The 72,089-nt window shown below is 31.1% G+C and overlaps 2 protein-coding genes across 2 annotated transcripts; one reads left to right on the top strand and one right to left on the bottom strand.

The window, feature by feature from the left end:
• Positions 1-30,318: 30,318 nt before the first annotated feature.
• On the top strand, positions 30,319-31,774 carry LOC131182534 (zinc finger protein ZAT5-like). Its single transcript, XM_058152071.1, has one exon. The coding sequence runs from the start codon at positions 30,516-30,518 to the stop codon at positions 31,509-31,511; it is 996 nt and encodes a 331-aa protein (XP_058008054.1). The 5' UTR covers positions 30,319-30,515; the 3' UTR covers positions 31,512-31,774.
• A 15,122-nt stretch (positions 31,775-46,896) lies between these two features.
• On the bottom strand, positions 46,897-51,030 carry LOC131182533 (monocopper oxidase-like protein SKU5). Its single transcript, XM_058152070.1, has 9 exons — positions 50,768-51,030; positions 50,370-50,640; positions 49,740-49,866; positions 49,261-49,621; positions 48,675-49,039; positions 48,381-48,463; positions 47,791-47,968; positions 47,505-47,676; positions 46,897-46,951 (listed from the first exon to the last, which is right to left on the bottom strand). Exons 1-9 carry the CDS (start codon positions 51,028-51,030, stop codon positions 46,897-46,899), a joined length of 1,875 nt encoding a protein of 624 aa, XP_058008053.1.
• Between the last annotated feature and the right edge of the window lie 21,059 nt (positions 51,031-72,089).

Below are 72,089 nucleotides of genomic sequence, written 5' to 3'. Positions count from 1 at the left end.
GAATTTAACACGTTAGAACTAGGTAAATATGAAGTTAAATTATTTTGGGATTTATGTTAAGTTCTAGTACTGAAACATTGTAAAATTGTGTGTTTCAGTTGAAAAGAATACCGGAAAAAAACCCGAGGAACCGAGTCAAGGCCAAGAGGCGACTCACTTGAGGTTTGTGCACAACGTATACTTTTTATAATCATCTTTTGCATACTATTTTGAATAATGTGAAATATTGAATTATGGCATTCTTATGATATTTTGATTTAAATTGTTGAAAGTTATTATTTATATTGAAATGACAATGTTTAGCAAATTGTTAAGATAAGTTTTGAAACCACAGTGTCATGACCATATATTTGAACACCTCACTAGCACGACTAGTGAAGGTAATTAGTTTCAAATTTTGATTCCTTCTCTGGAGAAGTGTTGAGGTGTGCCAGTAGAAGAGGATGTGAATGGATATCCATATATGTGAGCTAGCTAGCCTTGTGATGTGATTTCTCTTTAGCCTCTGGCTATTGAGATTCTATTTGTTTCGAATGGCATGATCTAACTGTGGGTTTTATGAAATGTGTTTTGATATTTTGAAATGAACTTGGTTTGCATTAAAATTTCATAATTCATGTTTTGTGTTTAATGCTTATGTTTAGTCAAATTTTTGAATAAATGTGATTATATTCTGCATAAAGATTATTTTAGTATGTTGTGCACCACTGAGTCCTAGTACTCAGCGATGGCTTCTATTGCTGTCGCAGATATAGAGGCTAGAGGAGCAGTGGTGAAATTTCTTTGAAGTGTGAGGAGCTATCAGCTTAAAGTCTTCGGGTATAATTTATACCCTAATTGTAAATATTTCTTTTCATGTATGTATTGCATATAAATGTATGGACGTGCAAATGGGTCTTGAGCAGCTTGTACAAAAATTTGTATGAAGTTTGTAATAAAGTTTAGTTTGTATTTCTTTTGATGTAAATTTTGTAAGAATGTACATAAATTGTGTTGTCTCTAATGAAATATGAGTACAACTATTTTATTTAATTTAAATGAAATGTATTGCTAGTATGCTGAGGATTATTGAATTTTGAACTTGAGAAATTTATTGAAATGATTGTGAAATTGATTGAGTTTGATTGTGAAATCGAAGTAGTGGTTGAGAAAAACTTTTAGAAGTGCTTTTTACAGGTATTTGAAGAACTGGTTTCTCAAAATACAGACAGAACTCTGTCAAAATTTTTATAAAATTTGCGGAAAACTAAAATGGACCAAAAATATTAATTAGATTTACTTTTAATCATATGTTTTAAATACCTATTAGAAAATGCTCACCACTTGTCAAAAGTAAGAAAATTGTTTAAAATCCCTTGTGGGGTACTTAATAAGTTATCGGTAGGTGAAGTTCGGTAGTTCATTAGGTATTCTACGGGATCATGTTATGCCATACAGAGGGGTAAGGTGTGACAGTCATTGGTTCGGCCTACTTATCATTTATAAGTGCCTATCATGTTTGTCATATGCATGAGACTCACCATTCCATCTTATTTATATCTCATATAAATAACTTGGGAACAAACATGAATACAATCTTTCTGGATAAGTCATGTCCTTATTATGAAGTATCCTCGATTATGAACCTATTTATGATACTTTGTACTAGAAATACTGTCACTCATATTTTTAAGAACGTAAGAATAGAATTTCTAACAAAATATCAATGGACCTTTTCTATTACACATAAATATATTATGTAAACGGAAAAGTGAAATTGCCTTTTATTAATAAAAACATGTACAAGATACATACTAAATGATATGCTCTAGGGCATTCTACCAACAATCTCCCACTAGCATTAGAGCCATTCATTATAATATCTTAGACCCATCTTCTCAAGATGTTAGTCTAGCTGAGTCTGTGACATAAGCTTAGTGAATGGATCAGCTGGATTTTCAGCCGAAGCTATTTTCTGCATGGCTACATCGCCTCGCCCAACTATTTCTCTGATAATATGGTAGCGCCTTTCTATGTGTTTGGATTTCTGGTGAGACCTGGGTTCCTTAGCCTATATGACTGCTCCATTGTTGTCACAGTGTAGTAGAATTACTGACTCAATGGAAGGAACTACTGTAAGTTCTGTCACGAACTTCTTTATCCAAATAGCTTCCTTTGCAGCATCTGATGCAGCAATATACTCAGCCTCGGTAGTGGAATCTGCAGTCGTGCTCTGTTTGGAACTCTTTCAACTGACTGCACCTCCATTACAAATGAACACATATCCAGAGGTAGACTTTCTATCATCGATATCTGATTGGAAATCAGAATCAGTATAACCATCCAATTGCAAGTCTCCATCTCCATAGATCAAGAATAAATCCTTAGTTCTTCTCAAGTACTTAAGGATATTCTTGACAGCTATCCAGTGTTCCAAACCAGGATTGGATTGATACCTGTTAGTCAAACTAACAGCATATGCGATATCCGGCCTAGTACACAACATTGTATACATTAAACTTCCAATAGCAGAAGCATATGGAATCCTGGCCATTTTATCTCTTTCTTCAGGTGTCTTTGGAGACATCTCTTTAGAAAGATGGATACCATGTCTCACTGGTAACAATCCTCTCTTGGAATCAAGCATGTTAAACCTCTTTAACACCTTTTCCAAGTATAGACTTTGGGATAAACCAATTATTCATTTCACTCTATCTCTATAGATGCGAATCCCAAGAATATAGGTTGCCTCCCCTAAGTCTTTCATAGAGAATGTATTTGACAACCATACCTTTACAGTTGTCAACATACCTGTGTCATTACCTATCAACAGTATGTCATCCACATATAAGATAAGAAAAGTGATAGCACTGTCACTAACCTTCTTCTATACACATGGCTCATCCCCATTTTTGATAAAACCAAATGATTTAATGGCTTCATCAAAACGGATGTTCCAACTCCTCGAAGCTTGCTTCAACCCATAAATGGATCATTTTAGCTTGCATACCTTGGAACCATCTTGGGATTCAAAACCCCTAGGTTGTTCCATGAAAATGTTTTCTTCAATGTGTCCATTGAGAAAAGCTGTTTTGACATCCATCTGCCAAATCTCATAATCATAGTATACAGCTATTGCTAATAGAATCCTAATTAATTTAAGCATAGCAATAGGCGAGAAAGTCTCCTCATAGTCGATATCTTGCCTTTGGTGAAACCCTTTCACTACTAGCCTTGCCTTATAGGTCTCTACCTTTCCATTAGAATCAATTTTCTTCTTGAAAACCCATTTGTTCCTTATAGGTACAATACCTTCAGGTAGGTCAACAAGATCCCAAACTTGATTCTTATACATGGAATTAATCTCGGATTTCATAGTATCAATCCATTTTGAAGAGTCTATATCTGATACAGCTTCTTCATAGGTGAGTGGATCATCTCCATGATCTACTTCTTTATGAGTAGACAACTCTTGTTCTTCTTCATGAAGTAAACCATATCTCACTGGTGGGTGAGATACCCTGGTTTTTCTGCTAGGAACAGCTGTAGATGTTTCATCAATGGATGTAGGTTGACTAGATGGATCTATATCCATCTGATCTGTTGGTTGGTTAGAATTCTCCAACTCCAACCCTATTTGCCTTCCTTTGCCTCCTTCTTGAACAAACTATTGTTCAAGAAATGTGGCATCTCTACATATCACAACCTTTTGTGAAGTAGGCAAATATTTGGATATCTAATAAATCGACCCTTTTCTGATCTGGTTTCCAATTTATCAGTGTTCAGCTTTTTGATATAAGCTAGACAACCCCAAATCTTAACATGCTTAAGACTTGGTTTTCTTCCATGCCATATCTCATAAGGTGTGGAAGAAATTGATTTTGATGGAATCCTATTCAGAATATACAAAGCTAATTCTAATGCAAATCCCCAAAAAGAGATTGGCATATCAGTATAGCTCATTATACTATGTACTATATCCAATAGGGTACAATTTCTCCTTTCAGATACACCATTCAGCTGTGGCGTTCCTGGAGGAGTCAGCTGAGAAACAATACCGTGCTCTCTCAAGTATTCATCAAATTCAGTACTCAAATATTCACCTCCATGATCTGATCAAAGAGCTTTAATACTCTTTCCTGTTTGATTTTCTACTTCAGATTTAAATTCTTTGAACTTTTCAAAGGATTCATGTTTGTATTTCATCAAATACAAATACCCAAACCTTGATTTATCATTAGTAAAGGTAATAAAGTAATGAAAACCGCCTCTAGCCATTTCCTTAAATGGACCACATACATTACTATGTATTAGCTCCAAAATATTTTCAGCCCTTAGCCCTTGTCTAACAAAGGGTGATCTAGTCATTTTGCCTTGAAGGCAAGATTTACAAGTTAGAGTAGGCTCAGAGCCCAATAAGGATAGAATCCCCATTTTCTCCAATTTTACAATCCTATCTTCTGCAACATGACATAACCTTAAGTGCCAAATATATTTTGAACTTGAGTTGGTTTTCACCATGGCATTGCATTCATTTAAATCACTTGCATTCATTTTGTGTTTGTCATTATTATCTAAATAATAAAGACCATCATTCATATAACCCGAACCAACATATTTATTTCCAAAATAAATATTGCAAACATCATCTGTGAATTGAAATTCATAGCCATTTCTAGTCAAACTAAATATAGAAATGATGTTCTTAAAAGCATCAGGTACATATAAAATATTATCCAAACACAAAACATGTCCAAACATGTAAAAAGATTTAGATCCTATAGCTAAAGCTTCAACAGTTGAACCATTGCCAATCCAGACTCTAACATCTTGAGAACGCAAGCTACTACTATTTGCTAGTTGCTGCATATCATTAGAAATGTGAGGACTGGCACTAGTATCTAAAATCCAAGCTGTAGATGAACTATGAGTATCATCAGAATCTAAATAACAAGATACGGATATACCTTCCGAAGGTGTATCCTTCTTGTCCTTCAGAGAAGCAAGATACTCTGGGCAGTTCCTTTTCCAGTGCCCATCCTTCTGGCAATGGAAACACTTTCCTTTGCCTCCATCAGCTTTAGTCTTCCCTTTCTGTTTAGCTATTTTCTTAGAAGAACTAGGAATTTGAGGTTTCTTTTTCTTATTGCCCTTCTTCTTATTGGACTTTCCAGCAGAAGAAGATGCAATCAAAGCAACCTCTTTTCCTTTATTGCCAAGTATATTCTTTTGGGCAATAACTAGCATGTTGAGTAAATCAACTAAGGTGCATTCCTGTTTAGTCATATGGAAATTTGTCACAAAATTTCCAAAAGACTCAGGAAGGGACTGAAGGATCAAATCTGTCTGTAGTTGGAAATCCATGTTGAAGTCAAGATGTTCTAACTACTCAATCAGCCAAATCATCTTGTGGACATGATCCCCAACATTCTATCCCTCAAACATCCTCATGCGGAACAGCTGCCTAGATATCTCATACCTAGCATTCCTACTGTGCTCACCATATAACTCTTGTAGGTGAAGGAGGATCTCACTCGCAATCTGCATGTTCTCATGCTGCTTCTATAACTCATTACTCATGGAAGCAAGCATGTAACACTTAGCTCTCATATCATGCTCCTTCCACTTGTCCAAAGTTTCATGTTCCTCTTGAGTGGCCTCTGGAGGTAAAGGACCAGGAATATTTGAATCTAGAACATATCCTATATGTTCAAGGTTCAGGACAAGTTTCAAATTTCTTAGCCAATAAGAGAGATTAGGTCCTGTCAACCTATTGCGATCAAGTATGCTTACAAGGATATTAGATGGTGGTGGTTGTTCTATGCTCATTATTATCAGAAAATTAACTACAGAAAATAACCAGATTAATTAGTAAATGTATCATGTAATTAACCAAAATGATTATGGTCTTTTAATCAAATTGGTCCTCCCACTAACTTAGCGAATCCTACACTTTCAAAGTAGAAAACAGAAATCCTAGTTGGATGGATTTCTAATGGGTGATTGAATTCTTATAATTCTATTGATCATCCTCAGGTACATCCATTATTGGAATTACAATAAACTATAAGTGAGCAACTCCTTGCCCATCACATCTCATGTGAGGTTCAATCCTTTACCTAGCCTCTAATGCTCAAAATCTCAGGTACATCCATTATTGACTTATCTTGCATTAGTTAAGTTGATCCCATTGAGCCAGTAATTATGCAAATAATTTTAATTTCCTCAGTTACATCCAAAATTGGCCACCAAACCATTTACATATTTACAACATCTCATGCTTAACAATGATTCTTAAGAAAAACTCTTAAATTAATTGCATCTTATGTAACTATTTAAAATTTCTTAAAATAATTACCTCAATGGAGGGCCTATGTTATAATTACTTTAATTATAGCATTTCCAACTTAATCATTTGTTTGGAAGATTTTATAGTCATCCTAATTACTTTTAAGGTCTCACTTTGCACATTATCCATTCAACATGCATATATTATATAATTGCATACATTCCCATACATCTCATGCATTCATGGATAAGCAGTAAATATGGTATGATCATGGACTTTCTAAGGGATTCAATTCTGAGCCACCAAGAATTGAATCAGGGCATTCCTAGGTGCATTTCATTCATTCATTTTACAAGAGTTGCTGAAGGAGTACATAATCAACACTTTATCTTGAATTCCTCCCACTGGTCCCACCAATGCTCTTGAACTCCTTGAACTTCTTGCAATCCAATATTATATAGTAATCCTTGGCATACTAAGGAGAATTTACAAGAACTTAAATAAATGAAATTACGACCCAAAAATTATTACAAACTTAATAACACATGCCCAAAATAAATTAAAATAAATTAATTAATTTACAATCCCAAAGAAATATAAAAGAAATAAATCCAATCACATTGGTCTTTTATAGTCTATGATCATCCATCATGCATATCACTATTTAACAATTAAATAAAATATACATACTTAAATTAAATTGAATATCTCATATTCAACTTAAAAATTCAGATTTGAATATGATTCAAATAAATTTAAAAATTCAAATTTGAATCTCATCCAATCAAATTTAAAAATTCAGATTTGAATCACATTCAAACAACCTTAAAAATTTATATTTGAATCACATTCAAATAATTTTTAAAAAATCAGATTTGAATCATATTTAAACAATTTTTAAAAATTCAGATCTGAATATTATTCAAACAACTTTAAAAAATCAGATTTAAATATGATTCAAACAACTTTAAAAATTCAGATTTGAATCACATTTAAACAACTTTTAAAATTCAAATTTGAATCACATTCAAACAATTTTTAAAATTCTGATTTGAATCAAAATTTAATTGTGTGATTGAAATTCTAATTAAACAATTTAATTAGACATAGGATGAGCTTTTAGATCATACAACAATTGCCAATTAAAAAGCCAAACCTTGAGCCACCCATGAAGCCACAAACCTTGCGCACCATTAGGTGTTCTCTTGCATGCCGCCACACATCCATTGCAACCAGCAATGGATAAATCATCTCATGATTAAAACACACAATTAAATCATATAATCAATAATCTAAATGGCAAATATAGTGGCTCTGATACCAATTGAAGGAGCGGAAGCGTGAAAAACACAAGTTTATACCATTGAATTCAAAAAATTTTCACCTAGGGTCACATGCTTTATGCAAGATTTATTTTTATCTATTTGATTTCAATGATAAACAACATATTAAAGCACTTTTAATATGTTTTTGGATTTGTATTTTCCATTTAAGATTTTAGAATTAATCAGATTAATTTTAGAATCCTATATTAAATCAAGAACAAACACACTAACCTCTTGATGCACTGCAGTGTATTTGCGCCTTTGAGATTCATCTTCAGGACACCAGAAGTTGTCCCTTGAGCTTGTCCACACCAAGAACACCTATGGCAGCCTTGAATAGCTTCTAAAGCTTTTTCTATTAATTAGAAAATCAAGTTTTGCCTTTTAAGAGATTAAAGATGTAAACAGGACACCAGAAACGATTTCCAGTATTTTTAATTCAAGAGATTGTTTGCTAATCTCTTGGAATTGGTGAGAGATGAAGAAGAAGAGAGGGAGAGCTTCATAGTGGTGGCACAAATGAGAGCAGCAGCTAGTTCTATTTTTTTTTTTCTTCATAACAACACTTATATAGCTAGGTTAACACATTAAACCCTTGCCACATGTCACCTTCTGATTGGTTCTAGGTTTAATTGCCCAATCACATTGTGCCAAGTGTCAAACCTATATTTAATCTTAATTTTAATCATCTTACATGATTAAAAGACATTTGGCAAGCTTATGTGTAATGCCATGTGTCACCATCTCATGGTGCCACATGTCACCCTGTGAAATGACCAAAATGCCCCTGTGTCTTAATTTTGAGTTCTCAACCCAAAATAATTATTTCTCTTCTTCTAATCAATTTATATCAAATATAAATAAATTAATTAATCTTTATTAATTAATTTCTCATTAATTAAATTCATATTTAAACACTTTAAATATAAATTTAACTTATACTACACATCCAATAGTCTAGATTTGGTTTCAAGTCATACTAGGGACTATGCAATCTAATTGCAAACCAAACCTATTTAATTAATCAGTTAAACTCTTTAATTAATTAATTAATTAAATCATATTTAATTAGGTGATAACTTGTGTATGTGTGTGACTTACTAGGCTCATCACTAATTGGCAATGAGATATGATATCAACTCTTAATATCATCAGAACTCTTTCTTACCATAAATGATTTCTCTAAATCATTTTATGCACCTCATAGACCATGGTTAACACCTAGCATAGCATGCCATGGTCACCCAATTAGTAATAAGGTTTACCTTAAATGAACCTATAATCATATATTACCATGCACTAGAATCTCTCTGGTACAAAATCCCAACTCAAGCTGGAGTTATGGTTTATGTCAAACTCCATTTGCTATGAATATTATGTTCTCTTTTAATTCCAGTTCTTGATTAAAAATATTTTCTCATCAGAAACTCTTTTCTGATTAAATCTATCTGTCCTGGCCAGAAACTTGAAACATCAAGAACAATTAAATGAACATAGGATTTTATCTCTATTTACTTAGAGGAACAGATTCCATCTTGATCAACACCTACCTCCATATATAACTAGTAGGAGCTAACACATGCCCATATACCCATACACAGTACAAGTATGAAAGCAGTATCAAACTCAAACTATCTATATACAAGATAACTGTGCTATCTTAGGTTTAAAGATTATATGCACTGATATGATTTATGACAAAACATTGATAAGAGTAAACTCCATGTGCTTGTCATAAGTACCACTGGTTCGGCCTACTTATCATTTATAAGTGCCTATCATGTTTGTCATATGGCATGAGACTTACCATTCCATCTTATTTATATCTCACATAAACAACTTAGGAACAAACATGAATACAATCTTTCTGGATAAGTCATGTCCTTATTATGAAGTATCCTCGATTGTGAACCTATTTATGATACTTTGTACTAGAAATACTATCACTCATATTCTTAACAACTTAAGAATAGAATTTCTAAAAAAATATCAATGGACCTTTTCTATTACACATAAATATATTATGTAAATGGAAAAGCGAAATTGCCTTTTATTAATAAAAACATGTACAAGATACATACTAAATGATATGCTCTAGGGCATACTACTAACATCTCCGCGGTCCAGGGCTAGTCAATGGTCCTCGCCGCAACTTCTTGGTGCGGTCACCCATCGCTAGAGTTTTTGGCTCGTTTAACTTAATCACATTTCATTGCTCTTATTTTTCCTTTATTTTTCTTGTATTTTCCTCTATTGTATTTCATTATCTTATTTCTCTTCACAAACATTTAAGTATAATTCCAGGCATTCTAACTGTTCGGACAGACACCGATTACCAGAACTGTAGAATATACTACCGAATATAGGAGTGTTACATTGACCTTAAATTGGAAACCATTGTGGCATTGGAATTGAAAATGGTATGCTGCCTCATTATTTGGAATCTGGACCCTTGGAGTCCAGTGTGTTTGGATAGGCCTAGGTTGACTTGTGTAGCTCTAATTGGTACAAGGCCAATTAGAGGTGAAATTAGACACATAATGGCACATTTTTTATGGAGAAATCTTGCTCAGAAAACCAATTTAGGATGACCTAAAAATTAGCCAAATCCGGGTAACCAATTCTAGACCTGGAAAAATTGACCAAATACCATAACTTGATGTAGAAAGGTCCAAATGACCTAATTTTCATGTCAATGGAAAGCTTAGACAATTTAGAACAACTTTCATGAGAACAGAAATCCAAATTATGACCATAACCAATTCAAATTGTTAGTCAAATTTAGGTCACCAAATCTGCCAGAATCAGTTTTGCCCATAAATTCTGGGTTTTGACCAATCTGGCCAGTTATGGTAGATTGATCATAACTTGAGCTACAAAATGCCAAGTGGAGTGATTCAAAAAGAAAATTAAAGAAGACACATTAAGGAACAACTTTAATGAAGACAAGTTAGCTAAATTTTCACTGTAGCTTAGACCAATAGAACAGTAAACATATGACACAAAAATTGAATTTTTGAAAATAATTCTAGGAGGCTTTGAATTGTAATTGGCAATCAATGCCAACAAACTTAGAACCCAAAATGTGATATAATTATGTATCAAACATTTGTATACATATTATGTATAAAAAAGTCAAGAATTTGAGTGAATAGTAATATGTAAATAGTAATCCCAAAGACATAAGAAATAAAAATATAAATTAAAGAAGTCATTATAATTACTAACATATATTTTGTGATTAGTGAATTAAAATTTCTTGAATTTAAGTGACTCTAGGACATACGAGAACAACTCCTATAAAGGACCATAGGTTAAATTTATCACTGTAATATGTCCAATCAATTCTAAGCTTTAGTGCTTGGAATTGTATGATAAAGAAAATAGGAAATCTTGAAATTAGTAGACTTACAAGGTTCAGTACCCTGGATAGTCAATACTTATTTGTTTTAAAAAAAAAATTAGAATTATACTATTTCAAATAGATGATTTAGAAAGGGAAATTTAAGCTAATACATAAAGTGACAACTTCCATGAAGGAAGTATGGCCTAATGGACTACATGTCTTGGCTAAATTTGTTAGAAGAAAATTTAGGGTCTAAAATCTAAAATCCATGAAATGTTCATGGATTACTTGGAATATGATCGATAATATATATAAATATTGTAATGAATAAAAGAATCATATGGATGTATGAAGGGGGCATTAGTCCTCATTATGAGAGAGAAAAATATTTCGATGTATAAATAGTACACGAAAATTGATCGATGTAAATTGAAATTATCATGAATGGAATACTGAATGTATAAATTATGAGGAATGCATGAATTATGTGTAATTGTGATTTAGGAATTTATACTTTCACTAGGAATAGAATAAAATTTTATCAATTATAATTGAACCTTATAATGAAATAATAACATAATAATACATATTAATGCTTAATGGTACTATGTGCCCATGTATTGCCTAGACACGTGTGTCAGACTGGATAGATTGGTATGCCAATAGGGTATTGTTTTAGCAGTACTGCGTAAGGCTTTATGCCTGTATTTATGGCTTATATGCCCGATTATCTGTTATCATGGCTTTTATCCATATTGATTGCATACGTGGTTGACGTTTCATATTTCACGTCCTATAGTATGACGGCTCGAGACACCACAGTGTCCAGTGCCCAGTGACCCACTTATCCAATTTAGTCAGCCTGTCATAGGTTACTTGGACAATGTAATTTATTGAAATAAGTTAAAAATATGAGCAATTAAAAATATTAGAGATTAACTAAATAAGTAAGAAGACCTGAAATAAATTAGATTAGCTCTAAGAATCTCTTTAATAGGAAGAACTGAAATGAACTGGACTAATGTTAAAATTTATCTATTATGAAATGACTCTGAGAACATTAATTATTATAAAATAATCTATGATAACCTAGCAAGTATTGAATGAAATGATAAAAAGATTAGCAATAGAAATATAACTTAAATAAACATTTCAAATGCACCTTTTCATAATAATATAAAGGTAAGAATAATATTCTTAGAATTTTTGTGGATTGTATATTATTACTGTGAATTTAGGAATTAAGCGCTTCTGAAGTAGAATAAATTAGAACAAAAGATAGTTAATACTAGAAGTACTATATTAAATTAAATTAAGTTCTACAGTATCCAAATTATGATCCATTCTTTCTTTATTTGTATATATTCTTTTCTTGTTATATTATTACACCACTAAGCAGGAATACTTAGCGCGATGGATTTGTTTTCCTCGAGCAGGTACTGAATACAAAGCCCAGTGGACATTAGACTGGATTTTAGAGTTCGGATCTGCAGAGTGTTCAAGGTTGTCACCTCCTCAGCCATGCATGTAAATAGGGCCCATATAGGTCATATTATGTATTTTGTACATTATAATTAGTTATTATTTATAATGTAAATTATGAATCGTATGTTGAAATATAGATTATGGAATTGTAATTAATTTGTAGATCATATAAATTATGAGTTTATGTAACCTGTCTGTAAATCATGTAAACTAGTGAAATTTGGGAATTTCTATATATAAATTGTGCATGAATAGAAATGCATAGAAATGAATATGAAATTTGAAATATATGGATGATATTTGAAATATGAGATGATTATGAAAATAATTGATGAGATTTTTATTGTAGAATGTTATTGAAAAATTTCAAGCAGGTGAATAGTAAAATAGGCCAAACGGCAATACAATAGGGGAAACTCCGCCAGTTTCTCCCTCATAAATAAATTGAATGATTAATTAAAAGGGTGAGAAGAAGATAAAAAAAAAAATTATTTAGGAATAAAGTAAGATAAGATAAGGTGCTCCGGCACCGAATATAGCATTCCTTACTCAACTACATTGTAGACTAGTGAGGGTTGTTACACACCCTCTCCACATGGGGTTACGTCCATAGGCATGCCATATTCTACTATCAATAATAATAAATCATCTATTACAAGTTCAAACTATATTACCCATCAACCTAATTATACCAAAGAGAACTTTCATATCAAACTGGTCATAGTAAATATATTAGTTAGTCCCTCTCATTCTTCTCTAGACATAACCCAATATATTTACTACTTTAACTACCTAATACACAATAAAGGCTGTCTTTAAGTGTAATGGACAATAGTTCTTTCCTCTTGGACTATGCCCTTCTCTACCTTAGGCCGAAGTCTCTTTCCCTCCATGGGATTACAACCTTAGGTTGAAACCTCTCTCCTTCCATGGGACTGCAATGGGCAAGAGCGTCTCATCAATGGACAAAGCTAAATCCTCAATAATTGGCAAAGCCCTTCTCTACAGTGGGCAATAACCTCACTCCATGAGCTAAAACCTAAATAAACTTATCACTATTCTTTTATTTATAATGTTAATTTCCTTAATCCTAATTTGAGGAATACCGCTAAAATAAAAGTTGTATTTTATATGAGAAATATTCTTTTATCCTATTAATGAATATTTCTTTCACTCAAATTAGAAAAATGTCTCTATCTAAATCCCAATAGGATTTTGAGGCATAAATCTAACAATTTCCACCTTGACTCAAAATCTATCAGCCCTTGCATACCTCGATATTCTTGGGTGTTATTAAATCATGGGCTCTTCATGCTTGAGCTTAAACCCTTCAAATCATTAGTGTGACACCCCTTACCCGACTACAGTGTAGCTGAGCAAGCAATGCCACTCAGTGTGCCGGAGCACTCTATTTTATCTTAATTAATTTTTATCATAATTTTGAATATAACTTGTGAAATATAATTCATTTTAAGCCATTTATCGAAATTTTTATTTATTTAAGGTTCCGAAAATTTTAAAGAAAATCCGGCAGAATACCGGCTAAAAATGGAGAAAACCGTTCTTCGGAACCTGTGAAAAACACTTTCTATATTCATATTCAATAATCTCAATTCCATTTATCAAAATCTCAACATTTTTCAACCATTCATTTCTCAATCATTCATCAAATGTGATAATCATATATAAATTACAGATACACATTCACTTTTCCATTTACAAACACAATTCTCATTATTTACATGAACATCAAATTATATTACATAAGTTTCATTACATATGAGAAAATCAAAATTTATTACAGAATGCCAAAATGACACCTAGTGTCCTACCAATGCACTGCAGAAGTTGAGGTGACACGGACACTATGCAGAACTGTGAACGGCCTTACCCAATCTGTGGTCTACTGGGCCCTCTATCCAAATCTTCAGTACCTACGCGTTGCAAAAGCGACGCGCTAAGCATAAAGCTTAGTGGTGCCAATAATACAAGAAAATACAATATGCAAATAAAAATAATAATTTCCTTGCTATTGTGTTCATAAGAAATGAATAATTACTAACTTATTGTGCAGTCGAGGGCTAATCATGTTTCATGATATTAACTTCTTCATGCATTTCGTTAATTATTTTCTTCATGATATTGAGCTTCTTTGTATTTTTGTAATCATTCTTGATACTTAATTTTCGTATTTTCTTTAATAATCAGTTCAATCACAGTTATACTTTTCCATGCCCAAGTAACCTATACTGGACGACTGGACTAGATAACGGGTCGTTGGCACTGGACACCGCGGTGCCTCGGGCCGTCATACCATGGGACGCAGAACGTCAACCACGTATGCAGTTAGTATGGCTAAAGAGCCATGATATCACATAATCGGCATAAAAGCCATGAATACGGGCATAAAAGCCATGAATACGGGCATAAAGCCATGAATACAGGCATAAAGCCTTTCCTTTCGCGATCGCTAAAACAATACCCTATTGGCATGCCAAACTATCCAAACCAATCACATTAGGCCTACTAGGGCATTTTGCATTTTTAAGTTTCACAATTTTTGAATTTCAAGTTTTCATGTCACTATTCATTTCATTAGTCAACTAAAATGTTGACTTTTGCATAAACAATAGGTACATTGGTTTTCATACTCCCAACATACCACATTTTGTATTCAAAACTTGTTAGTTTTGGTCACTTTCTCAAAGCTTAGGTCATTTTGGCAAAATTGCCAATTTTTGGTTTTGGTGTCACTATTCACCTCATTGGTCAACAAAAATGTTGACTTTTGGATAGAAAATAGGTGTATTGGTTTTAACACCCCAAACATACTACATTTTGTATTTAAAACTTGTTGGTATTGGTTGCCAATACCATTTCTAAGCTTAATGCTAATTGAACAAAATTTTCAGATTTGGTGCTTCATCTTTATTGTTCCATTTGATATTTCTACAGTGGGAATTTGAGGAAATGGTAAACATGAAAGTTGTTCCTTATTTTGTCTAGTTGAATTTCTTTTTTTGAATCACTCCATTTGGAGTTTTGTAGCTCAAGTTATGGCCAAAATAAGTTTACTATTCACGTGCACTGTTCATGCTGAGATTTTGGGTCTGGCAGATTTTTTGTTCAATTTTGATCAGTAATTTGATCAAGTTAAGTTCATAATTTGGTCTAACTTTCTTCTTATGAAATGTTCTACCATACCTTAGGTTTCCATCGGTTCAAGAATCGCCTAAATCCGAGTTTTCTAAAGAGAGTTATAGCCATCCAAACATTACTGCTCAAGTGAAAATCTGCAGAGTTGCAGGTTTGATAACTTAAATTTGCCCAATAATTTGAATGGGTTAATGGCATAATTTGGGGTAATGTTCTTCATGAAAGTTGTTTGTCTATATCCTATCTTGTTGCTGTAAAAATTTCAGGTCAATTTGACCATTCTACAGTGAGTTATGGCCAAATGAACAGTTACAGTTCATTTGGTCATTTTTGCAGGTGCTGGTTGCAGGGTATCCGGATTGGGGTCAAATTTTGGTCCTCTTGATTTGGTCTTTTGGGCATGGTTTCTTCAGCAAAAATGTGCCATTATAAGCCTAGTTTCATGTCCAATTGGCCAAACACCAATTGGACCTACACAGCCAAGGATATGACAGTCCAAACATGCTGGACTCACAGCCTCATTTCTGCTGTCTCTTGGCAGCCTCCCCATTTCAGTTTACCATGCATTAGCTCACTTCAAATTATGATTTACTTGCCTTAAATGGTCACTAATTGACCATTAGAATGTCCACTAATCATTCCATAAGCCAAATCAAATTTTCACTCCCAAAACCGTAGCTTAAATTCAAAATTTACACAATTTACCTTAATTAACCAACTACTTCATTATCCTTATGTTCATACACTTTAAACATAACCTCTAGTGCACTCCAAGTCCATCCAAACACTCAATCTTGTTCCTTCCTTAGGGGCAGCCAAAATCCATGGGCTTCATACACATGAGTTTAGTTCATTTATTTCACAATTTCTTACCTATTACACATCTCTAACATGGAATTAAGGAGTTTTAAATACATATGTGCACTAACCTCACTTTAACCTCTTGTAGGCAGATTTTTCCAAGTCCCAATCTTCACTTTCTTTCTTCTTCTTGGCTGCCAAACACTTCCCAAGAGGTATAGACAAGTTTTTAGTGAAAGGACTTAGGAGAGTTTGTGATGAAATAAGGATGAAAATGGAGCTTTGGTTGAGATTCAATGGAGGAAGAGGGGAGGGGGTGTAAAACGTTTTTCTAAGGAGAAGAAGGGCTGCTGATTTCTTTTGTTTTTGGCCATATTTATCTCTTTTTATTTATTAATTAATAGGTTGTTTAATTGTGATTGGTTGGAAGTAAGTGAGTGATATCATAATATGTCATAATTTGCTTAATTTTTTATTTTTCTTTTCTTTTCTTTTCTACCACATTTCAATTTAATTTTTAGCAATATTTATTCATATTTTGAGTCATAATAATTATTTACTTAACTGGACAAGTCGACCAAAAATCACCTCTGAAGGCGAAATGACCGAAATGCCCTCCGTTTGGCTTAACGGGTCAAAATTGTTTGTACCGATTGAAAAATTTTTCTAAATATTTTCTTGGCATTCTAATGCCATAAGAACCTCAATGACCCTTCTCTGGAGTCCCAAAAATTATTTTATGAATTTTCTCTCGGGTCTAGGGCTCCTCGTTGCGAGAACCGCAACTTCCCTCTGGGTTACCCATCGCTTGGGCACCGGCTCATTTGACTTCGTTGTATTTTATTTCTAAAATTTTTACTAAATTTTTCTCATCAATATTTGAGTTAATTATGGTTCCTCACTTTAGTTTAAATATTTTTTTCAGAAGTTCTAGCTGTCCGGACCAACACTGGTCACCGGAACAGTAGACTGTGCGGAATTGCTACCGGGAGGATGTTACAACTCTTCCCCTCTAATTTAAATTTCGTCCTCGAAATTTATCCAATGTAAATAGCCAAGGAGCTACTACCTCTTTATTTCTTCACCTTTCCGTGTTATCCTACTTCACTTTCTCCTTAGTCTCAATCCTATCCTCAAACAGTTATGTACTCATGCTTTTTCATCTTAAATACAGTCTCTTTCTCATCTCCATTCGCTATCTCATTGTCTCTTCACTCTCTTATTCCATACCTTAACCTAAAATAAACAGGAAATACAAATCTGTAATAGTGTCACCTCGACTCTTATGAATGCAATGCATGATATGCAATCTATCTAGGTCCAGAAACGCCTAAACCGTGCTCTGATACCACTAAATGTGACACCCCTTACCCGACTACAGTGTAGCCGAGCAAGCAATGCCACTCAGTGTGCCGGAGCACTCTATTTTATCTTAATTAATTTTTATCATAATTTTGAATATAACTTGTGAAATATAATTCATTTTAAGCCATTTATCGAAATTTTTATTTATTTGAGGTTCCGAAAATTTTAAAGAAAATCCGGCAAAATACCGGCTAAAAATGGAGAAAACCGTTCTTCGGAACCTGTGAAAAACACTTTCTATATTCATATTCAATAATCTCAATTCCATTTATCAAAATCTCAACATTTTTCAACCATTCATTTCTCAATCATTCATCACATGTGATAATCATATATAAATTACAGATACACATTCACTTTTCCATTTACAAACACAATTCTCATTATTTACATGAACATCAAATTACATTACATAAGTTTCATTACATATGAGAAAATCAAAATTTATTACAGAATGCCAAAATGACACCTAGTGTCCTACCAATGCACTGCAGAAGTTGAGGTGACACGGACACTATGCAGAACTGTGAACGGCCTTACCCAATCTGTGGTCTACTGGGCCCTCTGTCCAAATCTTCAGTAGCTACGCGTTGCAAAAGCGACGCGCTAAGCATAAAGCTTAGTGGTGCCAATAATACAAGAAAATACAATATGCAAATAAAAATAATAATTTCCTTGCTATTGTGTTCATAAGAAATGAATAATTACTAACTTATTGTGTAGTTGAGGGCTAATCATGTTTCATGATATTAACTTCTTCATGCATTTCGTTAATTATTTTCTTCATGATATTGAGCTTCTTTGTATTTTTGTAATCATTCCTGATACTTAATTTTCGTATTTTCTTTAATAATCAGTTCAATCACAGTTATACTTTTCCATGCCCAAGTAACCTATACTGGACGACTGGACTGGATAACGGGTCGTTGGCACTGGACACCGCGGTGCCTCGGGCCGTCATACCATGGGACACAGAACGTCAACCACGTATGCAGTCAGTATGGCTAAAGAGCCATGATATCACATAATCGGCATAAAAGCCATGAATACGGGCATAAAAGCCATGAATACGGGCATAAAGCCATGAATACAGGCATAAAGCCTTTCCTTTCGCAGTACTGCTAAAACAATACCCTATTGGCATGCCAAACTATCCAAACCAATCACATTAGGCCTACTAGGGCGTTTTGCATTTTTAAGTTTCACAATTTTTGAATTTCAAGTTTTCATGTCACTATTCATTTCATTAGTCAACTAAAATGTTGACTTTTGCATAAACAATAGGTACATTGGTTTTCATACTCCCAACATACCACATTTTGTATTCAAAACTTGTTAGTTTTGGTCACTTTCTCAAAGCTTAGGTCATTTTGGCAAAATTGTCAATTTTTTGTTTTGGTGTCACTATTCACCTCATTGGTCAACAAAAATGTAGACTTTTGGATAGAAAATAGGTGTATTGGTTTTAACACCCCAAACATACCACATTTTGTATTTAAAACTTGTTGGTATTGGTTGCCAATACCATTTCTAAGCTTAATGCTAATTGAACAAAATTTTCAGATTTGGTGCTTCATCTTTATTGTTCCATTTGATATTTCTACAGTGGGAATTTGAGGAAATGGTAAACATGAAAGTTGTTCCTTATTTTGTCTAGTTGAATTTCTTTTTTTGAATCACTCCATTTGGTGTTTTGTAGCTCAAGTTATGGCCAAAATAAGTTTACTGTTCATGCTGAGATTTTGGGTCTGGCAGATTTTTGGTCCAACTTTGGTCAGTAATTTGATCAAGTTAAGTTCATAATTTGGTCTAACTTTCTTCTTATGAAATGTTCTACCATACCTTAGGTTTCCATCGGTTCAAGAATCGCCTAAATCCGAGTTTTCTAAAGAGAGTTATAGCCATCCAAACATTACTGCTCAAGTGAAAATCTGCAGAGTTGCAGGTTTGATAACTTAACTTTGCCCAATAATTTGAATGGGTTAATGGCATAATTTGGGGTAATGTTCTTCATGAAAGTTGTTTGTCTATATCCTATCTTGTTGTTGTAAAAATTTCAGGTCAATTTGACCATTCTACAGTGAGTTATGGCCAAATGAACAGTTACAGTTCATTTGGTCATTTCTGCAGGTGCTAGTTGCAGGGTATCCGGATTGGGGTCAAATTTTGGTCCTCTTGCTTTGGTCTTTTGGGCATGGTTTCTTCAGCAAAAATGTGCCATTATAAGCCTAGTTTCATGTCCAATTGGCCAAACACCAATTGGACCTACACAGCCAAGGATATGGCAGTCCAAACATGCTGGACTCACAGCCTCATTTCTGCTGTCTCTTGGCAGCCTCCCCATTTCAGTTTACCATGCATTAGCTCACTTCAAATTATGATTTACTTGCCTTAAATGGTCACTAATTGACCATTAGAATGTCCACTAATCATTCCATAAGCCAAATCAAATTTTCACTCCCAAAACCGTAGCTTAAATTCAAAATTTACACAATTTACCTTAATTAACCAACTACTTCATTATCCTTATGTTCATACACTTTAAACATAACCTCTAGTGCACTCCAAGTCCATCCAAACACTCAATCTTGTTCCTTCCTTAGGGGCAGCCAAAATCCATGGGCTTCATACACATGAGTTTAGTTCATTTATTTCACAATTTCTTACCTATTACACATCTCTAACATGGAATTAAGGAGTTTTAAATACATATGTGCACTAACCTCACTTTAACCTCTTGTAGGCAGATTTTTCCCAGTCCCAATCTTCACTTTCTTTCTTCTTCTTGGCTGCCAAACACTTCCCAAGAGGTATAGACAAGTTTTTAGTGAAAGGACTTAGGAGAGTTTGTGATGAAATAAGGATGAAAATGGAGCTTTGGTTGAGATTCAATGGAGGAAGAGGGGAGGGGGTGTAAAACGTTTTTCTAAGGAGAAGAAGGGCTGCTGATTTCTTTTGTTTTTGGCCATATTTATCTCTTTTTATTTATTAATTAATAGGTTGTTTAATTGTGATTGGTTGGAAGTAAGTGAGTGACATCATAATATGTCATAATTTGCTTAATTTTTGATTTTTCTTTTTTTTTCTTTTCTACCACATTTCAATTTAATTTTTAGCAATATTTATTCATATTTTGAGTCATAATAATTATTTAATTAACTGGACAAGTCGACCAAAAATCACCTCTGAAGGCGAAATGACCGAAATGCCCTCCGTTTGGCTTAACGGGTCAAAATTGTCTGTACCGATTGAAAAATTTTTCTAAATATTTTCTTGGCATTCTAATGCCATAGGAACCTCAATGACCCTTCTCTGGAGTCCCAAAAATTATTTTATGAATTTTCTCTCGGGTCTAGGGCTCCTCGTTGCGAGAACCGCAACTTCCCTCTGGGTTACCCATCGCTTGGGCACCGGCTCATTTGACTTAGTTGTATTTTATTTCTAAAATTTTTACTAAATTTTTCTCATCAATATTTGAGTTAATTATGGTTCCTCACTTTAGTTTAAATATTTTTTTCAGAAGTTCTAGCTGTCCGGACCGACACTGGTCACCGGAACAGTAGACTGTGCGGAATTGCTACCGGGAGGATGTTACAATTAGTCTCTTCAATCTTCATCTTGGGTGCAACTTACTTTTTTTAAAAAAAAAAAAATTTCACGTCATTAACCATCTTGATTTCGCTTCAAGAGCTCCACCTTAATTTCAACTCTCCACCATCACCATTGTTGCATGTGCAACTTTCTACATGTCGCAGCAGCTCCACTTTCAACTAAACTCACCAAGATCATTTCCATGCTCTGATACCAATTGTTGTGCATCACAAAAGCATGTAAACTAAAAAAGAAATAAAATAAATACACAAAACACTAATATCTACGTGATTCACCCTTTCTACATAGAGTTATATCTATAGGCATATCATTTTTTACTATCAATAATAATAAATCATTCATTACAATCTCAAACTATACTACCCATCAACCAAATTATACTTAAGATTCCCTCACATTAAAATTGCTCATAGTAAATATATTAGTCAATCCCTCTTATTTTTCTCTAGACATAATCCAATAAATTTACTACTTTAACTACCTAATACACTATAAAGGGTCTTCAACTATAATAGATAATAGTCCCTTTCTCTTGGACTATGCCCTTTTTCAACTTAGGCTAAAGCCTTTTTCCTCCCATGGGATTACAACCTTAGGCTAAAACCTCTCTCCCACCATAGGACTGCAATGGGCAAAAGCCCTTCATCGATGGACAAAACTAAATCCTTAGCAATTGGCAAAGATCTTTTTTACAATGGGCAATAACCTTACTCCATGAGCTAAATGTTAAATAGCCTTTTCACCATTCTTCTATTTATAATATTAATTTCCTCAATTCTAATCTGATTAAGAGTCTCATTCAATTTAGGAATCACACTAAAATAAAAGTTATACTCTATATAGAAAATATTCCTCTATCTAAGAATATTTTTCTACTCAAATTAGGAAAATGTCTCTCTCCAAGTACAACTATGATTTTGAGTCACAAATCTAATCATATATCACTTGTGTTGAAAATTATACCTACACAAATTAAAAAATACAAAATTTAATATGATTCGGTCTAAACTTACTTCACCAATAAATTCATCAATCAAAGGAAAAATAATTACACAAACTAATTATTTATCTCACCTTCAAAATCACTCACAAATTACCTCACACGGCGCTCAAACAATACTCACAATTCGATGGACTAAATTGCAATTCTCCACCTTTTGATTGCACTTAGCACATGTTGTTCACTCAACTCTCATAATATGGCCTCACGTTCTGCATCCTTTTATAGGCCACGTTTATCAAGTTCAACTCGATCTTGGACTCTAGTGAAAACCTACACCAGCATGTATTTTTTTTTTTTTTTAATTTTCAACTAAAATTTTTTTAATTTAAAACTAATTAAATTTCCTAATTCTAATTGACTTGGAATTCTAACATGTATCTGTGCTTGTTGATTGATGAGTATAATGATGGTTTGCATGAATAGTATTAGGGATGAATTTGATTGAACAACTTCAAATAAAATAAATTAGTTAAGTGAAAGTTGGTTATAATGGCTAAACATACTAAGGTGTCAAATACTAAATATTTCATATTCTATTTTAAACTCAATTTCTAATTAGTGCTTTAGCGATTAAATTTTTAATAAAAAAAAGTTGAATTATCACTTTTATTAAGTGAAAGTTGGTTATAATGGCTAAACATATTAAGGTGTCTAATACTGCATATTTTCTATTTTTAAACTCAATTTCTAATTAGTGTTTTAGCGATTAAATTCTTAATAAAAAAAATTGAATTATCATTTTTATGTTTATTACAAATGAATTCCATAAAATTTTGTACAATTTATTTATAAATTTAATATTTAAATATTTAACTTAAATGAAAATTTATTTGAAATTTTTAATAACCAATTCTATAAAATTTATTATAATAACTAAATCGAATTCTATCAATTAATTAGAATTTACAAATGAATTCCAAATTTAAATCATATATATTTTAAGTAATAAAATTATCATCTCTTATTATATACCATTCTATTTTATTTTCTCTTCTTATTCCTTAAACACAAACCGACCCCCCCACCCCCCCCCCCCCCCACCACTCTTTTTTTTTTTTTGTCTATATGACAAACACACAGACATATGAAGAGACATAGATATAGATACAAACATAGACTCAGACACATCCAGATATTGGTATAAATACAAATAGACATAGATATAGATACAGACACGAACACAAGCACAAATACAAACAGACATATACTTAGATATGAAATAAACGCAAATAAAGATAGACACATATAGATACAAACATACCATAGATATATAGGCACATACACAGATATAGACTCGGACGAAAATAGATATAAAGGGTATTTTTTGAAAATTAATATTTTGAATTGAATTTTTCATTCATACTAAACACATAATTCATTTTATTTAAAATGAATTTCATATTTAATATAAAATATATCAAACAAAAAAATTCATTTGTAAAAGAATTCTATCATGTAATTTATTTGCAAATAAAATGAATTTTATTATATAATTGAATCAAACATGGTCTTAGTGTTTCTCAATTACAATATTGAGCGGTAACTCATGTCATTTCTCCAAACTGATCCAAAGGGGTAGTTTGTATTTCTCTAAATATTTATGTTTATAAAGGTGTGGTGATGTATGGCATACATATAAATGGTTCCCTTCTCCTTCTTTTTGGCCCGTTTTGCCTGAGCTTTGGGAAAATAGCAACTGATATAATTTTGTATTTAATAAAAAATATAAAAATATAAAACATTTAATTTTAAATTTTGAAATAAATTAAATAATAAATGATCTGTTATTATTATTTTTAAATTAGTAGACATATACCAATAAAAGGGGTAATAAAGTAAAAAAAAATAAATATATGATGTGACGATTTTTAAAGTATTATTATTAAAATTCTTAGATTTTAAAAATATATGAAATGTTATTAAAAATAAATGTTTAAATTTTATAAATAATTTTCTAGTGAAAAATTAATATATATATATATATATATATATATATATATATATATATATATATATATATATATATATATATATAAAAAGGAGTTCACCCCTTTTCTAATTTAACTAAAGAATTTAATTAAAAAAACTGTTATTTTTAGAGATATAAATTATGATGGGCTATGATCAACACGGTTTTACAATACCTTAAATTGTAAACTTAAAAATTTTAAAATTCTTAAAAGATGTGGTAAAAGAAATTTTAGATAATTATTATTTTAGATGATTATATTATAAAATTTAAAAAAATTAAATAAAAAGATGATGTTGAATATGATAAGTTAATTTTTTATATAAAATTTAAAAATAAAAAAAGGCTATGCCATGTGATGATTTTTTATTAAATTATGTAGCACATTCTAGTGAAGCAATTTTTAGGTTCAGTTTATATATATATATATATATATTAATCATTAATGAATTTTAATTGAATAATATTGGAATAATTTTTAATGCATTGTAAAAAATTTAAATTAAATTACTAGTTTAATTAATGGTAAACAATATATATAATTTGAAATGGTTAACTTAAAAAAAAAAAAAAAAAAAAAAAAAAAAAAGAGTTGAAGCATAATTTGATAGATACGGTCCTCACTTATTATTATTTTTATTATTATTATTATTATTATTATTATATGGGGTCTATGGGTTGCTTAATTGCAACAAATTAAACAAGCATGTTGCAGTTGAGTGGCTCATAAGCTACTTTTCTCTCTCTATCAGTGGATACCTTGTGAAGTACAAAAAGTATAGTATAATACCAGTATAAACTTTATGATATTATGGAGTGGGTTATCCCCACAGGCACACTAACTACATAGCTAGCTTTCTTTCTCTTCCAAGTTAGCTCTTTATTTATATAAATTTTAAACTCATCATTTTTATTAAAATTTGATGAAAAATCCACTTGTGGGAGAGAGAAGGCAAGGCATAATTAAGAGATCCTTTGCTTGGCAAAATAATGGTGTGTGTTTGATTGTTAATTTGGTTTGATGACGTGCCTCACACAACCCATCAATGGTACTTGTTCACGCCAAGAACTTGCTCTCCTTAATCTACGCATTATCCTTTGACTTACGGATCATGGATGTGAAACATAAATATATAGATTTTATTTAGAGATAATAATTATTTTGGAATCTAATTCGATTTTGAATTTAATTAATTTTTCTTAATCTATCTCAACTTTAATATTGTGTGGAGCGAGGACAAGGAAATTTTTATCTTATTGTGTGGAGCGAGGACAAGGAAATTTTTATCTTTACTTTAAATTTCCGTAATCTGCATCTACATAATAATATATTATTTTTTATTAAAAATAATTTATTTCTATAAATTTATGTTTTTAAATATTATAATTTTAGAAAAAATATAAATACATTATTTAAAATTATATTTAAAACTTATATTTCTAGCTTAAAATTTATTTTTAATAAATAAATTAATTTATATTACTAAAATAAAAAAATAAAATAAAAAGTCTTTGTGGAAAAACACGCTTCACTCGCTGAAGCTCTTTGATAGGAAAGTCCATGCTTTATCTTATACTCTCATGGGCGGGGAACAAGATAGTGATCCCTGTCTCCGACTTGCCCTTTACCATTTCTAATTTTACCTATATTATATATGAGTCCTACCATATAAATTATGTTTTAAATTTATAATCGACCGGTCTAAATAAAAATTTTCATTCTTTTATCATATGCTTCATGTCATGGCTAATTAATTATATTATGCATGGGAAATAAATAATAGATCCTCAATATCTTCACAGTATAAATTAGATTAGAAAAGGATTTGCAAGTCATTAAGTATAATGAACCAAACTTTACATGATTATCATCATACAAAAGGCAAGAGTTGACTCCAAATTTTGTTTCTATTGGAAGAAAAATAAAGAAAAAAAGCTTCTTATTTTGAAATTATAGGTTTATCTTTTATGAAAAAAAATTAAAAGGATTTACATGCCTTTCAAAGAGATATTTTGAAACTTCTTTAATCTATTGGATTTGGGAATACTCAATGAAGAAGACCCCATCTCCCTTTTCTTAGTAATTTCATCAATATAAATTGTGAGTTAATATAAATTACTCATCAAATCATTCTATTAAAAAACTTTGAATAATGAATATATGTTATTTTTTTTTCAAAAATTAATTTAATTTTTAACTTAAAATTTTATTTAATCGAATTAATTCACTCACGCATATCAGATTCATGCCGAATCATATAGATTATTAAGTTAATATTTTATAAGATATTTTAAATTTTATATAAATTAAAATAAATTATGAGATAAATTAAAATTAAATTATCTAACTGGATAAATTACACGTGGATAGGGGAAACTCGAATTAAGATAAAAATAAAAATTGTTAGAAGCAGTTTCTTGATATATTCTAAATTTGAACTGCTCTGATAGCTTGTCAGTAAGTGGGATAATGCACTTAAATAAGAAAATGATGAAAAACAAAGTATACATAACAGATAAGACATAACTATATATTAAGCATTAACTCATTATAGTGATTGGAGAATATGGGAATGGGTCAATGGCACATTAACTCAATGAGTAGAATCAAATAATAATAATAATAATAATAATAATAATAATAATAATAATAATAATAATAATAATAATAATGCATATCATCATGTAGCTTTCACAAAGATACTTATCAAATTTTTAATACCTAATTAATATATTAATTGCTGTGGCTACAGTATCATTTAATATATGGATGGTGTAGTGAGTGATAATTTAGAAGCATGAACTATATAACATACATATGCCTCAACTCTTATTAGGAGGATGTAGCTTGATTATTTGCTTTTAGTTTTTAATTTAAAATGTATTTTTAATTTATATATTAATATAAAAATAAATGGTTAATTATTTGATAAAATTATTTAAAATTAAATTTTAAATAATTTCAATGTTTTATTAAAAGATACTTAAAAAAATTTAATTTATTAAAATGATGTGATTATTAAAATAAGGATAATGTTAATATTTTTTAAAATTATTAAAATAATATAATATTTTACTTAATCAAAGAATAATTTTAAAATAAATAAATATATTATAGGTAATAATATCTTACTTATAACTTCTGACTTATTTTAAATAATTTTTTAACTTATAAGTAAAATTAAACATTAATTTACTTATAATTTTTTACTTATAGATAAATTTGACACACTTAATTAAACTAAACTATATTAGTTAGTGATTTGAAATTATAAATATAACCCTGAAAGTTAAAATTTTCAGCTACCAATATTGTTAGTCATCATTAATATTTAACTATTAATCCTTTCTTGCGAATTTATTTTTCCTTTTTTTTTTAGTTCTGACACATATTATTTATCTTTAATCGAACCACAAATATAAAATTTAATATAATACTGATATCAGCTGATCATAGCACGAAATATTTAATTCATCAGCCAACAGTAAAACCATCCACACCGTTAACAAATAACGGTTAACTAAACCAAATTGATTAAAGCCAAAGCGAATTTCAAGCTTAACACATTAGCCTTGATTACAGTTATCCACTCTTGAATTAGAGTAATTCATAGTAGGGATGAGCATTATTCGGGTCAAACCGAATAAATCGAACTGAATCGTTTTAATTCAATGATTTAGTTCGATTTTTTAGATAATTCAGTTTGATTCGGTTCGATTTTGAAGAGAAAATTATAATTAAACATAACCGAACTGAATACTTTTATTAATTTTTGAATTGATTTATTTTTATGGAGAATTTATGAATTATATGTAATTTTATATATATAAATTGTTTAATTTCATTGATTAATGGTTTTTAGGTTCAAACTAAGGTCAAAATAAAGCTAAATAACTTAAAAATCAAATTTAAATTAAAAATTAATAAAAAATAAAATTGATCAGTTTGAACTGAATAGAATCGAAATAGAGCGATTTTGTTCGATTTGATTTGTCATCCATTTCGGTTCGGTTCAGTTTCTAAAATATATCATTTAGTTTTATGATTTGATTCAGTTCGGTTCGATTTGAACCGAATGCTCACCCCTAATTCATAGTGCATGGACCATTGCAAGCAGTGAAGTGATTAGTAAACCTATAAATTTAGAGCCCACATCTATAAAAATAAAAAATAAAAAAATAGTAAGTGAAAATCAAGCTAAATTAATTTAAACGATTAACCCCAAATTTAACACATAGATTTTACTGAGAGTCATTCGCATTCTTCAAGAAAGAGAATTCACAATACATACTACAAATAAATGAGTGAAAATGGGGGAGTAGTAAATGCGAAGATAGGCAACAAGTAATGGGGGAGAATATATACATGGGTAGAGCAGCGAGAAGGGCGCAAGAAAACCATGAAATGGGAGGTCATGCAAACATGGAAAGTGAAGTATGGCAAAGAGAGAGAGAGGAGCAGCGCAGATTCCGTGTGGTTACAGGCTTGCACGCCAGTCATATACCATCTAGCTAGCTAATATTTAGAGAATCGTTGAGGCGAAGTAATGGTCTTTCTTTGCTTTGCTTTCTCATTCAGAATTTCTCTCCTACACTTTTTCTTCTTCTTCTTCTCTTCTTTGTATATAAATATTTACCTTATCTTTAGCAAGACGTGTGTGAGAGTTAACTGCTACACTACTCTGCCACCACTCACTCTTCCACGCACCTTCATTCATTCACTGCACCTTTTCTCTTCCTGGTTTATCACTCACTCCCACTACCTGCTGCTTGGAAACATGCTTCTCATGTTCTGTGGGCTACTTTTTTTTAATTATTTTGTTTTTGTCAAGTTGTTCATTGAAATAATAAAAATTTACACCAACTAATATTTCAATCAAAATTAAATTACATAACCAAAAAATTTATACTTCAAGGAAAAAATTTAAAATAATTGCGTAATTAAAATTCAGCAAATTATACAATACATAGAAAACATGTATTGTTTCACTCACAAAAATACGACGTCCACTCTTTAACACTAAAATTTATGTAAATATAAAAATATTAAAATTTAATGCTCTGAATACGTCTAATAATTAAATTTTCCTAAAATTCTAAACACTTTTTGAGATGTAAGCTATTCTTTTTTTTTAATTACTATCTCCTTTTACTTAAGCCTTCAATTAATCCAAGTATATGCAATATAAAAATTTTGAGCAATACTGCCATATAATTTTAACAATTTATACTTTGCACCAATAAAATTAATTAGACACATGTATTCTTTATAGTGTGATAACTAACTATTTTTTTTTAGGAAATTAGTTAATTAATTAGCTACACAAGATCTCATTTGTGGTGAATATGCTAATTTAGCAATATACTATAAGAGCATAAATATTTTTTTTTTATTTTTTTATATAATTGATTTTGATTATGACTTGAATTTATAATTTTACTGTTCTTAAAATAATTTTAATATTTTAAATATTACTGCATTAAAATTTATTGATATTATTATTTTTTTTTTTTAATTGAGGATCCAAGAGAACACAAATTTGAAATTTTATGTAAATAGAATCTATTATGAGACTAAAGTGGTAAACAAAGCACGCTAATAAGGTGGAACTAAGCAATGGTGGGGAATTGGGGTTGGGTTAATTTGTTGGTATTTTATTTATTTAGTTTTTAATTTTTATATGGTTTAAGTGAGTTGGCAAAGCGTGAGAAAGAGAGTGTGAAACGGACATGAAATTAACAAACTCTTCTCCATCTCTCTCCCAACCATTTTCACACTCCCCTTTGTCTCTAAAATTATCATATTTTCAGTTACATTTGTTTGTTTTTGGGTTTTGTTTCTATTTGATCTCTTTTAATTTTTCTCCTCATTTTACAACTATAGTTAAATTTTAACCCTTACTATATATAACTTCTACTATTAGATTATATGTTAAGCCAAGACTCCTCCACACTAATTACTGTTCCTTTGGGTGTCCTTTTGACTCCATAAAACTGTCACCCAAATAAAACCTATCTCTCTCTCGCAGCCAGCCCTATCCTTTTTTACATAGAGTCTTATTCATTCACTATATTTATATTTTTATATGTATAAAGAACCCCAATTCCTAACCCTCTTGCTTCCTCCTACACCCTACCTCTCTTCTCTCTCTTTCTCTCTCTAATTTTCAGGTGGTGTAGGAACAATGGAAGCTCAAGAGGAAGTCACCAGCAACAACATCGTTAAGGGCAAGCGAACCAAACGACAAAGGGTTCAATCGCCAATCCCTTTTGCTAATCTAACCTCTAATTCCTTGAGCGGAGATGGTGGTGGTGTTGATGGTGATGGAGATGGAGATGTTTGTGTTAATGGAAAGATTTGTGCAAACGTGTCACCAACGACTTCTCAAGAATTCCAAGATAGCACCCAAGAGGAAGAAGACATGGCTAATTGCCTTATTCTCCTTGCTCAAGGCCATATCAATAATACTTTCAAAGATTCGTCACCAAAGCAAGACGATAATTATGCTGCCGGAGTTTACAACCCGGCCGTCACTGCTATTGCTGCCACCACCACCAACAACAAATTCAATAGTAGAAAATTCTTGGAAACTGGCTCTCCGGGTTCTGGCAAGGTCGGATACTATGTTTATGAGTGCAAGACTTGTAACCGAGCATTCCCATCTTTTCAAGCATTGGGTGGGCATAGGGCAAGTCACAAGAAGCCTAAGAACGATGAAAAGAAGCAGTTTGCTATATCTTCTGATGAAGAAGATGGACACTTCAGGGATGTTTCTTCTCTTTCTCTTCAATTGAGTAATAATAATAACAATAGAGGTATGTATAGCAGCAGCAATCAAAACAAAACCAAGATTCATGAGTGTTCCGTTTGTGGGGCTGAGTTCACATCCGGCCAAGCCTTGGGCGGCCATATGAGGCGGCATCGGACACCAATAGGGGCTAATACTCGCACAACCTTGTCATTAGCACCAATGGCTAAAGAATCAGAGGAACCCAAGAAAGCAAGAAACCTACTTTCCTTGGATTTGGATCTCAATCTTCCAGCCCCAGAAAATGAAATACTCTCCTTTGCTTCCAAGGAACAAAAGCAACAGCAGCAACAACAACAACAACAACCAGAACAGCAACAGAAACCATCTCTTGTCTTCTCTGGCCCTGCTTTAGTGGATTGTCAATACTAATGAAGGTTTTTTTTTTTTTTTCCTTTTTTCTTTATATTTAATTGATCTCAAACACTGATCATATAATTTGTTTCCAAATTCTTTTTTGTAAAATTCAAAGAATTACAATTAAGATTCTTTTTATTCTTTCCACTTTTATATCTTGATCAAATTAATTTTACACATGTATGATGGAGTTTGATGAATTCTTTGTAAAAACTGCCTCCAGTTACTTGTGTTTCCCAAGAAGACTCTCTCTAATTCATGAAAAGTTCATGATGGGGATCTTTTTCTCTCGTTATGGTTTTTTTTTTTTTTTCTTCTTTTTGTGTGAGAGAGAATGTGTTGCACGAATTGAAATTATTCAATGTATTCAATGCCTTAATCTTCTGTATGAATGTTTTTAAAATTATATTTACACCACCGAATGTAAAAGATAATCTCTCATTGCACACTTGAAAGAGAGAGGGAGAGAGAGTTTTGGCTCGTGTTGATCACTACTAACACAAGCAACAAAGCCTGTGGCTTAGGTCATTGTTTCAATTACAAGAATTCTCTCTCTCTCTCTCTCTCTCTCTCACACACACACACATGTTTTGGTGACAAGAATAGAATAAAAGCACAAGGAAAGCCGGTAAGTATCTTCATTCTGCATTTCCCATATGAATCCCCCTTTTGTCTCTTTTCTCTTAAAATAACAAATTGCTTTCAAAAAAGGTCCAATTTAGCTATTTATGTTCTTTTTTTGGCTTGGTCCACCTCTCTTTTGGTTAGTTACTAGCCTACTCAATCAACCTGATCACAATCTCTATCTGCAATCATTCACTGCTTCATCACCCGCACAGCTTAAGCACAACCACTGCTTTCTAAACCTCATATATGAGGAAAATTTTAGAATATAACTGTTATATGTATAACAGTTTTATTATGGCCATTAAGAGTTAGTCTCATCATAATTAACGATGAGAATATATCCATAGCATATACAATGATTTGACTACATTTAATTAATTACTACAATTAGTTCTTGATTGAGCAATTTGGATCATATTCTATTTTTCAGTAACTAGTCATCAAACTCTATATTACAAGAATTATTTAGTGCAACCATTGTATTTATAATGGATACATTCTAATCATTAATTGTGATGCAATTTACATGGAGCTTACCATAATCAATTGTATAATACAACTGTTATATACACAACAATTGTATTTTAAAATTTTTTTCTCCATTACATACCTACATATATAGGACACAATTCACTTTAATTAATTAATTCTTGAGATTTATACCAAAAAAAAATGTAGCTTATATATATAGTAACATTAATATATTTGATATAGGTTTCTTTCATTTCTTTTTCAAGTCTTTCCTGTAGTACTCGGCAAGTTATGGTATTGAAAATAATTCTATTACCACTAAATTAAAGTTGTACTGAACTTATTATTATTTGACCCTTAAAAAAATGGAAAAGGGTATTTATATAATTCGGTTAATTTGCTAGCCATCAAATTAATTAGATATTGTAATACCAAGTTGACCCATGTAAAACGTTGTGGCATAATTAAGCATCGTATACGCACAAGGTTGGCGATGATATCCACTAAGATGGGACTAATGAAGACAAACAGCTAGCCTTAATTGTACCAAACCCTCGTCCATGTATATTATGGCATTTTTTTAAGCATTATTAGCTGTTCTTAAACAAGGATACATAGCTGTCTGTCTAACGTTAAGAAAGAGAGATTGGTTTGTGCTAATTCTAGAGTTTGGTCAATTTCTTTGAGTTGCATATATTAGATGCAAGTTGTACACTAATGGTGTTTTGGGAGCTAATATATTATATATACATGGTCAAATTTCTTAATTTAATGTATGGGTATTTATAAGCTATTATGGGTATACATAGAGAACTTTGGTTTGTTAAGACCAAAAAAATAATATCTCAGAGTCTAAATCCACTTGTTTGGAATATGAAATTTTTCAAAAATTCAATTTCATTGATTTTTTTTTTATTAATTCTCATATTTGGAATAAAAAATTTAATTATTTTTAACTTAAAAAGTTTTATTTAAAAAAAATAAAAATTAAATATAATTTTATGAAAATCCAATTGAATTTTTTTATTTTTATAAATAATTTATTCCAAATGAAATCAATATGTATATGAAAGTCAAAGTACTGTTTCTATCATTGTTCTATTGAGCGCTAATCGAACATAGGCCGCTGTAAAACTAAAGGGTATAATTCTTACTTGCCATTGTATAATTTATAGGATGTGATGAATCTTATAACTATAAGAAAAAGATTTCTAAACTATAAGATCAATTGCGATTTAAGTTATATGGCCTAAAATATTATAATTAATTTTTTCTTAATAAGCAAGAAAAGTTTAATAAAAATGGATTAAAATAGTGAGAAAGAGGGTCCTAGCCTATGGACTATGATGGAACTAGAAATTGACATTAGGGATGAAAATTTTATATTTTTTTTTCTCTTCTAAATATAAGGGTATATATATAAGGATAAGTAACTATAATTTGTTATTTTGATGGGTCAAAATTTATTTAATTAAGAATTTAAATCATGAAATGAGACAAGTTAAAACTATGTCAACAATTGGACTTAATATTAAAAGAGAAAAAAATTTGATTGGACTAGGCGTGCAGCACTAGTCTAGATAGAGCCTAGAGGGGGAGCTTGAGTCTACACAAGGACAAATATAGTAAGCCCATTTCGCCGTTGTCTATGGAGCAGCTCCTTCCTTGATAGAATAAGCAACAAACGAGACAATCAAAGAAAGGCAACAAGATCCTTAGACAGAGATAACCAAGTTTTGCTAAAGAATCAGCCATAAAATTAGCTTCATAAAGCAAATGAGTAAATAGAACTATAGAAAGAGCATTTAAGCAGGCAACTATGGAATTGACAACAGAGGAGGCTCTCCAAGGGGTTGAGTCCAAATTCATTGCTCATGAATTTAGAGTCTTAGAATCCGATTCAACAATAATCTTAGTAACATTATTATAAGGACAAGGAATGATAAGAGACAATCATAAAGCTTTAAAGATAACTTTAAATTCTGCAATATTAGAATCTACCAAACCAACAGCACAGGAGAAAATGCAAATGAAAATGCCATTCGAGTCCCTTGGAATCAATTCCACTTTTACCTGGCTTACCTAATGAAGATCTATCCACATTCCACTTGTATGATTTCACTAGTAGAGGTAATAAGAGATAGAAGGAAGTTGCTTGGTAATATTGGGCCATGATCTAATTGCAACGGAGGTAGAAATCATATCAAAAACAGAGAAGGGAAAACTTGGATCAAGTGCCTTCATCCAAACAGAAACATGGTACAGAATTATTGAGCATAGACAGAGGACAAGAGACTCTTAATTAATGATTCTGTCACTGCATTTTAACCAAATCAACCATAAAATTGCTAAAAAGAGATTGGACCAAAATTTTGTTCGAAATTTGCCATTGCTAAGAAACTTACATTGCTCACTGCATTAGGATCAACAAAACTGACCATAGCCAACATTTCCCAAATCAGACAAACCCAAGCAATCAACTTGACAGAAACCCTCTAAACTAGATATCGATTTAACTTGCCAGCCAAGCTTTTCAAAATTATATAGCACCTCATTGAAATCCCTGAACACCAACTACAGAAGCACTCTTTGCATACCAAAATTCCTCAATAATGTAAATGTACAGTGCTTATCAGATTTATTTGGCCACCCATACACAGCAGTTCTGCTATGAAAATGGCTGAAGTAAGAATGAATAGAAGAATTGAAAATTTTTTATATGGTATCAACATCTCCGTCTCTATTTATATACACAATAAGAGAAATCTAAAATCTCTTTGTACATATGAATTATATACGCCAAAAGAATTCTTATCTAACAGAATTGACAGCTGTAGCTGCAGCCGTGGGATTGTAACGATCTTAACATTGCATGTAGTTGTTGGACTATTGGGCTGAGTTGCAGTTACTGGGCTAGATTTATCTTATACTTTTCATCCCCCCTCAAGCTGGAGACTAGTGAATTTCAACCAAGTCCAACTTGGAAACCATAAAATAAAAGGCGGTTGCAGTGCAGGATTTGGCAAGCATATCAGTGAGCTGAACTTTGGATGGCAGGTAAACTGTTTGAAGAAAACCAGCATTGAAATGATCAGGAACCAGATGACAATCAATGTCAATATGTTTGGTTCTTTCGTGGAAGATAGGATTGTTACTGATATGGATGGCAGCTTGGTTATCACAGTGCAGTGGGATGGGAGTATTCAGTAGTACATGAAATTCCTGGAGAATAAATGAAATCCATTTGAGTTCACAGCTTGTGTTTGCCATACTTCGATATTCAGCTTCAGCTGATGATCGACTAACCGTGTACTGTTTCTTTGAATTCCATGATATTAATGTTGGACTGAGAAAAATACAGAATCCGGTGATAGAACGTCGGCTTGTGGGGCATGCCACCCGGTCGACATCACAACAGGTCGATAGTTGAAGAGTAGAAGAAGCTGAAATAAAAAAACCTTTGGAGGGACAACCACGCAAATACTCGAGCAATTGTACAGTATTCCAGTGTGGATGGCGTGGGGCTTGAAGCAATTGACTAAGCTGTTGTACCGTGAAAGTAATGTTTGGGCATATCATGATTAAGTCAAGCAATTCGCTGATGACTTTTGATATTAATCTAGGTTAGGTAGTAACTCTCCTGTATCAGTCGTAAGATGAAGGCCATTAAGCATGGGAAACTAGGCTAGCTTTGCATTGGAAAGGCCCATGTCATTGAGTATGTCCAAGATGTATTTTTATTTGTTTAACAAGAGCCCATCAGATGATCTTGCGAGCTCAATTCCCAATAAGTATTTTGCGTAACCCAAGTCCTTAATTGTGAAGGTAGAATCAAGGAATTCCTTTGTTACGAGAATGAGGTTTTCATTTGTGCACGTAAGCAACACGACATCAAAGTATACAAGAAGCGCCTGAAAATCATCCCTCCCCATATGTCTTTGATTTGATGAGCTTTCATGCTTGCCTAGGCTCCGCTTTGCGATAGCCATATAGGTGGAGTCATATACAAGTCTTCATCGATAAAACCATGAAGGTAAGCATCGGTGATATCACATTAAAGAAAATAATTAATTGCAATTGATTGAAATCAGTTGCTATTAATAATTAATTTTATAATTAATTTGTTATTTTAATAATTTTTAGTAAAAAATTAATTTTAAAAAAATTTAGCAACCGATTAATTGGTTACTAAATCGATTGCTAATTGATATTAGAAAATCTTAAATATACAATTAATAATCGATTTTAAAATTGATTACCATTAACAATCAAATAAGAAATATTGCTAATAGCAACTAATTTTAAAACCAATTGCTATAAGCAACCGATTTAGGGAATTAATTGCTAAGTTAAAATTTTTTTTAATTTATTTTTCTTTTGCACAAAATAAAAATTTTTGTACAAATGTATTTTTGTTAGTAAATTATTTGTAGTATTAATTTTTAGCAATTTTTTTTGTTATATATATATATATATACATATGGTAATTTTTTAAGTAATTTATCTTATAAATATGCTTTTATATTTAATTTTACGTTAATATTTTTTAAAATATTTTTATATTAATTTTACTGCTAATTTTTATTAATAATATATTATTTTAGTAATTTTTAAAAATTGTAGTTGTTTGAATTTTTTTATTTTTTATTTGAAAATTTAATTTTTTTTATAATTTTTTTAAAATTAACGACCGGTTTTTTGGTTACTAAATTAGTTACAAATAGCAACCAATTTACAAATAATTATAAAATTAAAGACACCAAATATTTTGCAATTGATTATGTTTCGGTTGCTAAATCGGTTTTTACCAAAAAGTTTTATTTTTTTAAGTTTAATTAATTTAGCAACCGATTTGGATGTATTGCTAAATCGATTGCTACTAGCAACCGATTTTAGTTGCTAAATTGGTTACTACAGCAACTAATAGTTTTTATCAAAAGTTTTATTTTTTTAAGTTTAATTAATTTAATAACCGATTTTGTTATTGGTTGCCATTTACAACCGATTTGATTATCGGTTGCCATTTGCAATCAGACTCATTATAACCAATTAAATCGGTTGCTAAATCGATTAGCAACCAATTTTAATAGATTAGCAACCAATTTTGTAGGTTGCTAATCCTTTTTTTTTCTTTTTGTAATGTCGATTTGGTGTATGGGTCATTTCTTGGCTGAGATAATTGCAACAAAAATTCGGACAGTAACAATTTCAACCACCAAAAAAAAAATATTTGATGTAATCAATTCCTTCAATTTGATTATAGCATTTTACAATAAGCCAAGCTTTATACCGATCAATATTGCCATCTTGATTGTACTTGATGTGGTACACACATTTGGAGGCAATGTTTTTTTTTTTTTTTTTTTTTTTTCTCGAAGGTAGAGTAGTCAACTGCCATGTGCTATTATTTTCGAGAGCTTATAATTCCTAGTTCATGACTTGAACCCATTAGTGTTTGTTTTAGTTTGGTGTCTTGATAATTGATATATTGGTGAGGAAAGATTGGTAAGCTGGGCTATAAGATGGAATAGAAATGCAGTGGTTAAAATGAAGAGTTATCCACATAATCATAATTTTTTCCCTCTCTCATCATTCTTTTTTTTTTTCTCATCCTTTATTGATTAAATTTGTCTTTTTTTTTCCATCATTTTTATGTCAATAAAATTAATGGACAAACTAAATTTTATAAGTTCAATTTTTTTATTAGTAATTCATATCTTATTAAGAATTAAGTTTTTTTTTTTAATTATTCATGTATGTTTGAATGTAAGAAAACTTTATTTATTTAATTTTACAATCAATTAACAAATTGGTATTTATTGATTTTTTTTAACCCACTAATTTAATTTTCATACCTAGCGTTTGAGAGTGAAGACTTCATATAAAACAAACAAAGGAGCCATTAGAGGCTTTTAGCAATATTCTCATGATCCCATGCAACTTGGAATTAGTTAGGAATTGGGTCCTAAGATCCTTGGCGGCCGTATCTTTGAAAATGGTAAACTTATCTAAGCGATGGTTGAATCACAAATGTCCAGATCAACCTTTTCCAAACCATAGCTTAGATAGAATGATAGTTCTTGGATGATGGCATCTGAGTGACTATGGATGAACAAATCATTCATGCAAACCACTTCATGACGAGTTGGGTAGTCGGTTAGTTTGGGTTAAGACTTGGTTGGATTGAATACTTATTGTTTTTGATACGAGGTTATATCGATAACTCAAACTAATTCACAATTTAAAATGACTTGATATAAACTTGTTCGGAAAAGATGATATCTAAAATATTTCAAATTAATAAAGTGTCAACATCAATTTCTTATAAAACTTACATGAAAGATTTATTTAGAGCTGAGCAGGATTTAATTCTAGCAAAATATTTAAAATCTTACAATAACATAAAATCTTTATTTTGTATTGTTTCATATGTTCTTTGATTGGATTTGATTCAATTATTTATAAATATTCAGAACCAGATTATAATATTAAATCAATTTTGATTTGGTATCTATAATAATAAAAAAAATTTAATTTAATATTTCAATTTGATTTGTGATACCAAAAATTGTGCTCAATCCTAATTTTAGTTTCAGTTAAAGCCTTATTAAATTAAAGTTGATTGCATATTATTTATAAAAATTTCAATCCAAATTTTCAAATAAAAAGTAATTACAAATTTTTCAATTGAAATTAGGAATTTACAAATTGTAACATATACTAATAAAAATAACTTTTTAATCCCATGCAGAACCCAAACCTGCATTCTTCGCATTACTAGCATGATGCTCTAACCAATTGAATTAATAGGCCTGTTGCTCTTATTTCTTATATTTTATCAAATATGTCTATTAATATTTAATATAAAATTCAAGATCTCATTAATGTTAAAGCATATATATCCTTAGTATCAAAAACTAGCAAGATTTTGTTATGGGCGCTTTAAGTTTATTTATATCGAATATATTAGATTAATATGAAAGAATATACCTTAAATTAAAGTTAATTTAATTGTATATTATTTATAAAAAATTTCAAGCCAATTTTTCAAAAAAAGTAATTATAAATTTCTAAATTGAAATTAAGAAATTGCAACTTGCAACATATACCACTAGATTTATTTTTTTTTTTTAACTAAAGAAATAAAAATAAAAATAAAAAATAAAAATAAAAAATAAAAATAAAAATTTTGGCCCATTTATTCTCAAACTTGGTCTCTAACCTACTGACTTTCATAAAGCAAAAATTTTATGGCCCATGCAGGTATCGAATTGTGACTTTCACGTTATTAACACAATGCTCTAACCAACAGAGTTAATAGACCAATTATTTATATTTTTTAAAATACTTTATTAATATTTCATAAAAAAAAATTCAAGACAAACTATTGAGATTTTTTTTTATTAGTAGTTTAAGGTTAAAGCATATATACCCTTAATTAGTTTTAAAATTAAAATTTAACAAAATTAATCCAGCTCAATTTTGTTATGGAGCCCTTTAAAATTATTTATATTAAATATATTAGATTATAAAAAAAAAGTGTACCTAAAATTAAAGTTGATTGTATATTATTTATAAAAATTTTAAGCCCATTTTTCAAATAAAAAGTAATTATAAATTTTTAAAATTGAAATTAAGAATTTGCAAATTGCAACATATATTACTGAATTTTTTTAATTAAAAAGTTAAAAAAAAAAAAATTGGCCCATGCATTTAACCAGCTGAGCTGAGCCTATTAGCTATATTTATATTTATAAAATATGTCTATAAACATTGTTCAGATTTTTTTTTAATTTTAATTGCTAGTTCAAGGATAAAGCTTGTATACCCTTAGTTTCAAAACTTAAAAAAAAGCTAAACAAAATTAGTCCAGCACAATTTTCTCATCAATCCTTTTAAAATTATTTATATTGAATTTATTAAATTAATATAATAGGCAGCTTAAATTAAAGTTGATTGTATATTATTTATAAAATTTCAAGCCAATTTTTCAAATAAAAAGTAATTATAAATTTTTAATTTGAAATTTGAAATTTTACAAGTTCCAATATATACTATTGGAGTTATTTATTTTTTTAAAAAAAATTAAAAAAACCTTTTTGGCCCATGCAAAAGTTAAACCTTGAACGTTCGTGTTATTAACATGACACTCTAACCAACTGAGCTAATAAACCTATTGTCCATATTTCTTATATGAAATATGTCTAACAACATTTTATGCAAAATTCAATATTACAAAATTTTCTTTTTCTTTTTTTTTCATTGATATTTGAATGTTAAAGCATATATACCATTAGCTTTAAAATAAAAATGTTTTCTTTAAAATTATTTTTGAATATATTAGATTAATATAAAAGAGAGTAAGTTAAAATTGTTTGTATATTATTTACAACAATCTTAAGCCAATTTTTCAGATAAAAAGTAGTTATAAAATTTTAAATTGAAATTAGGAATTTACAAGTTACCACATAGATCACTGAATTAAGAAAAAAAAAAAATTGGCCCATTCAAATTTTAAACTTGCAACCTTGGCATTATTAGAAACGATGCACTAACCATCTAAGCCGATAGATCTATTGACCATATTTCTTATATTTATCAAATATGTCTATTAACATTTCATAAAAAATTCAAAGATCTACCATTGAGATTTTTTTTTCTTTTTTTTAATTGGTAATTAAAGGTTAAAGCATATATGTACCCTTAGCTTCAAAACTAAAAAAGCTGAACAAGATTAGCACAACTCAATTTTGTTATGGGGCACTTTAAAATTATTTATACTGAATATATTAGGCTAATATGAAAGAGTATATCTTAAGTCAAAATTAATTGTATATTATTTGCAAAAATTTCAAGCCAATTTTTCAAATGAAAAGTAATTATAAATTTTTAAATTGAAATTAGGAATTTGCAAGTTGTAACATATAGCACCAGATTTGCTTATTTTTTGGTTAAAAAAAAATGGCCCAAGCAGAAACCTTCGCTTTATTAGCATGACGCTCTAACCAACTAAGTATGAATTAAGTGTTTTTTTTTTTTTTAATGGGTAGTTCAAGTATATGGCATATATACCTTAGCTTTGAAACTAAAAAAAGTTGAACAAAATTAGTATATCTCAATCTTTTTTTTGTATACATAAGTCGACTAAAGTTAAAAGATGTCTAATAAAGCATAAGCTGACTATTCTTAATAATATCATCATTAAAAATCTTACAGATTAAGGAATCCAAATGAACATTTTTAGAAAATCTAGCTCCGTGCCCACATACTAATAGAACTAAAAATATTACTAATTTGCAGAAAGGCAATAAGGATGATTTTTATTATCGTTGTCATGCAAAGAGATAGTAGAAGGTCCACAAACTCCAAATCCGACCTCTTGTATTTATTGAAGCAACTGAGGATTAATTAATCCTGCATCTTCCAGAAATCCAACTTGGTGCTTTCCACCAAATATTTTCTTGTTATCACAAATAATGATCTTCTTGTTATTAGGGTACTGAAGATTGTGCTCCTTGATATTGGCCCAAATATGTTTGAGAACTTGGATGTGAGGAATCTCCAATGCACCAATGAAGTCAGCCATTTCGAGAGTGATGTGGCAGGGCTTCGTAATGCCTCGAGCTAGCACTTTTGCTATTGTAACAGTACACACATACACAAGTTAGAAGTACAAGGAAGCGTGACTAGTAGCCTTAAAGAGGAGGTAGATGGGTTGTGAAATGACACCATTTAAGAGGAAGAAAGTAGTGAAAATCAAAGAAGAAATGGCAATTTGAACTCAGTGGGTCTCAAAGCTGCAAATGATTTTGTATTATGCTAATATTTTTGGGTAATTGAGACTTGAGAGTAGAGCAAGAGACAGGTTTTTTAGGGTTGCTTTGGAGAGAGAATCGATTGCAGCTCAATTTTGGTATGAGGCACTTTAAAATTATTTATACTAAATACATTAAGTTAGAATGAAAGTGCATACCTTAAATTAAAGTTGATTGTATATTGTTTATAAAACTTTCAAGCCAATTTTTCAAATACAAAAGTAATTATAAAATTTTAAATTGAAATTAGAAATTTACAAGTTGTAACATATGCCACTATATTTATTTAATTTTGGTTAATGAACAAAAAAAAAAAGCAACTTTTTTAGGCCATGCAAGTCTTGAACTACGACCTTGCATTACTAGCATAACGTTCTAACTAACTGTGATCCATGAAAATTCCTTACAGATATGGACTTACAAAATAGACAAAAAAATATATTAGAGGTCCACTGGGGTTATCCCAATGAGGACTTTCTAACATCTGATATGATAGAATAGTGTATTAGAATAATTAGGGAGAAAGGACTTACATTCATAGATAATATGATATCTTTATATAGGACATAGACAATAGTTAGTTATGATAAGTCAATTATGTAATTATGTCGACATTATTAGCTAGCATTATTATAGGAATATATTTCTATTTATAATACATAATTATAGACATTGTCCTTAGTGATGTGTTTGGTTGAGCTATCTATCTGGGTGAGCTACTTATCTGGATGAATTCTCTGTTTAGATAAGCTCTCTATCTAGATTATGATATGCCTATTTGGATGAGTACTCTATCTAGATGAGCTACCTGTCTAGAATGAGCTCGAGCTCTATTTTGCTGATCCTATCTACACGTGGCAGATCTTTATCTATAAGTGATTGAGTCAATCTACTTATGGCCTAGTCGATCTATGTATGGTCGAGCTGATCTACTTATGGTTGATCCTAGCTAGCCGATCTACTTGTGGCCAAGCCAAGCTAGCCGATGTACTTATGGCCAAGTCGATCTACTTGTGGCCAAGCTGAGCTAGCTAATCTACTTGTCGCCGATCTGAGCTAACCGATTTACTTATGGTCAAGTCGATTTATTATGGTCAAGCTAAACTAGCTGATCTACTTATTCATGAACCGAGCTACTTATAGCCAAACTATTAATACAGTTTAGCCTATGAGCTATCTAAGAATCTGAGTTACTAGGCCAAGTATATATATTTTGGAGAGCTATATCATTAGTCCCTCCTTTGAGTACTAATCTTTAAGTTCATTTAGATGTCAATGCTTTGGGTCATCGCCTTAAAATTTTTAGAGTGTGAACTATCACCTTCATCAACTTGATAAATTGTAAGTGACATATTATTGCCTTAATAATTTTCAAGTGGCAAACTATTGCCTTTAGATTGGCTTCTAAAGCCTGTCATCGTGGTGAACTATCATTTTGAAGCCTTTTTTTCGGGCTTTTTGGGAGTAGATTGCCTTGGTTTAGCCTCTTTAAGGCTTTTTGGGCGAAGATCACCTCAAAGTACCTCTTTAGGGCTTAAGTGGGCGAAAGGTCACCTTAGAGTTGCTTTAAGAGCTAAGTGGACAAAAGGTCTCCTTAGAATGCCTCTTTAAGGTTGAGTGGATGCAAGGTCACCTTAAAGTGCCTCTTCAGGGCTTAAGTGGGTAAAGATTGCTCTAGTGATATTGTTTTGGGCTTTGTGATGAGTATCGACTTGGAGGAATTAGCTCTTTGATGGGCATTATGGCCTTTCTAAGATTATATGCAAAAATAATGCTTGTGCAAACATTGTTGTGAAAATAATTTTGTACAATGCATGTTGTAAATTTATTCAATATTTTGAACAAATAAATACAATAAATCAAATGTGTTTTTCATGTTTTCAGTTGATCTAAATATTGTCTATGACTAACAATAAAAGCCTTCATGGCCAATAAAATATATATGGGCGTGTATGTGTGTGTGTGCCAATATATGTGTATAATGAATTTAACCAAAGGCTAAAGCCTATAATGTTATAACAAAAGCTAAATGTAATATCAAAGGCAATTATTGGGACATCAAAATTAGGAAGGTAAATAATTTAGGTCTTAGAAAATTTTGCCTTAATTAAATTTTGGAATTAATTTCTACCATTGACACTTAATTAACATTTTTAAGTCCTAATTGGACTAAAATGAATTACAATTTTCTTTGCTTAAGATAAAAATAAGCTTAATTAAAATCAGAAACTTCAATTATGCTCTAATGGCATGCTCGTAAATATGAGCAAATAGTATAAGCCCATTGCAGTTTTATGATTTTAAAAAATTATCATGGCAATTCTCTTAAGAAAATAAAAATAAGTGGCTCTCATATGACATGTGAATGATAGCATGTTGTAATTTTAACCACAAGCAAATTTCTTGATGAAAGGCATTGACTAGCATATCAAAAATGGCCACTTTGTAAAATATGAGCAAAATTCAAGGTCAAGGGGCAATAACTTTTCACTTATTAGGAGCACAAATCAAGGCTTATCTTTTTTAAAAAATTATACAAGTCTCACACTCAGCATATAAAAGCAAATCTTATTTTCTTCAAATCAAATGGCTGCATGGTGTGTAATAGCAATTGATTGGTTACAAACTTATCATCATTAGCAAAACTCGTGCCGATTATTGGTTGAATTACCGATGGCACTTACATAATTTTAAATAAAATCATGAGCCATTCTTCCATCAGCTAATTGATGGCACATGCTGTGATTTTAATTGAAATTAAGTATTCTTATTTTAGCAAAGAAACAATGGAAACTCTTGTAATATTTAACAAAATTATATAAAGCAAATGACAGGTGGTATTATTCCAAAAATAAGTGAAAGTCTATGCAATATTAGTACTGTTATTTTGAATATTTCACTTTAATAGTATTTTATTATATTATACATGGATAGAGAGAACAAACCAACTCTTCATAAATTAGGATGAAATTATAAATTTCTCATTTTTAAAGCTTATTATGAAATAAATCGCATGCAAGAAAAGAATTAAATTAAGTTTCTTTACAATCACATAATTTTTTGTCTAATTTTTATTTTTTTTAAAATGAATATATATATATATATATTAAAATTTAGCCTTAAAAAAGACTTCCTCAGAGTGTACCACATAAGTTAATAAGAATATTTAAAAAGTTACCATATGACACCTCTTTTTACCTTTATTTTTAATTATATATAAAAATTAGTTCATCTTATTAAATATTAATTTTTATCTAAATATTATTAAATTTTAACTATTAAAATTTTATCTCAACTATTAAAATCTAAAATTATTTTTAGTACATTATTTTTTTAGAATTTTAAAATTTTCTTAAATTTAAATATTCAACATTATAAAACTATATCCATCACATTATATACCCATAAAATCAATTACTTTTTTTAAAAAATTATATATATATATATATATATATATATATATATATATATATATATATATATATTCTCCAACAATTTATTGAGAAAAATTAAAAATATACTTTAAAAACATTTCTTATATTTAAAATATAAGAATTTTAATAATAATAATTTCAAAATTGGCCAAGTGGCATATGCATTTTTTTTTCCCATTTTATATATCCTTTTGTTGGTATATGTCATATAATTGAAAGAATAATAAAAAATAATATATAATCAGCTTATTTATTTATCAAATTTGAAATAAATTTGTAATTAATTAAATTTTATTACTATTAAAATTTTATAATATAATTATGAAAATATAAAATATTATAAATAATATATAAATCATATTATTAAAATAAAATAATAAATAGTCCGCGCATTGTGCTATTAAAATGACTAGTTATTTTTTAAGTTAAAAGAATTGAATTCTTTACTCTTTTATGTTTCCAAACAAGAGAATTAACAATAAAAAAAAATTATATTATGTTTGGATTAATGGATTTAAATCTATGGATTTGAAATTGGATTAAATACTTTATTTGAAAAGTTAAAAAAAAAATATGAATTTGGAGTTTAATGAACTCCATGATAAATAGACAAACTAAAAAAGTAAGAATTTGAAATAACATTAACCTCATGGTATTTGAAATTCCAATTCAGCCTAATAAAAAATTTTTATTATATACTAACATCCATTTTAAATTTAAAAATTGAATTTTTTTTTAAATCTAATAAGATATTTTCAAATTTATGAATTTTAAATTTTAAATTCAGTATTTGAAATGCAAATTTCGAGTTTAAATGCATTATCCCAAACGCAGCCTAAGTGAATAGTATACTTGTAAATTTCTAGTTTTTAAATACACCATAAATGTTATTCAATAAATAAATATAATACCCATAAAATAATGCACATAATAAGATAGCTTTGATTGTGTGACCATAGAAAGATAATTAAATTTTAGAATTTAAGATGTCACAAGTTCATTTGCCAATACACTTCATTGTCAAATCCATAATTTAATGAATAATTTCACTATCTACTGCTTGCCCATGCAAAGAAATGCAATAATCAGCATCATAATGGTGTGGAACCTACAAAACACCAAAGCAAATATACTATATGTTAGCAAAATGAAAAGATTAATTATGTGTAATAAAAGAAAATTTCTTTCAGAAGATGTATGGTAAATGGATCCTATGAGATAGGGAAAACAATGAAAGATTATTATTTAATTTCTATAATTTAATGAAATGAATTATTTGGTCTTTATTTTAAAAATATATTAATTGATTCTTATATTTTTATTTTATTTACTCTTTAGTCTTTCGATCATTTCTAGATGTTAATTTGAATTCATTCAATTTTTGTAATTTAAAAAACACAATTATAGTCTCTTTATTTTCTAAGGAAAATTAAAGAATAAATGAAACAAAAATATAGAGACTAAATAATATATTTTTTTAAAATAAGAGGACTGAGTAGTTAGTTTTATTAAAATAGAGAGAGTAAATAATAATTTTTTAAATTAATTCATATAATTGATCAAATTAGTTTTGAAATAGCATGAGTCCAATTGAAATTGTAAAAAAAGAATGAGAATATTGTGAATTTTTTATTGCCTTGCAAAATATAAATTTTCATTACCATGCTTTTCGTCCAGTTAATGCATGAGAAGTAGGAGGAGTTGATGCAGGAGGAGGAGGAGGAGGTGACGCATGAGAAGGAGAAGGAGCAGTCGCAGGGGCATTAGGTGGAGGAGGAGCAGATGCAGGGGCATTAGGTGGAGGAGGAGGAGGACTTAAATTGCTAAATTTTCCTGTAAACAAATAATCACAATACTAAATTATATATATAAAAAAATAAAATTAAAAGAAAATATATAAATTAAAAGAGCAAGAAAAGAAGGGTTTAGGAAGACATTTGTAATTACCACAAAGAAGAAGGTTATCTGGGGGTGGTCGCTCTTTGGCAGGATTGGGGTCAGCATCATAAACTCTTAAGTAGAGCTCTTGGCCTAAGTACCAATTTCTCAAATTTTGTGATCTCAAGTTCCACATCCCAGGATTATCTAGATATGCATAAACACCAGTCCATCCTTTAGGGTACACCTGCAATATATATATATAGAACGTTTTTGCTAATCCATAATTATGTCTAAATGTGTTCTATTAAGAAGAGTCGAACTTTTAATATTAAGAGCAACTATATCCAAGCCTCCAATTTACTTAAGAGGAATTTTGAATTTTGTTAATAAAAAGAAATAAAAAAAGAAATAATTTATAGTTAATATACTTTGTTATGGATATTTGATGTTTCCGATTTTGAGAGCCGGATACAATTGCTGCTAATGTAAAGGATTGATCCTTTCTAATTAAAATTAAAATATTTAAATATAATTATCAATTAGTATAAACATTTAATTACTTTTTATGTTGAATTGACCTATTATACAGTTAATAAAAATTAATTTGTGCTAAATGAAAGGAATAAATCGATTATTTAAAAAAAATAAAAAAGTACCTGAACTGTAGAACGAACTACAGGATCATAAATATTATAAGTAGAGCGCGAATGATTTGTCCAATCTCCTACACCATATCCGAAATCAAAATTCATCATATATTTGTTATTGCCAGACTATTATAGGAGTGGATTAAAAAAAATTGAGTGTAATAAAATCGAGTATTTTTCATTTAAATAAAGAGACTAAATAATAATTCTAGTAAATTGAAAATCTAATACTTTTTTTCTTTTAATTTCTAAGCAATGCCAATTAAATTGATTTTTTTTTTTAATGTGTTAGTACTTACCCAACAACAAAAAAGCCAAAGCCATCCAAGTGCCAAGAATCCATAACATCCAAATCATTCATGAAAACAAGTTCTATCCATCCTTTATGGTCTCCAGAAGCAACAAAAACACCATGTTTGGGGCTACCATTTGAAGAATTAGTGGAAAATTGATCAAGTTGAAAAACATCAGACCAATTTCCGAAGTGATCAGCAAGCTTTAATGGGGTCGTTGGTGTAATGTAGGAGACATCATTGACTGTATAAGAGGATACACCATCAATCTCAGCTTTTGATCCATGCAGGATAAATGTTTGTGATAATGTCACATTGGTCACATTGAAGGTTCCTTGTGGGTTGGGCCTGGCAGCTCCTGTTGTCATATTCCACCTTTCCACATAAAGATTAAACAATTAATTGGTAGGATTTGAATATTTTATACTAGAATCTTATTATATATATATATATATATATATTATATTTTAGATTCATAATAAATTGAGTTTAAATAAAAATTTGTGTGTTATAATTTCAGTTATAGATATTGAAATATTAGTTTATTATTAAAATCAAATAATTATTTATATAGAAATAAATTAAAGGAGAATTACCTGATTGACTTAGCTTGATTAATGGAGAATTGCAAATCAAAAGGATCAGGACCAGTTGGAAGAGGTCCAGTAGCATTTGTAGTAGAATTAGCATAATGTAGCACCCCTATAGCAGCAAGACTGCTGATTTTATCAACATTAACCATTTTAGGAGTTGCCACAATATAATAGTCAGCTGCTTTCTGATCAGCTGTGACAAGAACAGAGTAGGATTGCCCAACATGCACATCCAAAGAATCAAATGTTATCTGATTAGTGTATGATCCTTCAGTTTCAACCAGCAACATTTTATGATTTTGTATCCTGAAATTGAAACTCCACACATTCCCCACATTGGATATCCTCAACCTGTATGTCTTTCCTGTACAAATAAATAAAATTTGTTTTAGAATTTAAAATAATTCAGTTGATACTGAATTGGCAGCCATTGCTCAATTCAAATAGAAAAAAAAAATGAAAGAGGTATAGGTTTCCATTACCTGGTGTGAATGTGAATGACTCATAGGATTTGGTAGAAGGATCTATATATGGGCCTTTGCCATTTAGTAGCATCTTATCAGGGGAAATAAGAGGGGTAGAACCGTTAAGCATCATGGACCTAACCTCCTGTGATCATTTTGTACTAGAGTTAGTGTGATAACAAAGATCATTTTGGTATTACTGTTGAATATTTTTTAAATACATTAATTAAGAGTATTAAAAAAAATTTAAAATTAAATTTAATAAATTTTAATTATTATAAAATTAAAATAATAAAATAATTTTTTTTAACTTTTTTCTAATATTTAAAATAATATTTTTTTTCTTCAAAATTAGCTTTTGGCCTTTAAACTATAATGTCAAACAGGTATTAGGAAATTAGAATGCCTACTTGCCCTAATGATTCAACCATCGAATATCTCTATAAAATAGTATAAGAAGTTTAGTTTAAGTTTTAAAATTTCTAAATTATTAAAAAGAATAACTAAATACACGAAATATCTCATAAGGGTTCTGGAAAGGTTGCTGTATAAAACTTTGCTCTTACTTCATAGAGAAACTGTTTCCGTTCCCAAAAAAAAGCACCCGAAGTAATGGACAATTAATATGGCTAGGGCAAGGAAAATTACCTTGTAACTTTTTGGATACCAATCACCAATGAGAAGATCATACTCTGCCTCTGGTTTAGGAAAGGGCACACTAATGATTATACGATTATAAACCCTAATAGGACCAAACCCTCCCCCAGATTTCTGGAAATAAAGAGAAGGGAAGTAGAAAAAGCTCCCAATTTGGTCCTTCAACTGAAACTGATAAGTCCAATTTTTCCCAGGTTGGATTGGACAATTTGTTCCTGACACTCCATCTTGCCATGAGTTTAACCTCTGTTCAATCCCATTCCTACGCCAAATTATCAATCAACCACATTAATATTATTAAACATGATCATGCAATATAGATGCATAAAGAAAGCAATAAATGGTATTGGAGTCGTCCATAAGTTGTGAGGTCTTGAATTCTAAATTACCATGTAAATAGAAGAGGCTCATCCATATCATTAAACACATTGACATGAATATTGTCATTTGTGGTGGCATTGATAAGGGGTCCAGGGAACATTCCGTTGATGGTAATAACAGGTTGATCTGCAGACACTGGTTTGATTTTTTTGTCAATTGCAACCCTCCACTCATAGAAAATTTCATCACCATTAGCAGCAAGCGAAGCAAGGAGTATGAAGCTCGCGGCGAGCAGGAGTTCTAGTGATGAATGATTACTCAGAAATGCCATTTCTGGAGATGCTATAACTAACCCATTAGGATCAAGAAACAGTTCAGAATTAAATATGTAGAAGGATCAAGGTGAGGACAAGAAGAGAAAATGGTGACAAGAACGAAAAGAAAATGTTGTAATTAACCAACCGTACAGAAAATGCCAACTAGAAGAGTAGGTTTGATTAAGGAGAATAATAATTTGGATTAAGCAAGGTTAAGAAACTATGGAGAAATTATAATTTGCCTTGATTTAATCAACACATTGTTTGAGTTGGATCCTGCTAATTAAGATGTCAAAGAGTACTTTAGTGTAGATTACAAACACAAAAAGTCACTAAGATGTTCCAAAGAAACTGTAATATTTTTTTCTCGGCAATTAATTGAGCACAAACATCGTTCAAGAAAAGAAGTGCATCTTATATTTTAATCGATCTAGTAACATTTTAATTCATAGGTAAATTATTATTTAGTTCTTGAGATTTATCAATATTAATTGGTCAATCCTTCTTATTTTAAAAGTCAAATAGGTTAGCCTCTACATTTTAATTTCATTAACAAATTCGTTTTTTACCTAAAAATTCACTATTTTGTGGTTAAAAGGAAAGAAAATGACCTCCATTAACAAATATCATATGCTACTCACAACAAAACACTGGGGGAGATAATTGTTGATGATGGAGAGAGCAATATTAATGATGGATAAAGCAACATGAGATGGGGAATGGACTAAAGAGGATAGTGTGACTATGGGGGTGGGGGTGAGGGATTCTTAGCTGTAAGAGGATGTTGCACTGAGAGAGAGAGAGAGAGAGAGAGAGAGAGAGAGAGAGAGAGAGAGAGAGAGAGAGAGAGAGAGAGAGAGGTTATAGTTGATATTAATAGGCTACTGATTGGGAATTACGATTCTTTCTTCTAGTGGTTTAATTCACCTTGCAATGGCCGAGAGAATAAGCTATTAAAACATTTGCTTTGGCAAAGAAATGCTATTAAGAAGAAAGTTGCAAAGCATAGTAGTACTGACAAAAAAAATATTTAACGGATTTTAAAGAAAGAGTTGACTATGCAGAGGAAGAAGAATTTGATTTATTTTATTTTATTCTATTTCTAAGGTTATATTATGTTGTTATGCATGTATATAGTAACAAGAATATGTATGTTGATTATAACAGAATATGGTAATTATATCTGCAGAATAGAATTTGGCTTGTAATTTCTTATTTGTTGAAATGTACTAATGATTTATTGATGATCGAGTCAATTTGAGACATTAATCAAATGTGAGAGTTTGATTGATAATTATACAAATTTTAAGGTTTAATTGTAAAAACTGACAAATTTTATGGTTTTATTAGTAATTAACCCTAATTTGGAATTTTTATGTGGTTCTTCAGTAATGATATGATAGCTAATGAGGAACTCTTGTTAAGTATACTAATGATTTTTTAATAATCGAGTTAACTTAAAACATCAATCAATCGTAAGGGTTTAAGTGGCAATCATGTAAACTTCAGGGTTTAATTGAAAATTACTAAACTTCAGGATTTTTTTGGCAATTAAGCCTATTTTGATCAATCTAGCAACATTTTTAATTTATAGATAAATTATTATTAGGTTCTTGAGATTTATCAATATTACTTGGTCAATTCCTCTATTTTGAAAAGTCAATTTAGTTAGCCTCTGTATTTTAATTTCATTAACAAATTCTTTTTTATCTAAAAATTCACTATTCTGCACTTAAAAGGAAAGAAAATGACTTTATCCCTCCTCTTCCCTCCTCCCCCCCCATCACCGCACTTTTTTTTTTGTCTCTGTCTCTACCACCCTCAATTTGTCTCTTTATAATTCTATTGTCTCTCTCTCCTTGCCTCTCCATATTTTTGCTCTCTCTCCTAGCCTCTCCCATAATAAAAAAATCCTATCACTTTGTTTAGGAGAAAGTAGAGTAAAGTAAGATTTTACAAAGTAAAATTTTTCATTATTTTCAAACCTTTATAATTTTTTAATGTTTTGAAGGAAATGAAAGTTTTTGCTAAGGTATTTAGAGGTTTTAAAAAGAAAACTTTTTTAACCACCTTTTACTCTCCCAAACACAAGTTGAAGGGTTTTAAACCTTGAAAAACTTCTCATTACTTAAAAAAAAAAAAAAAAGAAAAACACCTCCCAAACAAAGGCTAAATCTAGATTCTACAAATTCAAAATTATAATCACAATAATCTCATCCATCTAAAATCAACAAATCAATAATTAAAAAATCTAAAATTGAAATCAAAATAATAATTCCTTCAAAAGAAAGAGAAATGGAAAGAAAAAGGAATACAGTAAAACAAAAGACTAATAATAGAAGGAAATCATTGGGTTTTAATCGAAAAACTGAATTGGATCAATTTAATTCGATTTTTTGATTCTTTTATTCAGTAAATTGATTCAGTTTCGATTAAATTTTAAAAAATTTTTGATTTTTAGTTCAATTAATTTAGTAAAAATTAAAAACCAAATTGAACAAACCTATATAAATATAATATTATGTGTTTGTCTTTAATTCACTCCCAGTCTTCCCTCACTCATGCGGTGTATGTTTCACATGGTGTATGTTTCAGGCAACTTCCAATTTTTGTCCACCCAACATAGCTCTAGTGTTCGTCAAACAAATCGCATTCTTTGTCCAATCCAATGTCCACCTAACGCATGCAGATCAGGAGTCAATTACACTCCTCTGCCCTCCCTCACAACTCGAGACTCGCGAGTCACAGCTAAGGCCTCTACCCTCTCTTGTACACACAAGTCATGCCTCTATCCAAACCATAGTCTGCCTATTGTTATGCCCCCATATTGTAGTCTGGCTACTATTGTGCCTCTTCCTCTTCCTCCTCCTCTCCTCCTCACTTTTACCCTCCCTCACGACTTGCAGATCACACCTTTACCCAGATCACAGTCCGGTTGTGTTGTGCCCCCAGATCATATTCTGGTCACCGTTGTGCCTCCTCCTCCTCCTCTTCTTATTCTTCTTCTTCTTCTATCAAGTATGCACCTCTATCCTCCTGGCCCTCTATTGTGCCTCTTCCTCTTACTGGTTTAAATTTCAATTGTTGTTGTTGATTGGGTTGTATACTTGTATTAACTAGATGTTGTTTTGTTACTTATTGTTAATTTTCCAAATCTATTTATTGAGACTTAGTTTGCTTGTGATTTGATTGTTGAGAAACTACTCTGATTGTTGAGACTTGATAGGAAAAAAATCAATAAACCAAATTGAAAAAAAAAATAGTTTAATTTGGTTCAGTTTTCTCTATATTTCAATTCGATTCGATTCGATTCTCATAAATTCAAGTTTCAATTTTTCTATTATTTCAATTCGATTTAAATCCAAATAGACCAATTATGCACTTCTAACTAACCAGGGAGAAAAGGTCCCAAACATATTCTTTGGAAGCCCAACCAAAAGCCTTTTATGGGTGTTGTGATTCTAGTGATTTTGCCATTTTTTTGCTATACACTTAGTCATTACTCTTCAAATGGATTGTTTTAATATGCAACACAAAGATCACAAGAATGGATGGGGTGTGTTGTATATAGCAAGTGAGGCTGTAGAATTATGCTTCTATTTTGTTCATGTTGTCATTATGCCTATTCCTTTATCACCTTCCACCACGCAACAAATCCATGAAATGCCCAACCATACATCATCGGAGTCAAGGGCGGACCCACATTGAAGCTGAGTGGGATTTGCCCCCACCCTCCCTCCCTTCCCCAAATTAAAAAAAAAAAAAAAAAAATTAGAGAGCTCAATTATTAAGCAGCGTCTCTTTAAAAAAAAAAATAAAAAAAATTAAAGTTTTATTAATTTTTATAATTATTAAAATTTTAATTTTAGTGATTAAATTTATTAGTGTCTTTAAAATTTTCTTTCAAATTTGAGAATAATAATTTTATTAAATTTAATATTTAAAATTAATTTTATCATTAGTTATGAAAGTAAATTAAATAATAGAGTTAAAATTTTAATTTTGTGGCAATAGAGTAAAAATTTTTTAGTTATTATTTATTATAATAATTATTAGTTATTATTTTAAAACATTAATTAATTTTAAAAAAAATCTAATTAATTTAAAAAAAAAATCTACACACATTTTTTTTATTAGCTTCTATTTCTTAATGCAAAAACAATAAGCATAACAAACTGAGTTCTCTATATTTAAAAACCTAAATTTGATTTTTTTTTTATGACACTTTAACTCTTTGATAGAGTATCATTACAAAATTGACATTTTCAATGTTGTGATTAACTCTCAATTTCTTTAACAATCAGTTTAATTATCCTACGATGGAATTGATTATTTTCAGTTCAACTTTAAATTTAAAGAAAATAAGTGTCATTCAAAATTGATTACATTTGCCAATTGAAAATGTAGTCTTCTATAATTACTTGTTTTTATATATTGAAAAAGAAATTGTTGAAAATTTACTATAATTTTACTTATAGATAAATTTCGTGATATAAAAGAAAGACACACTCTTTTTTAGTATGTTACATATAATAGTAGAGATAAATTAGTATTTGAAATTTGGCCCCCCTCTCTATCTAATCCTGCGTCTGCCTCTGATCGCAGTTATGCAAATTGAAAACCAGTGCTGCCATCACTGCACCATGCTCGAAATCAACTCCAAGGTTCATTGTGTCACAACAAAACATTCGGGGAGATAAGCATTGATGATGGAGAGAGCAATATTAATGATGGATAAAGCAATAGGAGATGAGGAATGGGTTGAAGAGGATAGTGTGACTACAGGGTGGAGGAGAGGGGTTCTTAGGTATGGGAGGATGTTGCAATCATGCAGGGAGAGAGAAAGAGAGAGACGGCGAAAGGGAAGAGATAGAGAATAAGAAGGGTAGGATTTTAGGTTGAGACAACAAGAAGTTTGGGAATTTTGTCGGTCAAAATTGAGGCAAGCTAGGGAGTTTGGGTGGATCTTAATAAAGGCAAAGGAATGGGGAAGAGGGGAGGGGGCCTTTGAACAAAAGCAAATAAGCAAAAGGGTATTAAGAATTGCAATTTCACACATCTAACCATTAGCACTCAAATGGTTTGTAATTATGTTGGTAAATAGTTCGAAATTGCAATTTGCCATTAGTGCTCAACAAAAAATTACCTTTTGTCTTATAGTATTGCTATTATTCACCAGTTAGTTCTTATATTTTGGAAATTATATTTGTTGGTTTATGAGGTTTGATTCCTTAAGATATCTCAATACTTAAATCTAACTTTATTTTGAGATCTAATAATGAAACAAGAGGATGGTTCATAGATTAACAATGGAAATGGAGTATCTAATTGAAAGGCTTTGTTTTGAATAGGTTGATAAATTTAAGAGAGAGAGAGAGAGAGAGAGAGAGAGAGAAATTGAGGGAGGAATAGAAGACAAAGATAAAAGACAGAGAGAAATGGCAAGAGGGAACACAGGGGTGAGGGGAAAGAGAGAAATGGGGGGGGGAAAGATACTACACTGCTATTTACCAACATAGATACTACACTACTAATTTGTAACTATTAAAATTGGACAGTGACTATTTAGTTGATGGAATCAAAATTCAAGCCTCAAAGGACAATGTAATATAATTTTCAAAATACAGGAGTTGAGTTGTGAATAATAGTAAAACTTTGAGACTAATTAATAATTTACGTTAACAGCAAATTAGATAGAGAAACTTACTAATTAATGGAATCAAATCTCAAAAATCAATTAATATAATTATCAAAATACAAAAATAAACTAATAAATGACAATAAAAATAATATCTAAAGACTTAAAAAAATAATTTAACCGATATTTTTTTTATTACGCTTCCTCTCCTTGAAAATTTTTTTGCTAATTAATTCATCAATCAAGACAATTTATGACTACCAACCGTCCAATCAAGAAAAATATGACTAGCAACTCCTCAATATACCAATAAAATTAACATAATCAATGAGTTTTGATTTAATAATATCAAAATTATTTTTATGATTATTTTTAGTGTTCTAATCAAGTCTTAAATTCAAACCCAATAAAAACTAAATCAATCCAAAAAAAAAAAAAATCACATACCTGTTTCATCAAAATACTAATCATGACCCTTGAGTGAATTCATTACTGATTTCTTGGAAGATATATATATATACACACACACAAATGACAATTCATTCAGAAAAACGTAAACATAATAGTAGCACTAGTAGGTCAATTGGACAAAAAGCACTAAATATTATCGTCAATTTTTATTTATATAACATTTCAATTTTTATTTTAGTATCATAACATTTGACATTTGGTGTAATTGCATACAATTTTTAAAATCAAATTTGCAATTGGACATAAAAGTGAAACGTTTACAATAATTTACAATTATAGTCAAACCTTCTTATTTTGAATAAAATTAATTCCAATTTTTGAAATTTAGTGCAATTATAGTCGAAGCCTAAAGTTGATTTAGAGAAATTTAAACTTTGCCACCAAACTTATAATTATGGTAACTAAATTCCCTAAACTTATAATTATGTAACCAAGCATCCTAAAAAAAAAAAGGTGTATTTTGATAATTAAACTGATTAATTATTTTTAAAATTATGACCACATCAATTAAAAAAAAAATCAGCTCATTTAAAATATATATAGATGAATTTCTATAGATATGGGTAATAAAATTTAAAGTTTAAGACATTTGGTGATCATAATTATAAATTTAGTTAACAAAATTTAAATTTCTGTTAATCAATTTTGGGTTTTGACAATAATTCTCAAAAGTTTAGATTTATGATCCAAAATTGGAATGTTTGGATAAAATTACAAATTACCATAAATGTTTGGTTTTTATGTCCAGTTATAATTATATAATCAAACACCCTAAAAAGATTTTATACTATTGATTATTTTAAAAATTATGACCACATTAATCAAAAAAATAAAATTAGTTTATTTAAAACATATGTATGTGGATTTTTATGGATTTGTGCAATAAAATTTAAAGTTTAGGAAGTTTGGTCACCATAATTATAAGTTTAGTGGACAAAATTTAAATTTCTTGGAATTAGTTTTGGGCATTGACTAGAATTCTCAAAGGTTTGGATTTATAATCCAAAATTGGAATGTTTGGATATATTTGCAAATTACCATAGTTATTAAACACATACCAAATTGGGCGATTAAACCGGTGAGCCAGTGAACTAGACCTCAAACTGGTCTAGGTTTGCACTTGAACCAGATAAGGAAGCGAGTCGACTTGGTAGTTAACCAGTGAATCAGTGTGGCTCAATTGACCCAGCCAGTTCAATTATTAAATAGAATCTCTTTTTTTTTAAAAAAATTTTTAGTATAGAGAATTAAACTCAAAATATCATAAAAAGTCTTTAAAATCAAAATCTATTGAGCTAACTCGGTAGCAATGTGTTTTTTATTTCACTATGTTTATTTTTAATATATACTTAATATTTCATAAATATTGAAAAGAGAATTATACATTTATAAAAATTTTGATGCATTATATTACTTAAATACTTTTATATAAAATTTAAAAATATTATTAAAATTTATTAAATATAACTTAATAAATGTTAAAGCATTATTTTAAATAATTAAAATTTAACTAACTATATTTATTTATATTATAGGTCTTATATTTAGTTCATTTTTAATGACTCACTAGTTGAACCATTTACCCACTAGTTTAACCACTAACCCATTCACCCGGTCCCTTCACCGGGTCAACCTTCTGGCCGGGTTTAATAGCACTGCAAATTACAGTAAACGTTTAGTTTTTATTTCTAATTGCAATAATTGCACTCAATGTCAAACATTAGGATACCAAACCAAAATTGAAATGTCATGATCCGATCCCACGGGCCAAATTGGCACAAGGACATGGGCTAGCATAAAGCCCCTGAGACCCGTAGCAAGCCTTATTATTTCCCAAATCCATAACCATGGCCCAAAACTAAGGCCCAACATGTAAATAAAATAAAATAATATATTATATTTTTATATGGGTCAACCGAACCCGATAACCATAAAAAAAAACTAAAGCTAGGGGAGCCCAGCTCAACCCTGATACCATCATTTATAAATTATTTAAATATCATAAAAATCTTCATTTATTAATATCAAGAACTTAAATTAACACAATTCCTAACAAGGTTCATACTACTGATAACACATGCAGAGCTTTAAATTATAATTTTTAGAAAAATATGATACAAATAAATAACTGTTAATAAACCTGCAACGAATAAAGTAGGTTATTCTGGAAAAAAAAAAAAAACTCCTCCTATATCCTGAAAAAATATGGCGAACAGAAATGAGCATTTGACTCATGGAGTAAGATATTGATTTTACCTATAATTTTTATAACTATCTAAGTCTAGTATATCCCTAAGAATGAAATGCAACATCTTCACACAATTCAAACAAGTCAAGTCATAATCACACCAAAGGCAATCTGGAGCACTCACACACCCGTGTGTCAAATCCATACTCACACACACACACACACACACACACACACACATATATATATGGGAGCTGATCCCCTATACAGCTCTCTTAGTTCCAACCTCTGCCAGCGAGATCAACTCAAAGTCGGACTTTCTCTTAATATCCAAATGCAGAGTTCAGCGAGATCAACTTGAGCTGTGCCTACCTCGACTTTTCCATAATAAGGATTGGGTCCCAGCAAGTCAAGCTCCATCCGCGTCTACCCGTCCTACCCATATCCATATACACACTACACACACCAAACTCATGCACACAGCTCCAAATTGCCATAAAGCAACATATACAACAAGTCATCAATTACATGTGCAACACAGGGCATGCCTAATAATTAACTATGTACATATATTTATAAGTGATGCATGAGCATGCCTTGAATATATAATAATATTGAAATTATAAATAAAATTAATATCTATTCACAAATTAACCGAAAGTCACTGCAGCGGCTGAGCGGAGGAGGAAGGTTAACCCTGCTCACCTAAATAATTATATTACAACTTCATCAATATTAGATTCAAAACAAAGCTTTAAAAAGGCAAAAGATGCCCTAATTTATGTCAGAAATCTGGTAGAATTCACCCTATACCTAGGACCTAGCCTACCAGCAAGATAGTTCAACTAACACTTCTAAATCACAATTCCCACATCCATATCCCATCAACATCACATAACTCCTACTGTGCCCTCCAAACCAGCCAATTCTCACAAAATTGAAAAATTACGTTTTAATCTCTAAAACTAACATTTTGCAAAAATCACTCAAACGAGCTCTAAAAATTCTAAAATTTTATCCCGCGGTCCTTAACAAGGTTATAAATCTATTGCAAGAAGAATCATAATTTTCTAATCATCCATGAATATTTTATTAATTTTATTCTAAATCAGGTATTAGGAAAAAATGAACAACTTGGAGTTCGGGCTTACCTATACCAAATCTGACACCCGAAATGCATTCAGAATGTTTGAAAATACTAGGATTAATTGTAAACACAACCCTTTTCTGGGACAGCCCACCGGACACCCGGATTGGGTTAAAAACTCGATCCCGAGGCTGGTAAGCTATCACTGATTTGACTGCACCTAAATTGAGTCTAAAAATTGTCAATAATTATCATAAAATTATTTTTAATTTTTGAGAATTGAAAAGGCCCGATAATCTCACCAAGCAATATTTTTCAAACAGTATCCGATCGGAGAGGGGCCGATCCCATCTCGAAGGTTTCGTCGTCCTGAGTCAAACGGTGGTCTCAGATCGCTGGAAATCTCGCTAGAAAGCTATGAAATTCTGAATTTCTCTCTCCTCCTTGGCACCCAAAATGGCCACCAAATCTGGCAACGTTGGTCTCATCTGAAAGAGCTCTCTACCAAGAGTCCATAGCCGCTGAAATCACTCTGATCAGATGTTGGGATCGCCGGATATGAGCATTCAAAGTTAGAGACCCATTTTCCTCTCTCTCTCTCTCTCTCTCTCTCTCTCTCTCTCTCTCTCTCTCTCTCCTATAACCATGTACTGTCATCGGGGGAGGGGGGGAACCTGGACATCGCCGGAGGGTGGTCTGGTGGTGCTGTTGACGGTGGTCCTTGCTTGCCGGAGACAAAGAAGAAGAAGAGTGGGGGAGGAGATGAGAGAGATTTTTTTTTTTTGTGGTGGGGGAAGAGAAGTTCCTGCTAGTTCTTCTCTCTCTCTTTTTTTTGCTAAAAAACTTCCCATCAGTGTACCCTTTGTCCCCCCCCCCCCTTTCCCCTTTTATTATTATTATTATTATTATTATTATTATTATTATTATTATTATTATTATTATTATTATTATTATTATTATTATTATCACCAAATCCAATAAAATAACAATTAAATAAAACTCAATTAAATTTTCTTAAGATATAAATAATTAATAACTTAAACACTACTATTAAATATTTAAATCATTTCATTTAACTAAGTATAATTAAAAATATAAGTATAAATAAGAGCATGATAATATTAATACTTTAATGCTTAATATAATGTTAAACTTTAGAACTAATCAATTAAATTTAAAATTGAAACTTTAAAATAATTTTATAAAATTTGTTTAAGAATAACATTAGAAAGATATAAATGAAAGTATTACAAAAATTATAATTTAGGTTGATAATATTAAAATAATATTTGACTATTGCATAAAAATATAAAATTTATATTTTTTAAAAATATTCAGGTTATTACAATTTTCCCTCCTAAGAAAATTTGTCCCTAATTTTTTTTTTTTTTTACAAGCAAAGGAGATAAAGAAAGGAAGGTTATTGGCATAGGTGCGGACATTTATTCATCAAACTCTTTGTTCCATCCTGTTACCACTCTAAAATGCCATGACTCATACTATTTAATTTGCCTTGTCTCGCGAAGTGCCCTCTTTTTGATGTAATCACTTTTACAGGCACTCTATCCGAGATCACTGTCAATCCTGTTAACGCAAGTTCATTCCTATCAATCAGTAAGACTTTCTCTGTGTTAAAGCACCTGTACTACTTATTTTCATGATGTTGTGAGTTTCCCGTTTACTTCATACCACTAACCAAGTTCTTGTACCAATTTCCACCTATCCCATAGGTAATCAGCTATATAGAGTTCCATCCCAATGTCGAACATCCATGTTCCATCTATCAATATTAGAGAATGGACTAGGTCTCTTCTTTGACTTGACAAAAGTCTATGTATTCCTAAGCCACTAAGTCAACACCACTTTTCATATGTTACTCCTTTTCTGAAAAGGAGTTACTTAACTTCTACTTGAAATTTCTTACTATCTGATGTGCTTCCTCACAACTTGGTACTTAAATCGGGGCTCCATTATTCCTTTAACTTACCATTTTACCATAACTTGTTTTAAACATCTCTTAGTGTGTCCTTAGCATGCTTATTCCTTCTTATTCTCATCATTGTAACCAACTCTACCAAGCTTTTCTCCTGTCCTTTGGATCTTATCCACTTTCTTTTTCCTGTTTCTGCCATTATTGATATCTTTTCAACCTACTGTACTTATTCTTTAACCTTTGTCCTCTCTCACTCATAAACCTTTTTCCTTCAAGGTTGTCCATCAAATCATTAACTTTAACCTTCTTTTTACTTCTTAGTCCTATCTTGATTACTAATCCCACTACTTCTAGAATTCTAACCTTACGATTAGCTCCTACCAGCACATCTTTCACATTATGCAACACTTGTAATTAACTATAGAAAATTCTTCTTGTATCCCCTTTCCCAACTTGACCATCAAAGCATTATCATTCCCTACTACCCTTTGTAGGAAATTGCTCATTATGGTTAGATAGGAGCCCCTTAAACTATAAGTTTCACCTGAACTAACATGGCTATGGGAAATGTGTGCTATGCTATAATTCCAGACAAGATATTTAATGTATTCATTCTCCTTGATATCACCACATCTACTGCCCATAGCTTTCCAAACTTCAGCCTCAAATTTACCCATTAGCAACAATTTCATCCACTGAAACTCATTCACAAATAGTACTTCCTCCAGCTTATAGTTTAGGAGGGTTGTAAGCCCTAGTAACTAACTTGATTTAACTCCTGTCACTGTTCTGATCGTTCTTTCATACTTAACATTAGGTACACACTTAACGTTATTTCCTTTTAAGGAGAATGTGTATGGACTAGTGCCTACTGAATTCTTAAATACTGGGTTGCCTCAACACAATTTTCCTTTCTTATTTAGTCTTCTTCTTGAAATTTTATTATCTCTTTTTATAAGATATCAGCTGTGACCATCCTTTTGTTGTTCCACTGATTGGCTGACATATCATCTTAAGATTTACTATCTCTACTTACACTTTATTTTTATCCTTTTTGTCTACCCTTGCTCTTTTGCATCCCTACATTTTATTGTATTCTAGAAGATACCTCTCACTAACAGACTCTTCCAGAATTGATTCCAATCATACTTATTGCTATAACTCTTATCCTAGTACTTCTCAGTGACTTGTGACTATCACTTATACATATCTCTTCTGGCTCTATCTTCTACTGTCGTTCTATCACTTATTTTCATTCATGTTTCCTTATAAAGTGACCCTATTAGTGATACTAAAAATGCTTACCTAACCCTTGATCGTAGACCCCATGAATGCTATCTCACCATCTCTTCTCAGGACCTAAGCCTATGTGCCATTTTCCACCATCCTTTTTGTTCGTCATGCCTATTTGAACCATTAGGTTTACTTTTATTTAACTTACTACTTATTAATTCACTCATTTGCCTGATAGAATAATTCAAGATACCATTGCACATCCTATAACTTTTGCTTGCTCTGGTTGTATTCCTCAACTAACTTTCCTCATACTGTTAGAAGTTTAAATGGATCTTATCCCATTGCTACCTACTCTATCTTAAGAACAGGAATAGTTTGAGTTTGATCCATATCTTACAAATATGAACTCCATGTTTTGGCTCCTGACACTGTCTGAACTATGACTTGCTCTAAGTCCTACACTTCTGAATCCTATATCTTGACAACTATCCTCACTCATGTAATCTCATTTTGGGCTTTCTAATATTGCTTTTCAGTTCACCCTATTTACCTTGCCCAAGATGGCACTTTATGTACTTTATATCTCACTTTGATCTTCCTAATCTTGTCCTATTCTTAGCTATTTAGTTTGCTCTTTAATTCATCTCTTTTATCTTACCAAAAATAGAACCTTGATTACTTAATTCCCTAGTTCCATTCTTCTTCTTGACCAAACAGCTATGCTAGATAACTGTACTTTTCAGTGTCTCTGCTAGGTCATCTTCACCTTTATACTACTCAGAATTGGTCTTTTGAACACTTTGATTAGCACTTCCACTGCCATTCGAATTTCTCTCTTGTTGTATTTGAAACCAACTATCCAAATTTTCATTTTTATAATTTCTTTTATCTACTAAAATTCTATGACTTATTCTCGTTGACTTGCAGTCATTGTCCTTTCCTTTGCTTAGTTATAAACTACCTCTAATACCTCAAGGAGGGAATCTACAGGATCCGCTTTTTTCCTTACTACTCCAAAGCTCTGCATCCATTATGATCTGATCTCTTATGATCCTTACAACGAAAATTATACTCTCCCTAAGGGGGGTACTTGAACCACTATTTCCTATCACACTACAGTCTCATTTAGGACATCATTCCACATATCATTATATTAGTGGTACTCTTATATCTCTCCTGAGATGACATTACCATACTTTGTAGCATAACTGACTGCAAGAGAGGTACTACTTCTACTGTATTACCATATCTATACGAGGTTATCTGCTCTCTTTTTATATTGTAAACTTTCCTAGAATGTCACTTCACAGGCTACGAATATTATTCACAACCTCCAGTCTCCTTTAGGGAGTAGAGTTGTACTTATACTTCACTGTCACATAAAGGAGGTGCTATCTTCACTATACTTTAGGCAATACGTCCACCGTAATGCCAACACTACTAGCGATCTCATACTGGAGACTAGATGATCCCACTATGTAGGTGTCATCATTGCACTACAATCATACTAAAAGCCTCTAGTCTCATGCCACTTATGCTATAACTCTATGCTCAAGTTAGGATAACTGAGTCACTAACTCTAATTATAACCCAACTGTAACCTTGATATTCTATCCTAAGGATCTTAAACTGCTAACTAGGAGTGCCAAACTCTTTTGCAGAAATAGAACTCTATCTTGGCATAACTATAATAAAACAAAGGCTGTTTGCAAGCACCCTCACCCTGGTGCATCACGGGAAAGCATGCAGCTTTATACAATAATCTCATGTCGATACTGTAATCTGTAACTTATAGCATAAACATCAAGAATATTATATAGTTACTACGGTACGTCCCAACAGACCAGGTCCCCCGATCTTTTATCTCTCTTGAATCCACTAATACCATGAACTTACTCTGATTGGGTCATCCACTGATGACTGCCAGCAGTGGTACCCTCACTCTCATCTAGGGTAGCTATAATGTCAAAAATCACCTTTATGTCTTCGTGCCTTGCACTAAATAGGCACACCATATAGCCCCACTATGATGGAAACACAACATTTCTTTGGAATATGTATCCCCATGGCAGACCTTAACACGTCTGCTAACTCTATTTTACATCTCTATGTACTTCACAAAAATCAAGACACTAACTGAAGCACTCTTATATTACTCGAGGTATAATGCAGAAGCTAGAAACAAGGATTTAAAAAAGAAACAAAACAAAATCCTATACTCTGCATGTGACCTCCTAATAAGACCCTTTTACACTTTCAATTATACTCTTTCCCATGAATCTAGAGCCTCAGCTTTGATACCAACTTTGTCACAATCCGATCCCATGGGCCGGATCGGCATTAAGACCTGGGCTAGCATAAGGCCCTCGAGGCCTGTAATAAGCTTTATTATTCCCTGAATCCATAACCAGGGCCCAAAACTGAGGCCCAACATGCAAAAAAAATAAAATAAAATATTATATTTTTATACGGGTTAACCCAATCTGATAACCATAAAAAAAACTAAAGCTAGGGGAGCCCAGCTCATCCCTGATACCATTATTTATAAATTATTTAAATATTATAAAAATCTTCATTTATTAATATCAAGAACTTAAATTAACACAATTCCTAATAAGGTCCATACTACTGCTAACACATGCGGAGCTCTAGATTATAATTTTTAGAAAAATATAATAAAAATAAATAGCTGCTAATAAATCTGGGAGGAAGGAAGCAAATTTGTGACACCCCTTACCTGTCTACAGTATAGTCGAGTAAGATATGTCACACAGTGTGCCGGAATACCCTATTTTAGTTCAATCATTTTTATCCTTCCTAATTTATTTCTTTCATAGTTATGAAGTATAATTTGTGAAATATCATTCATTAAAGTCATTTATTGAAATCATAATTTTATTTGAGGTTCCGCAAATTTTATAGAAAATCCGGCAGAGTGCCGATTAAAAATGGATAAAACAGTTTTTCGGAACCTGTGAAAAACACTTCCAAAATTTTCAATCAATCCCAAACTCCATTTCATCAACAAAATTCTAATATTTCTCAAATATACTCCCATTCTCATTCATTCATTTCATATGAAATTCATATAAAAGTCATAAATAAATATTCACTTGTTCATTCATAAACACAATTTTCATAATTTACATCAATACTAAAATACATTACATAAGTCTTAATTACACATGAGAAAATAAAAGCTAATTACAAAATACCAAAATAAAACCTAGTGTCCTACCAATGCACTGATGACGGTGAGGTGACACGGACACTATGCAGAGCTGCAGAAAGTCTCACCCAGTCTGTGGTCTACTAGGCTCTCGGTCGATCTCTCCAGAACCTACGCATGGCAAAAAGCAACGCGCTAAACAATAATGCTTAGTGGTGTAAATAATAAAATAAAAAGAAATAACAGAAAATAAATATGCAGTGTATGTTCTGATGTCTTATATAGATAATTTTTCGATCATTATTGGTAATCTTATTTATTTGTATTTGTTATATTCATAATTTTATTAAATTTATCCACTTTCATTTCTAGTTGCCTAAGTAACCTATACTGGATGACTGGACTGGATAAACGGGTAAACTGGCACTGGGTATCAAATACCTCGGGCCGTCACACCATCGATCACATATGTATCTCCCGGTATGCAACAAAACAGCTAATAAGCTGTAATAACATTAGGCACAAGGCCAAGTATCAACATAATGACAGAATGGCTAAAAGCCATGAAATCACATAATGGCATAATGGCATAATGCAGTACTACTAACTGAACCCTATTGGCATGCCAACCTATCCAAACCAATCTTGCTAGGTGTACTAGGGCATGTTACACTTTTAAATTGTACAATTCTTGAAATTTAAGTTTAGGTGTTACTATTCATTTCATTAGTTAATTAAAATATTGACTTTTGCAAAGACAATAGGTACATTGGTTCTAATACTCCCAACATACCACATTTTGCATTCTAAAATTATTGGTATTGGTTGCCAATACCATTTCTAATCTTAGTGTTAGTTGTTCAAAATTTTCAGATTTCAAGCCTTATATTTACTATTCCATTAGTCATTTTTACAGTGGGAATTTGGCAAAGTTGTCAACATAAAAGTTGTTCCTTATTGTGTCTAGTTATATTTCTTTTTTTGAATCACTCTATTTGGAGAATTGTAGCTCAATTTATGGCCTAAATACCATGACTGGCTGAATTGCCAACTTCCCAGATTTTCTAGACTGACCAAATCTATAGTGTTTTGTGCAGTATGTTATGGTCAAAATTTGGGTTAGGTTTCTTCATGAAAGTTGTAGCTCTATGTCTCAGCTATTTACTGGTAAAATTTCAGGTCAATTGAACCTTTTTACACTAAGTTATGACCAAATGAATAAACACTGTTCATTTGGTCATTTTGCCCAGGCAGAATGTAGGTCACCCGGATTAGGACAATCTTTAGGTCCACTTGGTTTAGTTTTCTAGGCATGGTTTCTTCACTAACATTGTGCCATTTTGTGTCTAGTTTCATGTTCAATTGGCCTTGTACCAATTAAACCTCTACAACTCCAGTTATTGCTGCCCAAACCTACTGGACTCATGCTTAGTCCTACAGGTCAGCCAAGGCAGCTCACCCATACACAAATGCCAAGCCTTAACTCACTTCATTTCTTGTTCACACATAACCAAATGATCACTAATTGATCATTAAAACTTATTTTCATCCTTACATGAACAAAGTCTCAAGTTTGTGTCCAAACCCTAACCTCCACAATTCACATCTCATGCAAATACCACAATCCAATTATACAAAGCATATAAACAATTCAATACACACTAGTAGGCATGTGTAATCAACTCAATTCCATAAAACCACTAAGCTCTCATTGCTGGCCAAAATTTTGGTCTTTCATTTAAGCATAATTTCATTCATTTTCCATGAAATTTCATCTCATGTTAACTTAATTCTAAGAATTAAAGAAGGAAGAGATCTAGAAATTGCACTAACCTTAACTTAACAATTTTCCTTCTTGACCAAACTTCAATTTCTTCAACTTTCTTAGCTCCCAATCACTCTAGCAAGGTCCAAGAACAAGTTTTAGTGTTGGGGCTTATGGGAAATATGGTAAGAATTTATGGAAGATGAAGCTTTTCATGAAGAAAAATGGTGGAAGAAGAAACCATGGGCAATGGTTCGGCAAAAAGGAAGAAGATAAGGAAATTCTGATTTTTTTTCCTTCATTTGCTGCCCATTTATCTATTTTAAGTGAGTGCTAGCCATGTGTCATCATGTGATTGGTTAAAATTATTTTAATGACATCATAATGATGTCAAAATTTCCATTTTCTTTTATTTTCTTTCCTTTTATTTTCTACTCATTTTCAATTAAATTTTTAGCAATATTTATTCACATTTTATGTCAAAATAATTATTTACTTAATTGGACAAGTCGACCAAAAATCACCTCTGAAGGCAAAATGACCAAAATGCCCTCTCTTTGGCTTAACAGACTAAAATTGTCTGTACCAATTAAAAAATTTTTCTAAGCATTTTCTTGGCATTCTAATGCCATAGGAACCTCAATGACCCTTCTCTGGAGTCCTAAAATTTATTTTATGAATTTTCCCTCGGGTTTAAGGCTCCTAGTTGCGAGAACCGCAACTTCCCACTAGGTTACCCATCGCTAGGGCACCGGCTCATTTAACTTGGTTGTATTTTATTTCTAAAATTTTTTCTAAATTTTTCTTATTAATATTTGAGTTAATTATGGTTTCTCACTTTAGTTTAAATATTTTCTGGACGTTCTAGCTATCCGGACAGACACCGGTCACCGGAACAGTAGAATGTATGGAATTGCTACATGGAGGGTGTTACAAAATTATTCTGAAAAAAAAAAAGAACTCCTCCTGTATCCTAAAAAATAGGGTGAACAAAAGTGAGCATTCGACTCATAGAGTAAGATATTGATTTTACATATAATTTATATAACTATGTAAGTCTAGTGCATCTCTAAGAATGAAATGCAACATCTTCATACAATTCAAATAAGTTAAGTCATAATCACACCAAAGGCAATTTGGAGTACTCACACACCCGTGTGTCAAATCCATACTCACACATATATATATATGAGAGCTAATCCCCTATACAGCTCTCTTAGATTCAATCTTTGCCAGCCAAATCAACTCAATGCCAGACTTTCTCTTAATATCCAAATGAGAGGGCCAACGAGATCAACTCAAGCTGTGCCTACCCCGACTTATCTATAATAAGGATTGGGTCATTGCGAGTCAAGCTCTAGCCGTATCTACCCTTCCTACCCATATCCATATACACACCACGCACACCAAATTCACGCACACAGCTCTAAATTGCCATAAAGCAACATATACAGCAAGTCATCAATTACATGTGCAACACAGGCATGGCTAATAATTAACTATGTACATATATTTATAAGTGATGTATGAGCATGCATTGAATATATAGTAATATTAAAATTATAAATAAAATCAATATCTACTCACAAATTAATCGAAAGTCACTACGGCGACTGGGCAGAGGAAAAAGGTTGACCCAGTTCACCTAAATAATTATATTACAACTTCATCAGTATTAGATTCAAAACAAAGCTTTAAAGAGGTAAAAAAAACGTCCTAATTTATGTCAAAAATTCGAGCAGAATTCTCCCTGTATTTAAGACCTGCCCAACTTGCAAGATAGTTCAAATAATACTTCTTAATCACAATTCCCACATTCATATCCCATCAACATCACATGACCCCTCCTGGGCCCTTTAAACCAGGCAATTCTCACAAAATTAAAAAATTACGTTTTAGTCCCTAAAACTAACATTCTGTAAAAATACTGAAATGAGCTCTAAAATTTCTAAAATTTTGTGCCGTAGTCCTTAACAAGGTTATAAATCTATTCCAACATGAATATTTTATGAATTTTATTCTAAATCAGGTATTAGGCAAAAATGAACAACTTGGAGTTCGGGTTTACCTATGTCAAATCTAACACCTGGAACACATCTGGAACGTCTCAAAACACTAAGATCAACTGTAAACACGACCCCTTTCTGGGACATCCCACTGAACACCTGGACGGGGTCAAAAACTCGGTCTTGAGGCCGGTGAGCTATCACCGATTCGACTGCACCTAAATAAGCCCAAAAAATTATCAATAATTATCATAAAATTATTTTTAATTTTTAAGAATTGAAAAGGCTCGAAAATCTCATCAAGCGATCTGGGTTCTCCGATGATCGCCTTTTTCAAACTGTGTCCGATCGGAGTGAGGCCAATTCCATCTCGAAGTTTTCATCATTCTGAGTCCAATGGTGGTTTCAGATTCCGATCCAACGTTTGGATCACCGGAAATCTCACTGAAAAGCCACGAATTTTTGAATTTATCTCTCATCGTCGGCATCGAAAACGGTTACCAAATCCAGCGAGGCTGGTCTCATCTGAAAGAGCTCTCTACCAGGAGTCCATAGACGTTGAAATCACTCCAATCGGACGTTGGGATCACCGGATATGAACATTCAAAGTTAGAGACTCATTTTCCTCTCTCTCTCTCTCTGTGCCACTTGTTACCATGTACTACCATCACGGAGGGTGGGAGGGGAACCATGTCGCCGAAGGGTGGTCTGGTGGTGCTACTGGTGTTGGTCCTTACTCGTCGGAGACAAAGAAGAAGAAGAGTGGGGGAGGAGATGAGAGAGAATTTTCCGGGGGGGGAAGAAAAGTTCCCACTAGTTCTTCTCCGTTTTTTTTTGTCTTGAAAACATCCCATCAAAGTACCATTTTGTCCCCCCTTTTATTATTGTTATTGTTATTATTATTATCACCAAATCCAATAAAACAACAATTAAATAAAACTCAATTGAATTTCTTAAGATATAAATAATTAATAACTTAAACACTACTCTAAATATTTAAGTCATTTCATTTAACCAAGTATAATTAAAAATATAAGTATAAATAAGAACATGATAATATTAATACTTTAATGCTTAATATAATGTTAAACTTTAGAACTAATCATTTAAATTTAAAATTGAAATTTTAAAATAATTTTACAAAATTTGTTTAGGAATAACATTAGAAATATATAAATGAAAGTATTACAAAAATTATAATTTTGTTTAGTTTGATAATATTAAAATAATATTTGTATAATGTATAAAAATATAAAATTTATATTTTTAAAAAAATTCAGGTTATTACATGGAATATTAAGATAAAATTGCAAATTGATGAAAATGTTTAGTATTTTTTTGTCCAATTGCCCATAATAATAATAATAACAACAACAACAACAACAACAATATAACAAATCTTAGAAATTACTTGGCAAGAAAAAAAAAAGGCTTAAAACTCAGTTTCACCCTTATTGTAGAAGTTCAATTTAGTCAATTTCTAACTTTTTATCTAAATTAACCCAAAATTTTTAATTTAAGCTTAATTTATCCAAAAAATAAAAAAAAAATCAACAAATTAAGCTCCTTGATTTTTGATT

The sequence above is a fragment of the Hevea brasiliensis genome, chromosome 8 (genome assembly GCF_030052815.1).
Source record: "Hevea brasiliensis isolate MT/VB/25A 57/8 chromosome 8, ASM3005281v1, whole genome shotgun sequence".
Lineage (NCBI taxonomy): Eukaryota > Viridiplantae > Streptophyta > Magnoliopsida > Malpighiales > Euphorbiaceae > Hevea > Hevea brasiliensis.
Note: the sequence above shows the minus strand (reverse complement) of the source record. Positions and strands in the feature narration are given on the sequence as shown.

Excerpts from the sequence above, each read along its gene's own strand:
- LOC131182534 (XM_058152071.1), top strand. The coding sequence starts at position 30,516 with ATGGAAGCTCAAGAGGAAGTCACCAGCAACAACATCGTTAAGGGCAAG.
- LOC131182533 (XM_058152070.1), bottom strand. The coding sequence starts at position 51,030 with ATGGCATTTCTGAGTAATCATTCATCACTAGAACTCCTGCTCGCCGCG. Across the intron at positions 49,040-49,260 it reads AATCAAGCTAAGTCAATCAG|GTGGAATATGACAACAGGAG; the intron begins GTAATTCTCCTT and ends TTATGTGGAAAG. Across the intron at positions 47,969-48,380 it reads TAGTTCGTTCTACAGTTCAG|GTGTACCCTAAAGGATGGAC; the intron begins GTACTTTTTTAT and ends TATATATTGCAG.